Source organism: Tenrec ecaudatus, chromosome 5 (assembly GCF_050624435.1).
Source record: "Tenrec ecaudatus isolate mTenEca1 chromosome 5, mTenEca1.hap1, whole genome shotgun sequence".
NCBI lineage: Eukaryota > Metazoa > Chordata > Mammalia > Afrosoricida > Tenrecidae > Tenrec > Tenrec ecaudatus.
The window spans coordinates 21,622,724-21,694,812 of NC_134534.1; the positions used below are offsets into that span (position 1 = coordinate 21,622,724).

The following is a 72,089-nucleotide window of genomic DNA, read 5'->3' on the forward strand; positions in this document are numbered from 1 at the left end:
TAATAGATGAACCGAGAAGATGACTAATAACTCTAGGAAAGAATGCACTGCTCAGTGCAGTCGACCCAATGGCAACAATTGCTCAGAAGGCAAGAAGGGGGAGGGAAGGATGAGGAACACAGCAGGGAACACGAGGAAGAGGTCGGGAGAGTGCTGTTACCTGGAAGGGAATGAAACCAATGTTCTGAAACAAAAAGTATATCGCATGTCGAATGGAAAATCGATGTGCTCTGGATCCTTTCATCCAGGCTGCAGGAAAACGAATAAAGGAGACAATAGACCTGGCCTAGGATGTTGGAAACTCTTTAGGGGATGGTAGGTTTTATTCTGACGGGTCCAGGTTACAAGCCCAGGGGTCCCGGTGATGGACATGCCCGCTGCTGACTGAAAGGTCTGCTGTTCAAACCCACCAGCTGTTCCAAGGAAGAAAGCCACGGCGAATCTGCTTCTGTGAAGAACTGCAGCCTTGGAAAACACGTGGAGGCCATTCTGCTCTGTTCTGTTGAGTCACGATGAGTTGGAATCGAGCCTGGTGTGGCAGGAGTGGTGGGAGTGGGGAGCGGACTTGTTAAAAGTGGGCTCTCACCTGCAGGCCATCGAGCTCATCCTAAGAGGGCAGTTAACTCCGCCTCTTAGCCCCACCGTGCTGCCTTCTCATTTACTCAAAAGGAATAGGAATTGCCATGCAGCTTTTTTTGTTGTTGTTGTTGTTTTTAATACAGTTGAGTTTCCCATCTTTGGGAAAGTCTCGGGTCAGCGCATCTGGAGTGCAATGGGTGAGCCTCGCCCTGGGAAAACCACCTTCATGATCACGGTGTCTCCCCTGCCAGGTAAGTATCGCCTTGCAACATTTTTATAAGATAGTTTGCTCAGCTCAGAAACGACTACCTTCTTCCTAACCTATTTATAAAGGTCACTAAAACTGTGATGCTTTTACTGGGATGAACTTGGACTGAAGATTAGTAAATGTTATGCTTGTTCCTACTGGGTTTGGTGAGCCCAGCTGACAACATCATCTTGTACTGGCCAATGACGCAGACGCTCCACCAGTTAATGTGGGAGAAATGGAAGGAGATGTGGATACTCACTGGCTTTGACCTACTTTTTTCCTTTTGAAATCGTGAATTAGGTGAAGGCTTACATGCAGATCATTAATTTTTTACCGAACAATTCATGCACACTTTGTTTCAACCCAGCCATAGAAATCCCCTCCGTGAACTCCCTCTTAGCCCACCTCCTGTGTTTTGTTTCCATTTCACCTTCTTTCCATACCCTATGAACTTTAACTGTGGGCTAAATTGCCCTGTTGATCTTAAGTACTTTATTAACCTATTGAGGAGCCATGGCGGTTTCGTGGGTTATGCATTGGACTGCTAACGGCAGGCCCAGCAATTCAAATCCCCAGCAGCTTCCCCAGAGAACAATTAGCTGTCTGCTTCCGTAAAGATTCACAGCCTCAGAAATCAGTTCTGCCCTGTCTCATAGGGTCACTGAGTAAAATAATACAATGACATATAAATAAAAGGAAATGAAAACAAAGTCAGAATCAGTTAAGAGAACAGTGGGGTTGGGGGGTACTCCAATGATGTGCGAGGTGAGGTCAGGGGCAGACCTAACGAGTGACCGACAGTCAAAGCGGTGGGTTTCCACCAGTCTCTACGCATCCAGTCGGCCTTCTCTCTCGCACAGGTCTGACGCCAGTTCCACGTTCTCCTCACACTCATTGCAGGCCTTCTTTGTGATCTTTTCCAGAAGAGTTAGTACCTAGCCAGGCACCATCTAGTTCTTTGGGTCTCAGGGTGGTGGAGAGACTATCACTGCCCCTTTGATAGCTGACCTACTCTTTGAAACGATGCTTTCCACAATTGATTTGCATATGGTGGTTATGATTCAGCAGGTCGTTTGGAGGCTTCATAAGCCAATGGCCAAATGTAAAGTTTTCATGCGAGTGAGTAGTCATGATAGGAACATGAGAGCTTGTTTCTTTTTCTCCTGGGAATGTTGAAGAAGGTAGGAAGATCTTACACTTGTCAGTTGGCTGTAAAATGGAAGAGGTGTCCCTTCCTCATTTGCCAGAGCTGATGTTTCTTAAGGATCTGGAAACAGAAGACAAAAAGCGCTCAGCCAATGGGCCATCCATTTCAGAGGCTGTCATTTTCTGGGTAGTTAGAGTTTAAGATTTGCTATGTTTGATGGTCATCTGTAGCTTCCTTCAGAGAAGAATACATTTTCGAATCACAAAACATCAGGCAGGCATCAAAGTGAGTGTGAAAATTGATGACCCTTCATAGTTACAAGCATGCCGATAGCCACACCAAGGCCAGTGGACCCGTGATTAAAGAGCCCGGGACAGACAGCTTTCTCTGTCGTCTGCTCCCACCAGTACATGCCACCACTGAAATTTGTCAGTGAGTTCAAGTTTCTGTGACTAATCAAGATGCAATTTATAAGCCATTTCCCCCATATCAATGTAACAGAGGCTTGGACATTCTGCAACTGGCCTCCTCCACTGGGCTCCCTGCCCCCACCCCCCCTCGCAAGCCTAGACTTTGCTTCCACATCCCTTCCCTTGTTTCACTGATCCTGACACTGCCCTGGCAAGAACACTGCACTAGGTGCTTTAAGAGCGTCAACAGGAAGCCCCGGGGCTGCACAACTAGAAAACCCAATGTATTACTCTTCTTAGGATCTGCACCAACAGCGACTGCTGCTGTACACACTTCCTGGCCGCAGACACTGGGTACCATTTTGCAGGGCTGTCTTAGACCCTCGCTACCACGCTGCGAGGTAGGCACGGTAACTGCAATTTGTCGAACAGCAAGCAATCCCAGAGAAATGAAAGTTAACGTGATCTAACGGATTTGATACCTAGTATGTAGTGGTTACACGCTGGGCTGCAATCCATATGGTGGGCAGTTCAAAACCACCGACTTCTCCTTGGGAGAAAGACTAGACTCTCCATTCCTTAAAACAGTTGTAGTCTCTGAAACCCACGTGGCCATGATTGGCTGAGCCAGCATTGACCCCAAGGCAGTGGGAGTTTTTGTACTCTCAGCAGCCCTGGTGGTGTGCAGCTTACCCATTGGGTTGTGATCCTCAAGGTCCGCAGTTCAAACCCCCCAGCTGCTCTGTGGAGGAAAGATGGGGCTTTCTACTCCTGTAAACAGTTACAGCCTTTGAAACTCACGGGGTCAATTCTACCCTGTCCTGTGGGGGTCACCAGGAGTGGGTACTGAGCTTGCTTTTTAAGTTATAGGCTAGCCCAAAGCACTGGAGGTTGGGTGCATTCTCCCCTCTTGGGTGAGAGACCAGGCTTCCATTCCCAGCCAAGGTGCCCCATGTGCAGGCTCCACCCCTGTTTGAGTGGAGGCTGGTGTGCTGAACAGGTATCTTCAGAGCCTCCAGATGAAAACTAGAAAGGCCTGGCCATCCTCCATTAGGATTGATAGGTAAGCCATCTGCAGGCAGTTGAGGGAATGCTGGGAGACCTGCACTGTGTTGTTTCTGTGCACTTGGGCCGACTGCATGGCAACGCCCAATGGCTCTTGACCACACTCTCAATTTAAAGGTGAGATGACAAATTTTCACTCTTGGCTCAGAAGTGAACTGGAAAATACCTCTAGATGGGAATCTCTTTTTGGTATTTCTGTGGTCGTGAGCCCTGGTGACATGGTAGTTATGTGTTGGGCTGAGATCCACAAGGTTAGCTGTTCAAAAGCACCCGCGGCTCCGTGGAAGAGAGACAGGGCTTTTTACTCCCACAAAGTTACAATTTCGGAAACTCACAGAGGCAGTTCTGCCCTGTCGTGTAGGGTCCCTGTGAGTCAGATATGTCTCTGTGGCAGTAAGTTTGGTTTTGGAAACATCTCCCTGTCATCCTATAATCTATACGTACATATGTATCGTTGTTTTTAAATGTTAGCATGGTTTTAGAATTCAAAAATATTTTAAGGAACGTGCCTTGCTCCAGTTAACATCTGATATTCCTGAGACCTATTTGTCACAACTAATGAAGGAACCAGCCTCGTTCTGTGATGAATCACTAGCTCAGTTCCCAGATGGTGCAAAGGGCAAGAGCTAAGCTTAGCAGATCAAACGCACCCACGGTGCTTAGAAGAAAGACCAGGCAATCTGCTTCAGGAAGTTCACAGTCTCGAAACCCTGTGGAACGTAATTCTGTGAAGCACATGGGATCACCATGAGTTGGAATTCACGCAATGGCAGCTGTGTGTGTTGTTGTTATTTGTGCAACTCTGTCAGTTTTTTTGCCTTGTGTCCTTTTTCTGTCCCGAGACCCCATCAACAGGCCCCCATCTGTCCCACCCCATTCAGTTGCCTTGCCTCGCCTCGCTTAGGTCTTTGACAGTTTTTGTAGGCTCCCTTTGCTTTTGACGATGTTGATGAGAGTTGAGGAGCCCAAGAAGGGATTTTGTAGAAGTCTCTCCATGTGGTTCCTCGCCCGTTTTGTCTGGCACCTGTTTTGACTGATAAACAAAGGCCTGATGGCTTCGTCAGGAAAACTTCTTGCAGACACTTGTATTGTCAGAGCTTCACTTGCAGGTGAGGACAGCGGTTTTCTTCCCTCCTCCAGGGTCAGTATGAACCGAGCCATTTAGGGAAAGTATCGCTAGTACAGCCAGGGCAACTGCACTTTTGAACTGAATAAAGAGGACACATTTCCTAAGAAATCCATCACCCCAGAAACCTCTCTCCCCCACACACTCCACTCTCAATATTTATAAGAAAGCAAGAAGTCATTTTTCCAAATAATTTGGCGGATGAGACTTTGGTGTCAGTTAATGATAAAATTGTCATTGTCAATAGCATGTTCCCGCCAAGAAAAACAGATGTCCATACCACAATTTGGAGCCATCCAATGCAGAAAGCAATTTGCAGATAATCTCCTAAACTGATATAGTATCAGAATGCATTCATTGTCAATTAGCTGTACATCCAGGCTGTATGTCTAATTGACCAGTTAATTCCCAGGCTGTCTCAGGAGCTACTAAACATGGCTTACAATGGAGCCCTGGGTACTGCACTTGCAAATGACCTAATGTTGATAAACAACAGAACAGATCCCTCTGCTTGAGCAAGGAAGACAGAGTGCACAGTGCCGCCTTCTGCATGCAAAAGCAAGGGCCCATCAAGCTGTTGTTGACTCGGCCTGAATTCTTAATGCAGTGGCATAATCATGGAGCATCTCGATTCAAGGGACTAGCTACTTCAACTGTCTTAAGGAAAGACATCTTTCACCAAGATTGTGATATTGGAGACAAGAAAATGAGGCCGAAATTGCTAACCATAATCTTAGAAAAAAGCCTTCTAAGTGGAAGCTCTTGAGAACGGCTGTTCTCTGAGACACACCTGACTTGGGGCAGTTCGAGTAGGTACAAAGGTCCCTCTGAGCATGGCGGCCGAAGGTTCTGTGTCCACAATGGGGTCCAGTGGGAAGTCCCTCCCAACACCGCCGCTGAACCATGACCATTCTCTCTCACCACCCATCACTGCAAGTGAACCCGGCAAACTCCAGGTTATGAAAATAGAGTCAAGATTCATTACATCAGGGAAGTGGTACTTGTGAGCTGTAATCAGGGCCTCTAGGTAGTGCAGATGCTGCTAATCCAAAGTCAGTTGGAGTCCACGTAGAGGTGCCTCAGAGAAAGACTTAGCTAGCAGTCTTCGTCCGAAAAAGCAGTCACTGGAAGCCTTCAGAAAGAGCACAGATCTACTAGGACACCGTGGGGTTGCCATGCACTAGCACTGGAACTGGTTAAAGAGAGATCAAGGTGATTTTCTAAGCACCCCCTTGGCAGGCTCCCGTGTGCACTTCTCCCTGGGGCCCAGTAGCTCTTGACTCCAGGTACAGGCGTAATACTCAAACACAGAAAGGCCAGTTCATTTCCAAAGAGAGAACCAGAAGTGGTTGGGGGCAGGTCTCCAATGATTGAATAATATCAGGTCTTTGCCTTCTACTCAGAGCTCACCCTTTCTTTGTGGGACTTGGGTAACTTTTGAAGCGCCCTCATTGCACTGAAAGCTCAGCAGTTCAAAACCACCTGTTGCTCTAAGGGAGAACGAGGAGACTTTTTCCTCCCATACAGAGTTAGTCTCAGCAACCCACAGAGGCAGTTAGTTCTACCCTGTCCTACAGGGTCACTGTGAGTCGGCATCAACTCGAGAGCAGAGTGTATTTTTGGTTTTTTCCATCGCCTGGAGGCCGGCACTGCAGCAGAAATTGGAAGCCGTCTATTATTGATTGCAGCTGCATCCTGGTTCGGCAGAGGAAGATGAGTGTCGAAAGCAAATTCGGTTCCATTTGGCAAGGATATATTCCAGGTGAGCAACAATCAGGAAAGCTGCCTGGAGGCGAGGTTTCAGCCCTGGGGTCAGAACTGGCAGTCCCACGATGGGTAACGAGCGCCTTATCTTCACCCCCCAGCGTGTAACTCTGGGTGTAATTATGATATGAAGACAAACACAGTGTGAAGAGTGATCACAGCGCTTATTTACACCCATAGGAACAATTCTTTCTCTGCGGTCTACTGTGGAACCCAGGGGCAGTACAAGATATATGTGCTAAGTGTGTGCGCGCTTTGTGTGTGTTTGCATGTGTTTCAAGTGATGTTATTCTTGGAATATACACAACAAATTCACTCTTCCTATCTAATCACTTTGGCTCTTTACAGCTGGTCCTTAAGGGAGCATGTGCTCAAAGCAGACATGCATTCTTAGTTGCTAAGGGAAACTGTTGTTTGGCTTTAAGACAATAGAGTATCTTTTTGACCTACGGTTTAAAGATTATTTTAGGACAATTGTTTCAGGGCTTCATCCAGCCTCGATGGCTCCAGAAAGGCTGGAGTTCATGAGATTTTGAAATTCCATTCTGCATCTCCCGCTATTTAAGGACTCAAAATAGGTAATGTCATACCGCTCAAGATGCCAACAGCATTCTTTACAGAAAGGGGAAGCCCAATTCTTAACTTTATATGCCATGCCAAGAAGCCCCTAATTGATAAAGTGATGCCGAACGAGAAGAATCACGTAGGAGGACCCACACTTTCTGGTTTTAAAACATACTATACCACTACAATCGTTAAAACAGCCTGGTGCTGGTATGAAAATAGATACATAAGCCAACAGAAGAGAGTTGGGCTTGCAGAAATAAACTCATACATCTATGGTCAATTGATTTTTGACAAGTGCTTAATTCATTTGACGGGGAAAGAAGAGTCTCTTTAATTAATGGTCTTGGGAACTCTGGATTTCCATATGCAGAAAAATGAAATAGGATCCGAGTCTCATGTTGCTGCTTTTAGGTTCCATGGAGTCGGTTCCGACCCCTGGGGTCCCATTACAACAGAACAGAACACCGTCAAGCCCTGTGCCGAGCTCACAGTTGAGGTGGCGATCAAGCCCATCTTTGCAGCCATTGTGCCCATTCATCTTGTTGAGGGTCTTCCTCTTCCCCATTGCCTCTCTACTTTATTCGGCATGATCTTCTTTTCCAGAGACTGGTTTTTCCTGCTAACATGTCCAGAAATATATGAGTCAAAGTCTCCTATGCAGGATTCTGACTGTAGTAATTCCAAGGAAGATTTGGTTGTGCATTTGGAAATCCATAGTACTTTCAATATTCTCCACCAGCACCACAATTCAAGTGGGTCAATTCTTCTTTAGTCTTCTTTATTCAATGACAAATTTTGACCCCCAAAGGTGGTTATTGAAAATATGATGGCTTGGCTCAAGTGCATCTTAGTCCTAAAAGTAACATCCTTGCTTTTCACCAGGTTAAGGAGGTCTGTGCCACAGATTTACCCAATCCAATGTGTACTTTGATCTCTTGACTGCTGATTCTGTGAACGTGGATTGGGAATTCAAGCAAGATGAAATCACTATATCGAGCCTTACCAAAAAAAAGACAAACAAATTAAAAATGGATTAAGAACCTAAGTATGAAATCTAAAACCATAAACTTCTTAGAACAAAATTCAGGAGAGCATATTTGGGCCTCCCTTTTAACAATGAATTCTTTAATGCAGTAACAAAGGGACAAACAGCTAAAGGCAAAATAACCAAATGGGATCTCATAAAGATGAAAAACGGGTGTTTATCAAAAGTCTTTACTGAAACACATGAAAAGACAAGTTAGTGACTGGGAAAATATCTTTGTAAACCTTATATTGGATAAATATAGAATAACCAAAATGCATACAAAACCTGGGCAAGCTGACAGCAAAGAAGACAAAATAACCCACTCATAAAATTAGCAAAGGACTTGAATAAGCACCTAAGTTTTCAAAGGGAATTTCCCTCTACCAGAGGGACTAGGAACCCCAAACAGCTCTCCTGTATACCCACGGACCCTTATTAGGAATCCAGGTCAATGTGTACAGGAACCCTTTTGCTAATTGAATATGCAGTTTCCAAAGATATGTTCCCAAGCGATAACTTGTCTTTTCATAGTATATAAGAAAGAAAACTTTGATCAGCACCAAACAATAGTCATGGAGTTACAAAAGACAGTAGGATTTAATTCAAAAGTAGGACATACATACTCTTGGGAGGACAGGCATATGCGTGTCCTTTAAAAATATAAGAAGTCAGTGGCCTAAACTGATTCATGAGAAGACAGCGGACTATGCCGTGTCATTGTTGTTGATCGGGTGCTGAAGACTTGGTTCTGACCCATAGTGACTCCAAGGACCACAGAATGAAGTCCTGCTTGCTTCGGCACCACTCTCACATTTGTGATGCTTGAGTTTCTTCTTTTTCAAAAGTAGCAACATATCCTACAATTCAATAATTCAATCATATTGAGGGGGGTCGTGCAATCATCCCCACAATCAATTTGAGAAGATGTTCTTCTTTCTTGTAGTCATTGTTGTTAGCCCCCCCCCCCCACTTCCCCCTAACGTCCTCCCTGCTATGCTTCTAGGTAGTTATTAATCCACGCACTATCTTTATGATTTACCTGTCCTGGATTTCATACACAGAAACATATAAAACAAGAACCAAACCAACAATAATGACAAAATAAAACAGAAAAATTTCAATAGAAAAGGAAGCAGAAACTATTAAAAATTGGAACTCATTTAAAACGGATCAAAGGGAGATCAAATGCTATTGGGCTATAGTTTAACCTAACTAAATCTGCCATTATTGACTTCACAACACTCTCTGACTGATAGCAAGGCTGTTCACATCCCCGCCCTATGGTCAGAGGGGATTCACTGGAGACTTAAGCCAAAAATAGTTTCAGAACCTCCTTCTTTGTTAACGACACTTTACCAACCATGGTGCCCTTTTCTGGGGATTGGTCTCTACTAATCACACACATGTCCAAGTATGTGAGATGAAGTCTCAACCATGCTTGCGTCTAAGGAGCATTCTGGCTGTACTTTGTTCAAGACAGATCTGTTGGTCTTTCTGGCAGACCATGGTGCTTCCGGCACTCTTGACCAGCACCGTAATTCAAATGCATCAGTTCTTCAGTCTTCCTTATTTGTTGTCCAACATTCACGCCCAGATGAGTCTATTGAAAATACCCAGGAGACAGATCTGTCTAAATAAGATAGGCTGCGTGAACAATCTGGAGGAGAAAACAATGGGACCAACAGTTTTGGGGGTACATGGGAGAAGGGAAGGTGGGGAGAAAGGTAATGGTGTTAACAAACCAGGGTCAAGGGAACAACAAGTGATCCAAATCGGTGGTGAGGAGGGTGTAGGAGGTCTAGTAGGGCATGATAAAGGGTAATGTAACCAATAGGAATTGCTGAAACCCTGGTGTGGACTGAGCATGATATCAGGACAGGAGGAAACTCAAAGGAAATAGAGGAAAGAGCTGTCAGGCAAAGGGTATTTATAGAGGTCTAGTTAAAGGTGTGTATATATGCAAACATATTTATATATGAGGATGGGAAAATAGATCTATGTGCATATATTTACAGGTTTAGTATTAAGGTAGCAAAAGGATATTGGGCCTCCACTCAAGTACTCCCTCAATGCAAGAATACTTTCTTCTATTGAATTGGCATTCTATGATGCTCACCTTCCCGACACAACCTCTGAAAACAAAGCAAAAGTGGTGAAGAAAGCTGATGATGCCTGGCTATCAAAAGATATAGCATCTGAGTCTTAAAGGCTTGAAGGTAAACAAGTAGCCATCTAGCTCAGAAGTAACAAAGCCCACATAGAAGAAGCACACCAGCCTGTGTGATCATGAGGTGCTCGAAGTTATCAGTTATCAGGCATCAAAGAACAAAAAATCATATCATTATGTGCTCACCTCCATGATACAATCACTGAAGACAAATGGGTGCATAAGCAAATGTGGCGAAGAAAGCTGATGGTGCCCGACTATCAAAAGATATAGTATCTGTAGTCTCAAAGGCTTGAAGGTAAACAAGCGGCCATCTAGCTCAGAAGCAACAAAGACCACATGGAAGAAGCACACCAGCATGTGCGATCACAAGGTGTCGAAGGGATCAGGTATCAGGCATCAAAGAACAAAAAATCTTATTATAGTGAATGACAGGGGGAGTGCGGAGTAGAGACCCAAAGTCCATTTGTAGGCCATTGGTCTTGGGGAGGAGACAAGCCAGTCAGGGTGCAATGTAGCAATGATGAAACATACAACTTTCCTCTAGTTCCTAAATGCTTCCTCCTCCCCCACTATCATATCCCAATTCTACCTTACAAATATGGCTAGACCAGAGGATGTACCCTGGTACAAATAGGAACTGGAAACACAGGAAATCCAGGGTGGATGATCCCTCCAGGGCCAGGGGTGTGAGCGGCGATACTGGGAGGAGAAAGGGAGTGGAGATTGGAAAGGGGGAACCGATTACAAGGATCTATATGTGACCTCCTCCCTGGGTGATGGACAACAGAAAAGTGGGTAATGGGAGACGTTGGACAGGGCAAGATATGACAAAATAATAATTTATAAATGATCAAATGTTCATGAGGAGGGGTAGCGGGGAGGGAGGGGAAAAATGAGGAGCTGATGCCAGGGGCTTAGGTGAAGAGCAAATGTTTTGCGAATGATGAGGGCAATGAATGTACAAATATGCTTTACACAATTGATGTATTTATGGATTGTGATGAGTTGTATGAGCCCCTAATAAAACGATTTAAAAAAAGAAAGAAAATACCTAGCAGAATCAGTGCATTATTAAAATGTGAAAGTATATTCTTGAGGAAATGGTTCAGAGCATCAAAAGGATTTGCTCCTGGGAAACAGGCTATTTTTCTAGTATAAATCTTTTTGCTAGTAATTGAGTAGTTGACTTTTCAATACTGTTTATGCATGACTTTGATTAAAAATAAAACTTCATTTTAAAATAGTGGGGATGTCTCTCTTTTGTAATGCTAGTAAGCAGATGATTGCATTTGATAACCAGCTCTTATCCTGAAAATTGAAATCTGGGAACAATTAAAAAAGTGGAATATGCTGTATTAAAATGTAAGCGTTTGATTATATTGCTTAAAGTATATAATTATACCCCACTGAATTTTATTTAGGGGGAAAGGGACATTAATCATCTTTTCAAATTTGGAAACATTTTAAGATCTTTGATTATATTCCCCTTTTTATTTAGGGTGTGTTAACTGCTTATGAAGCCAAGCTTTGAAACTATGTATCCACCTATAGGTTTTAACTCATTTCATAGAGAACTTACAGGGCAGTGTAAAATTGCCCCTCTGGGTCTCCAATTCTGTAACCCTTTATAGGAGTTGAAAACCTCATCTTTCTTCTTTGGAGTGGCTAGTCGTTTCGAACTGGTGACTTTGTGGTTAGTAAGCAACCCAGCTCATATTCAGTACTCTACCAGGGCTCAGTGAGAGCAGGACAGTCTGTAAACAAATACAATACACATATAAATAAGGCAAACAGAGTAGAACTAGTGGGAAAGCTAAGGTTCTTTATACACTGGCACTTCGGCTGACGCCCCAGGGCCTTACTATTATATTCTTATCCCCAGTGAGAAACCAGGAGCTTCTTCTGACTCCGTCTTCTAGGAGAGAGGTCCAGGCAGGTGTTTGGTCCACTTTATAGTGTGCTGGTTCACTGAGCCACTCTTACACCATTATGGAGAGAGTTTGCCCTTCGAAAAGAATTCCTCCCTTTACTGCAATATTCACAGATTCTCTGCAACCGTGGCTTCCTCTGGTTCATTTAAGTGTTTGTAGACCTCAGCCAGCCCCAACGAATCTACAGAAGATCAAGGGAAGAGATACTTGGAACTAAAGAGCTGGGGTTGCTGCCCGAAGCTCCGTGAGGAGATAAGATAGAACAATTCTGCGCTAACCTGATAAGACTTCCTCCCTGTCCCGTCCACCCGCCCCAAGTTTGACATCTGTGCTACTTTGGAGGTGCAGGCTCACTGCTCCATTAAGTAGGGCGCATATTTCACAGTTGCTTCATGGGATGACCAATGCCATGAACTGTCTCAACAGGACTCCGAAACTGTGTGGATTAGGACTTGTCCAAGCCCCTGAAAATACGTTTCTTTAAAAGAAAGAAAAATCAATCCCCTTGAACAAGGTTAAAGGTGAATTTGTGTCCATTTGAAAAATGTCTGACCCTTCTTGTTGTAAAAATAATGTAACCGTGGGAGCCGCCTTTACTGGCCGGAAACGCTGCCACATGCCGATGCTTGAGCGGATAAGATGGAAAGTCAGGTTGTGCTCAGCCTCATTAGGCAAGGCTCTCGGAGACCCAGTCCCCCTTGCTCTTTGAAGGCATGGTGACATGTAGCCCTTCTCTAGCACCCTGAGCCTGTGATTTCACCCCCCAGGTTATATAAGTGAAGACGCTGGTCAAAGAGCAAGTCTGACTGAAGCTCCCTTCAGGGGCAGCTCACCTCCCTAGCTGACTTCCAGAGAGCCACCTCCACCACCATCAACATCCACCATCTCCTAATCGCTCCTCGAAGTCAGATGCATCTGGCTCCTTCAGAGGGCTTGGGGAGAGAAGGAAGGGGAACCCAGGTGCCAGCATCTTCCTTTGACATGCCAAGAACATTTCTCTCTCTGAGGCATCTCCCCAGAAAGGAAGGTTCTAGTGCCGCAGGGACCCCCCTGATGCCATAGAGGTTATGCATTGGGCTGATCACTGCAAGCTCAGTTGTTCAAAATCACCAGAGAAAGACAAGACTGTACTACTCCCATAAAGGGTTACAGTCTCAGAAACCCACACGCATGGGGGAAGTTCTACTCTGTGTTATCAGGTCACCAGAGGTCAGAATTGACTTGCTGGCACTCAGTGAGACTGCCCCAGGAGGGAAGCAGCAGTGTTCTTGAGAGCCCAGAGGTAGGCAGAGCCAGTGTGGATCCCCTGCCACCCCTCTGGGGGCTGAGATGATGAGCCGCTGGACAGCCTCTTCTGGAAAAGGACCCCATCAAAGGCCTTTTCCACCCTCTTCTTTCTCTCACCTGTGGTTAGCACTTGTGTCCCCTTACACTCTCCTGGGGCCACAGCAGGAAAGCCCAGCCAGCAGGCAGAGGGAGGGCTGGTGAAATTTCCATCAGACGAACACTCCCATGGCTTAGAGGGCTGCTTCCTACTCCTTTGGCTGTTCTTGGGCTGCTGTGAAGATTCAATGAGCGGTTCATTGTTAGATCATTAGAAGAACTCCATGTGACCCAGCAAATGTCAGCTCTCTTCATACAGAGTCCACAGTCTTGGTTGTACTTGTACAGGAAAGATCAACAGACGTGTATGTAAGAGATGAAGTGACCATTTATTCAAGGAGACAGCTAGATGACTCGTCTACTTTTGATCCGGTTGGTGTGAAGGCTGTGCTGGAGGACCTGGGAGCAAATAAAGTCCAGCCGGATTATGGAAGTCTTGCCACTAAAACAGAACATATCAGTCACTGTCGGATTGGTTCTGCTTCCTAGGGACCCCGTGTCATCCGGTAGAACTGTTTTCCATGGGGTTTTTCAATGACTGCCACTTGAGGATCAAATCTCCAGGCCATTCTTCCAAGGTACCTCTCACTCCCTGCCATTGAGTTGATGACGACTCATGGTGGCCCTATAGGACAGGGTGTCCGCTGTCTCCCGGGAGTTTCTGAGACTGTCACTCTTTACCAGAGTAGAAAGCCTCGCCTTTCTCCCATGGATCAGCTGGTGGTTTGAAATGGCTGAACTTGAGTTGCGTAGCCAACAGGTAATCGCTATGCTCCCGCGTTGGGTGCATCCAAATGTCCAATCTTTTGGCTAGTAGTCAGGCAAGTTCACCTTTCGTACTCCTCAGGGTCTCCCCTCACACATTAGAATTTGGGGATTGACGACAGAATAATTGCATATCATGGTGGATACACTCATAAATAGCTATAAGCAGGTAGCCCAGGGCCTTCGTTTGGAAAGGAGAGGGCTGAGGTTCCAGGAGACTAAATCCATGTTTCCCAGGTATGCATAGTGTGTGGAAATCCCTGAGAATGCTCAGGTCCAATGTGCCACAACGGGGTCTGCTATGAAAATGAGGCTACCATGTGGCAGCCCACTCTTCTTTAGGATGTAGTCAGCTGTGAGCCTTGCCAGTTGTACAGGTGTCAACAAAGTCTGACCTCTTTAAATAAAGGTGGCACACCTGAGTCTCAGAGAAGCCCTGGAGAAGGAAGGCAGGACAGTCACTTGCTCAGCGCACCTGGGAGGCCAAAAGAAGCTAAAGAGGAGACTTGACTCAGGAATGATTGCAAAGTAAAAGGTGAGAAGCTGCCCCGCCCCCACATTTTTGACCATGATGTTGCAGACAGACACTCAGTGTGTGAGATCTTGGGATTGTTTGGCCAATGTCGCTTCTTGTCCAAGATGCGTGGGAGCAAGACAGGGGACAGCATGAAAGAAGAGCGCTCTCAAACTCACCGCCATTGAGTCGATCCCGACTCATAGCTGCCCTATAGGACAGGCTAGAACTGCCCCTGTGGGTTTCAGCATACAACTGCAACGCCACCACGGCTCAGGAATAGTCATTTCTTCGAAGCTTAGGGCTCTAAAGAGGTGTGGGAATCTCTCATATGCAATTCAGGAAGTTACATCCTAGGAATAGGGTCAGAACCCGGACTATGTAATATGTGATTCTGGAAATTTGGTGCTTTTCCCATCAATGTATTGTCCCCTCCCCCTGCCATACCTAAGCATTCATTCATTCACACTTTCATTCATGCATTCAATGAACACTACTATTCTAGCTGAAGTTCTAGGTGCTAGGACTACAGTAGTTTTGGCTGCACCTGCTGTTTTGATTGTCATATGTGTTTTCATGTGGACACCAAGTTTGGAACATACATCCTAAAAGGACAGCAAACAAGAAACATGTAATGCTTGGCTCTGGCATGACATCCTCTTAAAGTGTTAAAGAGCATAGATGTTAAGTGTTAGGCTGGGTTGACTAGAGAAAAATTCACAGATACTCGTATGTGTATAAGAAAGAGCTTTATATACAAAAGCAATTGAATATTGAGGAAACAACTCAAAAAGCACATGCAATGACACCGAATGCAGGAAGATCTCGGACCAGAGGGTGGAAAATCTTGTGGATCCAGTGGCCGTGTAAGCATCTCAGCACTGGCATGGGTCTCCACGTGGTTCCTCCCACTCCAGGGCTCTAGTGTAGCTCTATATGTCTTGTCATCAAGAAAACCAAGCAAAGAGTCTGTGTGTCCCGCCTCCAGCAAGCTATTTATTTCCATAGCACCTCCAAATAAGTTTTTCAAGCTGAGACTTGAATGACAGGCTAAACTCCCCCCCACCCCCACCCCTTCACTCTTAATAGTCTCAAATCAACACCAGACTATGTATCGGCCACATGTCACTTTGAAGACTAAGGTATGTGACAATGAATACAGAAAACAGAAGAATTGTTTAATCTGAACTATGGTGTTGGAATAAACATTGACATTAGCACGGTCAGAATAACCAATCTGCCTGGGAAAAGTACAGCCAGAACACTCTTTTGATGCAGGTCTCAGATACGTTGGACATGCTGTCTGCTCGGACCAGTCCCTGGAGAAGGACACCATCCTTGGGAAAGCAGAGGGTCAGCAAAAGGGAGGAAGACATTCAACGCAACGGATCGACCGATCGACCGAGTGGCTGCAACCATGGGCTCAAATATAACAATGGTGAGGGCATTATTCACAGAAAGAGTCCCGGTGTGTGGGAACTGACGCCCTGGCACCTGAAAGCAACCATGGTAACCTGGTGTGAAGAAACACAAACAGGGTAAGAAATACCTGGTTTAAGGTAGTAGGCCAGGGAAGGGCTTTGGGATGGGCAGCCTGGGAGCAAACAATGATGGAAGTGAATGAATGGACATGCAGATATCTCGGACAGAGCATTCCTAGTAGAGGGAAACAGCAAGTGCAGTGGACCTCCAGCAGGTCCCTGTCACGATAGGGGAGGATGTACCAGGGGGGCACGTGTCAGGGGTAATATCAGGCAAGCAGTCTTGGAAACTTGAAAGGGCAGAGAAAGGGCGGCATAAGTTCTGGAATGAGAGGTCTCACTTCCGATTTACGTTTCCATAGATTATTGCGGTTTGGTTCCCTGACTCTTCCCAGTGGAATGGTCTAGCTAAGCTGAAAGGGAGAAGAGAAAGAGGAGCAGACCTTGCAGGGGAGGCTGGGTTGACATTCCCTCCTAGTTTAAGTGAACATACTTCTGACACAAAAAGGAGCCTGTGTTCAGGTCCATTGGGGTGGTGGTCTAAAAATTCCACTCTGGAGGAAATGGGAAAGGAGTGGAATTGAGACAGGGAAGTCTACACCATCAGGGAGTGGTTTGAGCTGATCTTTTGAATGCCTGACAAAACCACTGAGAGGCAGCAAATACAAAAATTAACGTGTGCTCATGGCTGGGCAATAAGCAAAGGAAGCTGGCTGCTCGGGGCCCCCACGCCTCGCCAGAGGTGCAGTGCTTTCTGGAATTGGCTCCACAAAGGAAATGTCCACCTGTGAGTTGCAGCGGACTGAAACACAATAATAGTTTAAGATAGAATTTGAGACTAAACAAACTCCAGAGGTTATGGCGTGATTTAAACACAAAACAACAAAAAACGAACTTGAGCGCTGACTGCAGGCCAGTAAGTGTCTAGCTAACGGCACTGCTGCAGCCATCAGGAAGAGATTGACACACACACACATGGCTTAACCTTTCCCTCCCCCTTGCCCCGCTGTTTTAGAAATCAATTCTCTGGATTGTTGATAAGAAATGGCTTTGTGTTTAACATCTTGGAATCCTCCCTCCACTATTCCCTTGATGTGGAGGAAGCCCTGGTATTATGACACCCTTGACCTTCAAATCTCCAAGGAACCGGTGTGTGCAATCCCAGGTCGTGGCTTTGACTGTCACCACTCCAACCCTGAAACAGAGCCAGGCTCTTGGGCTCAGTTCACCAAGTGGTACGTGACTACATTCTGGAATTGGATGGCCCCTCGCTGGATCTTGTCTCTGTCATTTTCTGCTTGCGCTTGAATTTACCTTCATTTCCCCACTCATGTAGTAAGACAGAATTACAAGATCTGATGAGATCCCTTGTGGCGTGGTAGTTATGCTTTGGGCTTCTAAATACAAAGTCAGCAGTTCAAAACCACCAGTCTCTCTGAGGAAGAAATATGAGGCTTTCTACTCCCATAAATAGTTACACTCTTGGAAACCCACAAGGGTGGTTCTGCCCTGCCTGTAAGGTTGCTATGAGTTGGCACTAACCCAATGGCAGTGAGTTTAGTTTTGCTGTTTTCTGAGAGCTCATGTCAGCACACATACATGATGGTGCAAGAAACTCTGGTGTCACAGTAGTTAAGTAGTCAATGGGTATGTGAAATATTGGTGGTTTTAATTCACCGACCCCTCCATAGGAGAAAGATCTGGCAGTCAACTTCTGAAAGGATTACATTCTTGGAAGCCCCACCGAGCAGTCCCACTCTGTCCTACAGGGTCACTGCGAGTTGTAATAGACTCAATAGCAATGGCTGTGGTTTGGGGTTAAGTGGTACAAATGGTTAACAAGCTTATCAGCTGACAAAAAGGTTGGAAGTTCATGTCCAGGCAGAAGTGCCTCAGAAGAAAAGAGTGGTGATTGACTTCCCCCAAACCAGCCATTGAACACCCTAGGGGGGCACAGCTCTACTCGGACACAGGAGCGATTGCCGTGAGTCGGAGCCACGTGAAACACCTTGTTTATGAATGACGATGGCACAGAGCATTCTCTTTTTCTCTGCTCCTTCCTTGTTTCCCTTGCTCTTTCCCCTCAATATTTCTTCCTTTGAGTTTTGTTTGTTCTTATTTTCATCATGAATCATTGTCCTTATTGTAGTTCCGCCAACCTGGTGTCAATCCATTTGCATGTAGTAGGTAGATAGTGGTGAGTGGAAAGCAGGTGGTGCCAAAGCTAGGACGTGGCAGAGTGACTGACAGCAGTCGTGACTCCCTGTAGCAATGCCTCCCCTAGAAACAGGGATGGATTAAGCAGTAAGCAATGTAAGCATGTGCTTACTTAATAATCTGTAGTGAATAATTCCACACAGGGCTTCACCCCATCAAAGAAGTGAAAACTATTGACTACACAATAATAAGTGAAAGCCCATGCTTACCTTCCTTACTGGGCCCTTGGTCCTGCTCACTGTTTCTTCATTGTCATTGAATCGATGCTGACCCACAAGGACCCTACAGGACAGAGAAGAGCTGCCCCTGTGTTTCAGAGTTTTGGAGACTAACTGATAAGAGGAGTTGAAAGCCCTGTGTTTCTCTTGAGGTGTGACTGGTGGTTTCAAACCGTTGACCTCGTAAGCTGCAGCCAGATGCATAACCCTGCACCACCAGGGCTCCTTCTGTTGCTGTGAAGAATTATAAGTTTAAAAAGAGGCTCTGATTCTGTAAGGGGAGGCGGCGGGATTTGGAGAGAGACAGATGCCAGGCAGACATAGAAGCAGAATCTTTCAAAATTGATTTGTAAATCAGAACAAATGAGACAGTGCTCTCCTCCCTTATCGGGTGATCCACACTGTCTAGAAGGTGGATGGGTGGGTCAATTGGGTGGGCATGTTCAAAAGAGAAAGGAAAGAAAAAGGAGGAAGAGAAGGGGGAGGAGAGCCAGAGAAAACGATCAGGGGGCACGCAGCATATACAATATGAACGTGACATCATTTCTTCGTGTGCTTTGCCACTTTATGATCGGGCGAGTTTATTCTTGCTCAAAACCAAGACTCTGGTTGATAACAGTGAGAGGCGAACGAGTCTTTTGGAAAGGCCTCTTTTGTGTCAATGAGGCTCGTAGCGGCCGCTCAAAAGATGAGGAGGATGTAACTGTGCAGTGGTGTGTGGAGGGCCAGGGGAGACTGGACACTCTCTGAGCAGGTTGATCAGCTAATGAGACATGTTGCGAAAAGATGTTTAAAAGACCACTAGTTCATCAGGAGAAAGCCCACTAGAAAACTGCCATTTGGGGGTGCAGTCGCCTTGTTACCACAACAAGCTACCGTGCATCACGCAATGTGCTGTGTACTTCCTGGAGATGCCTCCTGTTTCCCTCCTGGGAGCCTGTGCTGTGCGGGCATGCAGGGTGGGCATGTGCCAGGGAGTCAGCATCCCTAGCTTAGATTGCTGGTGTGCGGATAACCCCGTTCTCTGGGGGTGCAGACAGGGGAATCATCATGGGGGGGGGGGGGAGAATGAAACAATCTGATTTGTAGCCTTTGTACATTTCTGTAGCGTGGTGTCCATACGCCACCATGGCCAAGGCCAACTTACCAATATGGCAGCATCGATGGTCGGGCCAGGAAGAAAGTTTCTGCTGGGCTCGGCACACCATGGATGAGTTAGGTATTTTGTCTGCGTTGTCTCCAAACTTCCCACCAGTCCTGCAGAGCAGTATTATCCCCATTCTCAAATGGGAAAGTGACACTCCGTGTCCTCAGTTCCACAGTACAAGCAAGTGGCAGAGCCAGGACCAAAAGCCAAGTGGGGGTCTTGGTTTTCTGTGTATATGTGTCCGAATTGGCTTAGGAATAAAGGAGCTGCAGGGGTCTGTGTTTCTTGAGGACTGATAGGCATGCAGTTAAAAAGAAACGTTCAATCCTCTTAATCGATGTATTCCTAGGTTCGCAGTAGCTAATATGTTGCAAATACTTGCAAAACTACTTTATAAAAATATTACATACCGAAAAAATATTACATACCTATAGTTTTCTAAGTGCAACCGATAAAATGTATTAATGAAGTAGAAGAAAATGTGTATGTATTAGGTAGAATAGTCAAGAGCAAACCAACAAAAGAGTGGAGGTAGAGAAGGTTTGTGCCTTGCAATGGATGGAAGACCATGGGTTATGTAAAGGCCTAACAAGTGTCTTGACTCAGATGTAAGTTGGAGTCCAGTGATGTATGAGATACTCTTCTCAGACTCACATCCTTCTTCAGACTCTAGGAATGTGGGTTCAACTCATGCAAGAGCTGGGATGACAGATGTGGCCCTGGACTCTGGGTATAGAGGAAGCCTGCCTGCCTCCTTGCAATCCAAAACAAACTAACTGCCATCAAGGCATTCCAATGCACAGAATAGAGCTGCCTCTGTGGGTTTCTGAGGCTTTAACTCTCGATGGCAGCAGACAGCCTTGTCTTTCTCCTGACCTTGGGGTTAGCAGCCCAAAGAGTAACCCACTTTGCCACCAGGGCTCCTTGCTTGGCTCCCCAGAAACCTGAAATCCAGGGAATCAAGAAAGAGAATTGAACTCTCCATGTTTTCAAGGGAGAATCTCATTTCTGCAAGCACCCACAATTTTCCTGCCTCCATCCATTAGGTGTCTAGTTTTCCTGCCTTTCACAGATTGAAAACAAAGCTGTTACTTTGAGGACTCAGGCCCCAAGCCATGGTATTTTCAATCACCTCCTATGCATGTGGAAATGTGACATTAAAAAAGAAGGCCAAAGAAGAATCGACGCATTTGCATTGTGATGCTGGAGAAGAATAGGGTAAGTTGTATGGACTGCCAAAAGAACAAACAACTCTGTCTTGGAGGAAATGCAGCAAGCTCCTGGGAGGCAAGGATGGCAAGACTTCATCTCACGTACTATGGACATGTTATCAGGAGAGACCCATCCCTGGAGAAGGACATCATGCTTAGTAAAGAGGCATGGAAGAGAAGGAAGGTCTTTGACAAGGTGGACTGACACAGTGGGTGCAACAATGGACTCAAATGGAGTTTTAAATGCGAGAAAAAATTCAGACCCACAAATTACAGGATAAAACCTAAGAGGAACCCATGCTAGTGAAGTATTCTCATGGAAAAGGATTTTCCTGACCTGCTGGGCCAGTAAGTCACCGTCTCCCATCCAGACAGGCATCCAGATCTCCATCCACATCCCCAGCTTTGCGGAGAAGTCCACACAACTATGCATTTCTCTGAGGTCCGATGCATCAGTGGTCCACGTCTGGCCTGGATTGCTCCCAGTTGCCAAACAGAGCATCCGAGTGTTTACAGCTAATCCTGTTCTCTGTGTCTTTCAAGATCACTAGGACATGCAGTTTAAATCTTAACGTTCCCTCGGTCTTCAGTGATTTTAATCTTTGGAGTAATCATCTTTCTGTATTTTGATTTGTTGGATCCGAGTTTTAATACCATTCGCATTAATTTTCAAATGTGATTTAAGTTTAAACAATGTATAAGATTGTAGATACTAACTCTCTTGCAAGTGGCTATGTTCAAGATCATGAGCACAGGTCATAGGTTCATGGTCAGGTGCATGGTCCAAATAGGGAGCATCCTAGTATGTATTCAGATGAGAAACTGTATGGGCGTGCCAGTGTGACTTTGAATTTGTAAAATTCCTATTAAAAATTCCTATTAAGAAGGAAAGAACAATTTAAGGGCGATACAGGCCCGGTGGGTGTTTCTGTCTGTGGTACATAGGACCTCTCTGAGCCGGAGCTAACTCGACGGTACCGAATAACAACAGCATTGAAGATCACAACATGGGACTAAACATCTGAGCAAGAACCACCTGAGTAAGGGCTTCTCCATGTTGTCTGCCGAGCACGAGGTAAAAGATACTCGGCTGTTAAACAGGAGGCAGTTGTACCGCGCACTAACTTGGGGGAGCGTTTCATGGCGTTCTGCTGTTGACGCAGTAACCATTTCTCTTCCCTTCGTGGCAGCAAAGCTGGTCCCTGAGGATCATCCTTGAAATACCACAGTGCCACTTCCCCTGCCCCCTGTGGGTTGTTCCAGCCGGTGCCAAAAAGGAAGGATCAGACAGTTGGGAGGGTTTGGAACACAGTGTTCCTTCCTGGGAACGAGCGGCTGCAGTAGAGGGGCTCAGCACACTCCCCGGCGTCTGGCTGTGCCCCTGCCAGGTGGACACGCGGTGTCTGGAGCTGGACAGCTGCTGCTCTCACGCCGGGTGGCAAAGGCCTGGTCAGGAAAGCCTGATGCCGTGGAGGGGAGCATGGAAGGTCGACACAGACAGGGGCTCGATGCTAATCCAAACCTGGGACCACGGTGATTTGGGGTTTAAGCCATAGTGTTGCAGTCTGCTGCTTGCAGTTAACACTAGTTTGACTGGGGCACATATGATGTAATGTCCCTGTGCCTGAATTTTCTCGTCCCCCAAATGAGGCTACTACCACCCAGGCTGAAGGAGCCCCTCCCTGGGGGAGAAGGGTTACACGTTTGCCTTCAAACCACAAGGTCAACACTGTGACTCCGCTTAGCATCTCCATGGGAGAAAGATGAGGCTTTCTGTCCCCATAAGATTTGCAGCCCTTATGAGGGACAGCACTGGGGACACTGTGTGGGAAGTGTGCCTGGTCTGCCCCACAAACAGCGGGGTGAAACACAGAGGGAGTGAAACTGGGCAGCAAGGGGAGCAAAGTAACCACGTGACAGAGGAACCCTGAATATAGACTTCTGCCTCGGGGGACAGGGCTTGGCACCTCATCAGACAATCCATCCTGAGGAGGAAACAACAGAATCAGCAGTCCCCGTGGGACATGAGAGAGGACAGGGCAGCGAGGGGGAGCAGGGAGCCAACAAACTCAGGGATGAGGGGACAACAAGAGATCAAAACTGATGGCAAGGAGTCCTGGTGGGGTTTGTTCAAGTTCGATGTATCCAAGAGGAATTACTGAGAGCCGAGTGGAGGGTGAGCATGATAGTGAGACAGGAGGAAGGTGAAAGGAAATAGAGGAAAGAAGTAGGAAGCAAAAGCTATTTATAGAAGTATAGCTATAGGCATGTATACATGTAAATATATTAATTTATAATGAAAGGGATAGAGGCCAATGTACATATATTCATTGAAATAGCAGATGAGCTTTGGGTCTGTACTCAGGGCCTCCTTAAACAAAAGAACACTTTGTTTTAATAACCTGGCACTCTTGGTTACTCACCTTCCCAACACGATCACTGAAGACAAAATGGGTGCATAAGCAAATGTGGGGAAGAAAGTGGATGGTGCCCAGCTATCAAAAGATATAGTGTCTGGGATCTTAAAGGCGGGAAGTTAAACAAGCAGCCATCTATCAGGGAGCCAAATAAACCTACACAGAAGAAGCACACCAGCCTGTGTGATCATGAGGTGTCAACAGGATCAGGTACCAGGTATCAAAAGATCCAAAACAAACAATTATATTGATGTGAATGAGGGGGAGTGGAGTGGAGTGGAGGCCCAAAGCCCATCTGTAAACAACTGAACATCCCCTCATAGAAGGGTTAAAAGGAAGGGACGATTCAACCAGGGTGCAGTATAGCACCCAGGAAACACACATCATTCCTCTAGTTCCTGAGTGCTTCCTCCCAGTCCCTCCAAGACCCAGGTCTACCTTAGAAATGCGGTGAGGGGGCTTTGCCAGTGAGCACATGCTCCCTCCCAGGAGGAAATGAGTCTCTCAATGGTTCCCCACAGATATGTGGGGTAGAAAATGGGCAGTATAAGACACAAAATAACAACAGTCATATACACTTGATCAGGGATTCACGAGGACTGGAGGGTGGGAGAGCCAGGGAAAAGAGGAGCTCAAGTAGGAAACTGTTTGGGAATGTTGATGGCAACACGTATATAAGCGTGCCCCATACACTTGAATGGTGGAGTATCCTACAATTTGTAACAGCCCCCCAATAAAATGATAATAAAATTTTAAAAATAAAAAGATTTACAGGCTTGGAAACCCACAGGGGGCAGTTCTACTGTCTTACAGAGTCCAGATGAGTCAGACTTGACTCAATGGTAGGTAGTGTGGGAGGGACCACCTAGTACCCTTTGGGTAATTCAATATTTTGATCCGCTTAGGCCACTTGATAGGATGCCTAGCTCCAGGCAGGTACTCCACACATTTTATCTAAATAGGAAGAAAGACTTTCTGCCAAATGTGAATATGGCCACATCTATTTATAGAATATGGATATTTTACAATATGGAGTAGAAATCAGAATCAAATATACAAATTGTTGTAGCACTAATGTGCACAATAAGTAGTACAATGACAATACTTTTTACTTTACTTTGACTGCTTTATGTTATTACTTTATATATAAATATCACGTGGGTATAAATGTGTGTATATATATTTTCCTCCTAGATCTTTTTCAATGCTTTTAGGAAACTGAGAATTTGACGCCTTTTCTGAGAAGGCCAAAGTATTAAGGTAGAGTTCTAAAGGCTCAGACAACTTACAGCCACTATCCATTTAAGGACTCTTTCTACACCTGTCTGAACTGGCTTAATCCTCAGCATATCAGATTTTCCTGGTAACGTTTTCCAAGAAGTAGAGATTCCGCAGAGCCCAGACTTCCCCCAGAGCCTTGGGCAGGGAGGTCATTGATCAAATGGGGAGTTATTGAGACTCATTGCCTCCTGGGAGGGAGCATGTGTTTGCTGGCAAAGCCCCCTCGCCTTTGTTTCCCTTCTCTTTGTCCTTTCAGAAGGGGCTGCTCTCACAAACTCTTGGGTGGTTGCTGGAATTGACTTTATTTTTCTGCTTCTTAGACAGCAATCAACTTGTCTATGGAATTCCGTCTCCCATTGTCAGGCCAACAATGGTGCTTGCAGACTCCTTTCTGGCAGCAAGTAGAAGCCTGGAGGCAGCTCCAAGTGGGAGGGGAGCAAGGCAGAGGCTCTGCTCTGCAGAGTACCCGAGGCTTCCTCCTTTCTCAAGAAAGTGTGCCAAATGGCCCTTCTTCAGGGAGAAACTCTCAAGAGCGGTGGACTTGACAGCGTCTTGTATTTCCTCTTGGCTGTCTTTCACAGTGCACGTCAAGATGCAGAAACCCATCTCTTTGGGGAAAGGCTGCTGCAATGGGCGCAGGCTGGAGCTGAACTGGTCCAGCTGCTGGGGCTGGGACCCAGTGCCCATGGTCACATTGGCTGTGGACATGTAGCATCTCCCTGCATTCAGAACCAAAACACTGCTCAAAAGCCAGCTCACATAAGTAACATTCACTCCTGGAGGCAGAGCCTCAAGAGTTACTTTCCAAAATGTTCTGCAACATTCTGGGTCAAGATGGAAGTGATATTGTCTTCTCTTTTCCCTTATATGCCCCCCCACCTGCCATGAGAGAGTCATGGAAAGTAGTACTTAAGATAATAGGTTCTAAAAAAAGAGTGACTTGAATTTGAATCCTGTTTCTGTCACTGACGAATTAGATATGTCCCCGGAGGCCAATTATTCAACCTTTATGACCCTTGGTTTCCTCATTCATAAAATGAGTGTTTTAATAAAACATTCCTCACAATAATGTCTGTTACTATTAGGTGATAGAATGGATATAAACCACCTGGCACACGATTCAATAAATGTCATGTATCCTTTTCCTACCACTCCTCTGTCCTGTTGCCATGCTGGTGGAAGCTGGGATACCAAGTTCGCATCCCTGCAGAGTTACCAATGGACTGTCAGGCGGTCAGTGAGCTTCCAGACTAAGCTAGGATAGAAAGAAAGGCCTGACCATCCACTGCTACAAATGAGCCAATGAAATCCTTATGTGTCACAACAGAATAGTGTCTGATCCGAGGGCACGTCAGTAAATATTGCTGCAACATCCTGTGAAATAAAAGCAACAAAATGTGAAGATAGTGCTTCTCAACAAATCCTCCACCCAGATGCATATCATTCTGAAGGCGATGCTCCCATCTCTCTGACCCTTCTCAAAGGTTGGAGCTCAGGCCAGGCCCGGGTTAGCCTTCTGTTGTAGGCGGGGACGCTCTGAGTTGGAACCATAGAATAATCATCAATGGAACGTAACAACAATCCTTCCCCAAAGAATTCTGTCCTCGTGGGTTTCCACCACATCCAAACGCCACTTCCACCACCCACGAGGGACCCAAATCAGATGCCTATGAAGTGAGTTTTGAGTTTGGGGAACAATAAAAAATGTCAGAAGTGTCAAGATTCGTGTTAATAAGTGGATGGTTACAGTTTCCCAATACAAATGCTGTAGGACAGTCCTTAAAAGGGCAGGTGCATTGTCTTGATAGAAAGGAGTTATCAGAGCAATTTTCCTGGGCTGTTTCCCACCACTGTAGTTTTCAACTAAAAAAAAAAAGTTTTCCCAATAAGCCTTAATGATCAACCTTTGTCCTTTGAGAAACTCTATCAAGATAGCCCCTTGGTGATCCCCACCCTCCCAAAGAGCCATCATCACCTGCTAAACTGACCTCTCTGCCCAAATTTAATTGGCCCAGAAGAGCCCCTCAGAAGTCACTGTTACGGTTGGATCTTGTGCTCCGGATCAGACTGGAAAAGACAGGGCTCATCATCAGTGATGCTCCATTCTATACAACCAACCTTTATTAGCTTTGATCGTGATTAAAAGACTGATGGAAAGATCAGCTAATTGGGCTAGCAGACCCTGAAACATTTTTGTTACACATCATCAGAATCTCAGTGAAGCCAAAGCAAAAAACAAAGCCAAACTCACTGCTATTGAATCTATGCTGAGTAGATAGGGTAGACCTGCCCCCTGTGAGCTTCTCAGTTTACATCTCAGCAGTTCTCAACCTGTGGGTCGCAACCCCTTTGGGGGTGGAGTGACCTTTTCCCAGGGGTTTCCGGATTCATAACAGTAGCCAAATTAGTGATGAAGTGGCAACAAAAATAATGTTATGGTTGGAGGGTCACCACAACATGAGGAACTGTATGAAAGGGTCGCGGCATTAGGAAGGGCAAGAACCACGGCTCTGTTTCTTTACCAGTCCAGCAGAACACCTCAACTTTCTCCAAGGGGTCAGCTGGTGCTTTGGAACTGCTGACCTTGCAGTTCACAGCCCAACACAAAAACCACTCTGTCACCAGGGCTCCTTTTGAAGCCAAGATAGCGGCTTACAATTTTAAATGCTGAACCACGTGGGATCACAATTTCAGTAACTATTGCGTGAACAGCAAGTCCACAGCCTTTCCCCAGCCAGTTTCTTCATTTGTTCAGGTTGATAGTCTTTCTTCTCTCGACTCATCATTGAGGTCTTCCCAAACTTCCTTTAAAAACATGCTGTATGTAAACACGGTGGTTTCAGCGAGGCATATAAACTTTGTTGTCCAGTTTCAAGGATTTGGGAAGAAGTATGCTTGAGTTTTTTTTCTAATGTGATATTGGCCTTGATCTTAAATCGTGCTTTTCCAAGACATGTGTCTTGCCGAGGGAACTGCTCTGCGACCACCCTGAGTGCAGAGACATGTTGCAACACAGTGCTTTCTGATACAGTGCTGGAAGGGAAAGATGGCCCCGGGATGCGCAGCGTTCGCCCTGTTACACAGAAGGCCACCATGAGTCAGAGCTGACCCAGTGGCCACTGGAAATGATCGTTCTAATAGATCCTTTGTCGGTTTGCTTTGGTCCACTCACCCACTGCGCCTTAGAAATGAGGATGGAGAGATTTCCTAGGCACTTTGGTAATGTTGCAGGGGGAAGCGGTCCCTGGGGAAGGCCATCGTGCTCCTCCCGTTAAGCAGAGGGTCCACAAAGAAGAGGAAGACCCTCATAGAGCCAGATGGGCATAGTAAAGGCAGTAACGTGCTTCCCAGAGGAACGATTCTAAGGGGGCTGCAGGAGTGGGCAGTGTTCCCGGTCACTACCAATTAGAAAGAGCACCTGAAAGCCTCGCTGGGAACAGAAACCTTTCTGGCGACAGGAAACAGTCCCTCTTTGCTGATGCCCCCAGTGCTCTATCCACCTGGAGAAAAAAAAAATGTGTGGCTTAGAGTCCCCACCACCTGTCTCTGGCCCTCTCCTCTCTTTCATCACCTGCGATTTCATTAGCATCTTCCTTCAGAAAGGGGTCCTAGCTGAAGAAGGCAATCTGCCTCCTACCAGGAAGAAAATTCCCCTTTCACTTGCCTTTTGTGCTCTGTAACCCAATCTGATTGGGGAGAACCCTTTCAAACCCTGCAGAGTCCCCAGGTCTTACTGCAGTTTTACCTAACAAGCCTCCAGCAGTGAAAAGTTCGCTCACCAAGTCTTGCTTTGATTCTCTAGATGCATTAGGATCCTGGGCCTGGTGGTTTCTTAGCAAGGATGCGAAAATAGATAAAAGAGGATGCAAAAAGATATGCAAGGCAGGCAATAGGCAGGAAGATGATGTCAGCTCAGAGATGATGTTCTTTTTCTTTCTCGTGACCTATTGAAAAAGTCCTTCACAGCCCAGTAGAAGAGAACATGGGAAAAAGAGCACTCAATCTTTCTTCTCCGAGAAAGCTCAAGCGAGCAATCAAAACACCATTCTCATATTCTAGGGAGCTTTGCTCCTCAAGTGACATTGGTCATGAAGCTGGACTGGGTCTGAAAACGGTGGTGGTGGTGCTGGTGGCAACAACAATAAGAGGGCTTATGTTTTACCAAATACCCGCTTTCAGTCAGCTCCCCTCCAAGTGTCCGAATGTACAACAGAACAAACCCTGCCTGGTCCACAAGCCTTGCCCTGTTTGAGCCTATTGTTGCAGCCACGGTGTCAGTCCACCCTGTGGAGAGTCTTCCCCGTTTTTCACTGGCCCTCTACCTGACCGAGGAGGATGTCATTCTCCAGGGACTCGTTCCTGCTGATGGCATGTCCACAGTACACAAGACCAAGGTTCAGCCTTCTGATTTCCAAGAGTCCATCTAGGCTCACATGATGTGGTTACAAATCACATTTAACTTTTTTGGCCGGGGATTGGGGTGGAGGGCTGAGTAGAAGTTCAATTGTTTGCTAGGAGGGGTTGAAGGTCTAGCGAGTCTCAATCTTCTTGTGGCATGCGCGCTTAAGACCAGGCACGTCCCTCTATATTGTAATCATGCTTCTGACCCTGAAAGGCAATGCGTGGGTGAGCACCGAGGGCTGGGAAGCTAGATCGCCTGAGATTAGAAGCCAGTCAGAAGTACTTTCTAGCTGGGTGACCTTGGACCAAGGAGTGAACCAATCTGGGCTTCCATTTCCTTGTGTGTAATGTGGCAGCCATGACGCCTCCTAATGCATGTGATTGCGAGGATGAAATGATTTAATTCATGTGGAAGTGAACCTAGTCCATGTCATCTGTATTTTCTGTATTAGAGAAAATATTCTTCAAGCAGTCCAGGAAGTAATAGGTGCACGTGACAGAAGATAATCGCTATAGGAGCGCTTTCAAGCTCTGTGGCTTCCTGAAGCCAAGAGGCTGTGTAGTTACAACCTTACACAGACGGCTAAAAATAAGTCACATTTAGGAATCCATCAAGATGAGCATCTTGGGAGAAAAGCTTCTCGCTGTATAAATTCAAGCTCTGCTCCTAAGACTGTGTGCCATGCATTAGCTACTTCTCACCTGGACCATTGTTGCCGCCTTGGCAAGCCCTTTCTGTTCATCCATCTTGCTTCTGCTGTCTACACAAAACACAGGAACACATTTATTTTTGCCCCCACCAGCTGTCACTCTCAAACCACCCTTTACTTAGGCAGTTATACCAGTATTCTATTTCATCTGAGAATTCGATCTAAATTTTTAGTGCCAGTGGTTAAAATACTTACTTCACATACAACTTCAAGCTTGGAGGGTTTTAAGTCACATTTGTGTTTCTGTCCACACGTTGGGTTCTTTAGTTGATTTATTTGTTCGCTATGCCATCTGTAGATTTTCACCACTGAGCTTTCACAAACGATCCCCCACCTCCCAAAGCTGTTTGGAAAATCATTTCCCTCACCTTAGAACACTTAAAGCTGTGTTACTCTCTCCTCTTCCTGAGTTGAACATCTTTATGGTGTTGCTTTCTCATATTTTTACCCTAAGTGAGTTATAGGCTATAGGATTAGAACAATACCTTTGGAACCACAGGCATATCCTCTTTGTTTGGTATCCAAGAGCTCAGCCTCAAGCTCCATGATCAGTTTTATGGACACCAGGTAAATCTAAGTGTCAATAGGCTATCGCTTTTGGCTGAGATCAAGCGTAAGTATAATGGAATCAAAGGAAGTCACTAATTCTTTGGGATCATGGGTATACATTCAATTTATAAACAGGGAGACATCTGTAATTCACCTACAGCTTGTGGACACGAACCACAATTCCAACTCATACTCTGGAACCTTTGTGTGAAAGGTCTTTCATGTCGGTCTACCCAACCCTAGCCTGGTGCCTGGAGTCTGTAGGTAATCAATTAAGTGGTTGTCAGATAAGTAAGTCATAAATCCTGGTTGGCTTCTGTATCAGTGTACAGCAAGATGTGACCATGCTGAGCAAGCTCAGGCAACAAAGAAATGTATTTTTCCTTTCAATTTCATTCTTCTCCTCAGTAACATCTTGGAAGGTTTGTCATCTGTAAGAACGGAGGGTCTTAAAGCGAAGCCTGTCTTTCCCCTGGTCTGTGAACGTTGCTGGCTCTATGGGATTCTCTCTTCTGTGTTTTTCCATTAGTGCTCTGGTTTCGTGTGACCAGAGTAAGGGTACTTACCCATTGCCCATTAAAAGAGGAGGAGTCATCAAGCATTCTTTAAACACATGTTTGTATAAATGTGAGTCTTAGATTGTTTGACTCTTGAAAATGTTCTTTGCTCCAAATCTTCAAATTTTATTGAGGGGGGGAAAAATCACCACAATCTTTCAAGAGTCTTGCCGTCTCTATAAATCCATATAATCCAATGCCTCTTTCCTTGAATGCACATTAAAATCACCTGGGGAGTTTTAAAACATCATGCTGCCTGGATCCCACCCCAGAATTCTGTCTTAATTGGGCTGGGTGTGGCTTAGCTTGGGCATAGAGAATTTAAACATTTCCCCCAGAAGGTTCTAGTGTGCAGCCAAGGCTCAAAACTTCTGATACAGAGTGTGACTTTTAAATACTCAATAAGGTGTAATCTATTTTATGTCAATGTTACTATCCCATGAACAATTCTTCATGTGAAAAACACTTAACTTTACCAAGAGTGTCACTTACAGGAAGCTCCGGTGGTGTGGCGAGCTACAAGTTGGGTTGCTAAATCACAAAGCCAGCAGTTCAAAACCAGCAGCCCCTCTGGGGGAGAAACATGAGGCTTTTTACTCCTGTAAAGATTTACAGACTCAGAAATCCCAGGGAGCAGTTCTACTCTGCTCTATTGGATGACGATGAGTCAGAATTTCCTTGATGGCAGTGAGGTTTTTTGTTTGTTTTTTTGTATCACTGAGACACTTAAAATAATATATTTTAGAGCATTTGAGACTGATCATCCAGGGTACTTAGTAAACATGGAGGTACTTTGACTTTGAATCAGACATTCTGATTCCATACATCTGTGGTAACTTCTGAAATCTGCATTTTGGGCGCACACCCAAGTAATTCTTGTGCATTCTCAAGTTTAAGAGTTACTGCTTCAAAAAAGACATATGAAAAAGTCAAAGAAGACTTCAAAGCACAGACATGAGGAGACGTCACAGCATGCTGGTTATACATTAGGCTGCTAAATTCAAGGTCAGTAGTTCAAAACTGCCAACTGCTCGTTGGGAGAAAAATGAGGCTTTCTACTTCCATGAAGACTTATAGTCTCAGAAACCCACAGGGGAAGTTTTACTGTATCCTATAAGGTCACTGAGTCAGAACTGACTCAGTGACAATGAGTTTGGTATTTGGGCTTCTGCTCACATATTGGTCATAAATTTTTTAACAGTTTTTGGAATGCAAATTATGGGCTTCCACTAGACAATTATAATTATTTTTGGTATGGATCTCTTGTATTAGTGTACAATGTCAATTCTTTGTAAAATTAGAAACTTTTGTGAACTCAAATGAATCCAATAATTCTAATCTTCCAAGTCAAAGAAAACGTGAGAGAATTGAGCCTGGGTGTTAGAGTGGTTACATGTTGGGTTACATAAGGTTAACAGTTTGAAATGACCAGCTGGTCTTTTGGAGAAAGTCGGGGCTTTCTATTCTCATAAAGAGTCACCGTCTCAGAAACTCACAGGAGCCGTTATGAGTTGACATAGATTTGATGGCAGGGAGTTTTTGAGTTTTGATCATGTTACAAAATAATATCCCTAAGCTATCCCTCAATTTAAACTTAAAAAAAATTAGTCCTTGACCCACTAGCAAAACTAAGATTTCCATTTTTGTTCAACAGGTTTAAGAGCGCTCCGGATAACAAACTCTTTAAGCCTTAGGACAAGCACACATTTAGGGTTAGGTCCCCAAATCCCTCTGTCTAGCTTAAGCTTCGGTGGGAATTTAGGGAAAGAAAATGAATTACCTAAGCTGGAACTACATCACAATGTCAGGTTAACACATTTTGGCTTACAATGGTGCCCAGGGATCTAACGTCTGAAGGACCAGGGCCTTAGGTTCCCAAATCATTTCAAAGATAATGTCATTACCAGGATGCTGGGGCTCTGGTTCAGGTTTCCCTCCCTCTTTCCAATCTGCGCTTTAACCCAGACTCGCCAAGGCCTGACACGACTGCTTTGCAATTAATTGAACAGCTGCAAAAATGCAGCTACAAAGAAAATGCCAACGCGAACACTCCGATTCAGAGACAACCACGTGGAAACTAAGACTAGCAACTGTTTTGATAGTCAGATGATGCGTTTGGTTGTCTGTAAACTTTCTATTCTGATCTTGAAGAGGCTGCGCATCTATCAGGTGCTACAGATGACACCCAAAGAACGCCACGGGTTGTGGTGGCCGTTTCTGCCATCTCACCAATTTCCCCGCTCCCCTACTTTCTAGTGGTATTTGTTCTCTGCTCAATTGCACTTTTCCATGACTCCCACCGTTACTGACCTCTTGGCCACAAGGTCAAGCTACTCGTTCCATCCTTGCCCCAGCAATCAACAATTGGCCCAAACTTTGCTAGTCTGATCCACGTTGTGCTCATGCGAGTCTAGGTGAAGATTTCTCAACTTGGAGTTGGAAATGCAGTAGAGTCTTTGAGGCTGGGATACTGCAGAGGGGTGAAGGTAGGTCACCCAAAGGCTATCTCTCCCATCACTTAGAGAAAGCCTCTGAAAACCAGCAGAGAAAAGCAGAAATTGGGCTTGGACACAAAGGATCCCAGGAACATGAAATCTTGGTTCTCATCCCTGCAGTCTTGATTCCAGCAGCTTTGGATTCTGTAAACTCTTCTCCAGTGCCCTCTCGCCTCCCCCCTGCACCCCCATCCCCCCACCACTACCAGGACTTCCTAACTTCCCCGTTTGACTTAAGCCTTTTGGAATGGGGTTTCTATCACACGCCACCAAAATCTTAATATAGAATATGAGATCAACTAATCCTGCCAATCATTTTGCAGAGGAGAACAGAGAGATTAATTTATCAAGGGCATGTACTATGATTAAATTCCTCTTTGTTATTCTATGGGAGTTTTTTCTCAAGAAAGAGCCGAAACTGTGTGTTCTGTGCGTTCCCTGACTGCGAGCACATTCAGAGCTGATGCTCAGACGACTTGTGAGCAACCAAGCACACTAGCATCTGAGAACTGAGGACCCACTGCTTGGCGACAGCGCTCTGTAGATTCGTGTCGCTGGAGTGATTGAGGTTCCAGAGGAGAGAAACTCCTGTAGGACCAGGACCCAAAGGCTGCAACTCCCATCCCTTCCAAGAATGTAGTGGTGCAGCACTTTGGATGGTCTGAGGGTTAAATGTGAGCATTAGCACAACAAAAAATAAAGTTCAGAAGGCAAGAAGGAGCAGGGGAAATGGGCACATAGATACAGGGAGCCCAGGGGGCAAGTGAAACATGTTCACACAGATACACACGTGTATATATATTTGAATATATATATATATTTGAATATATATATATATATTTGAATATATATATATATATATATATATATATATATATATATTTGAATGGGAGTTTGTTCTGTAAACTTTCACCCAACCATAACGGAATGTTTAAGAAACCAAGGTTTTCTTTTATAACTTAGAAGTTGCTAATACCAAAACACTAAATTTGCAATAGTGACCTGCAAACCTGAGCAAATAACCGCATGGAATGAAAACCTGTTAGAGCGCTGCGGGTTCTAATCTCACTCCCCGTGCCCTGGTGTTGAGGCCAACTCGGTGAGCTTCTTAAGAAAGGGTAGAACTGCCCTGTGGGTTTCCCAGAAAGCAACTCTTCATGGGACTAGAAAACCCAGTCTTTCTCTAGATCACAGACCAGGGCTTAACCACTCTACCACCAGGGTTCTCTACGCAGGTCCTAATAGGTGATGTGAGCAAAACTATCATGGAGTCAACTCTGGCAGAGAATTGCTCCTGTGGGTTCTGAGGCTGTTACTTTTTACTGGGGTGCCTACTAGTTTCGAACGGCTGACTTTGCGGCTAGGAGCCCGATCACACCACTACGTCAGCACCCCCAGGGCTTCTAATGACAGGTGACAGGCCAGACAAGAATACTTGGATACTGGGGAGACCTTATAGACTGGGTGATGGGCGCTGGGTTCTCTCCCGCCATTGTCCTCAGCCTGACACTGCAGTGCAGCCTAGGACAGTGCCCCACCTAATTCAACTAGTGCTAGTTGGGTTTTGACCAATGAGCAGTTAGGGGCTGTAAAGATGGGTCTGATTTCTGGTGCTTCTGCTGCAGGTCATAGGGAGGCACACCTGAAAGGGGATACCTGGGAGGGCAAGTTGTCCAGACCTCAAGGTAAACCACTGCTGGAGCCGTGGCTCCCCCCATTGAGCCACAGACCCGAGAGCAGGCAAAAGTCTGTGAGCCTCAAGACTGTGAAGCCACTATGCAGCCCAAGCTCATGACCTATAAAACAGAGCCAGGACTACCTGACCACCTGCTCTAGTCGTTTGGGGAGTCTGCATGAATCAGCAGCGGCAGCGCTGGCCTGGGAAATCTGATTCTGTCTGAATGAACCTCTCCAAGCAGGTACTCCCTGGGACCACCTTCAGGTGGGGGTGTGTGTAAGTGACAGTGGCCCCAGGAAAATCCAACGGTGTCACAAGTCTCCTTTCTTTCTTGCAGAGAGGGGAAGTGTCTGGAGTGAACGTGGTTCCTGGATTCAGTACATCCTAGGAGTACCGCTTGCTTCAGCTCATTCTGAAACCATCCTGTGGCAGGGCTGTATGTTTTTACATCATTTAAATTTTACCTTTTAAAAACATGTAAGCAATATGTATACAAATCATTACATTTAAAGGCACAAAAAAATGCAATGAAAAGAAGGCACCTCTGACCCATTTGCCACACACATTCCCTGGCAGGTGGACAGTCTGTGTCACCTCCTAGGTAAATTTGCTCCCAAATCAGTATCCCTAACAAATCGGAGAAAGCAATTGCCAAGGGCAGACAATTAATGATTACTATTTTATGGATGTACCACTACTGACCAAATTACACCTACAAAAATTGTCTAGTTGCAATAACTGTAGATTCCAGATTCCAAAGCAACAACGAATCTGCTGCCCAAACAATTCCAGCCAAACAGGGACCCTTATAGGTCAGATTTCAATTGTTCCTTAGGGTTTTCCCAAGACCACCCATCTTGGCAGGAGCAGACTCTTTTTATCCCATGGAATCACCATTGAGGTTTGCAGTCCAACACTGAACACGCAGCACTGCCTGGACCCCTCGATTATAGATTAAAACTGTAACAAACTCTGGTGTGTCCTTGAGTCAGTTCCGACCCACGGTGACTCTAAAGGACAGAGTGGAACTGTCACAGGATTTCTAAGGTTGCAACCCTTAGGGAGACAGATGGACATTTTCTCTGGAGGACCAGCTGACAGGTTTAAACTATTCTGTTAGATGAGTCTTAAACCCGTACCAACTCAAGGATCCTTAATAGATTTAATTAAGGCACTCAGGCAAAAATGAAGGAACTGCTGGAGACCCAAGGCCCAAGTGTCGGCCAATGGAGATCCCCTCATAGAGGGGTTTAGGAGAGGAGATGGGTTAATTAGGGTGCGAGGTAGTACCGATGAAGAACACAGCTTTCCCCCAGATCCTGGATGCTTCCTCCCCCCAACTACCATGATCCGAATTCTACCTTGCAGGGCTGGATAGGGCAGAGGCTGTACACTGGTACATACGAGGGCTGGAGGTACAGGGACTCCAGGGTGGATGATACCTTCAGGACCAAGGGTGTGAGGGGAGATGCTGGGAGAGTGGAGGGTGAGTGGGTTGGAAAGGGGGAACTGATTACAAGGATCCACATGTGACCTCTTCCCTGGGAGAGGGACAGCAGAGAAGGAGGGGAGGGGAGACTCCGGATAGGGCAAGATATGACAAAATAACGATGTATAAATTACCAAGGGTACATGAGGGAGGGGGGAGGGGGGAGAGGGGAGGGAGGGCAAAAAAAAAAAGATGACCTGATGCAAAGGGCTTAAGTGGAGAGCAAATGCTTTGAGAATGATTGGGGCAGGGAATGTATGGATGTGCTTTATATAATTGATGTATGTATATGTATGGATTGTGATAAGAGTTGTAATAAAATGTAAAAAAAGAAAAGAGGAGAAAAAAAATGATTAGGGCAAAGAATGTACAGATGTGCTTTATACAATTGATGTATGTATATGTATGGACTGTGATAAGAGTTGTATGAGCCCCTAATAAATTGTTAAAAAAAAATGAAGGAACTGCTTATTCATGTTTCCCTCATTGCACGCACACCACTCGATCTTAAACATTCACGTGCATGTCTTCCCCAGTTATGTTAGTCTTGTCAGCACACGCTGTATAATCTGGTATACATAGCAGGAATTCCTCGAATGTTCCTTGAGCCATGCTAACGTAAAAGGTAAAATATAAAGGTTCAGAATCTTGGGCCAAAGAGCAAAGTTCTCAATGATAACTAGATTTTTTTTACATGCATTTAGACTTTTCACAATTAAAAGAAATGAGGAGTTATTTTTTAACTAAATACATTTTTATAGACTTTTTTTAAACTGGAGTTTCATCATTTAGTAGAGAAATCTTACATCAGTATTTTTCAGAGAACCAGAATTCATGTGGGACAGGAAGGGCTTCTCAGCCCAGCTGGAAAACTCCATGCTGAGAGAAGAACCCAATCTCTCCTTTGAGGATCTATTATGTATAATCTGAGACGCCAGCTCTTCTTGGTAGAGTACGAAGGACTTACTGTAGACCAAGTAGTAGTCTGCAAAAGCACTTTTCATACAAAGGTTAACTCATTAAAAACTCCTAAATCCTAGCTGAAATCTCTTACCAAAATGCAATGATCAGGAAGTTGAGGTCTACCTAACACTTGAGCAGCCGTCTGAGCAAGGCTCACTGCTTGACCTTGACCTAGAGCAGGTAGCAGAGAAGCACCTGGTTTCCAAGTGTGTCATTCTGAAATCATTGCTCCTGCTCCTTGTAGAGGTAGAGCGTCACAATTAAACCAAACAGCTGATGGGAATTTCAGCTATTTACAGTAAGGCTCACATGGACTATTTTCTTCTTTCAAGTGGTTCAGGAGGTTTATTAAATCTTGAAAACGAAACTACACCTTAATTTTCATTAAATTGTGCCACACTGACAAAATTTTATATTTCCATCTAAAATAAAGATATTTACCTCTTAATTTTCTTCTAAGAGAATAATGCAATAATCAAAACACTCAGTGATTGAATCTGAAAATTTATTTACAAAATTAAATTGTTTCCCTTTTAAAAAATGATTATTCGTTTCATAAACATTAAACAACACACAAATGCTATGAAACTTTATTACAGTGAGTTTAAAAAAAACCAATAGCATTAAGAAAAAACATTAAGTAATGCAAAACCATAGTACGAAAATAGGAACTTAGATTACTCTGAGTGACTAGAATCAAAGTACATAACTACCTCTCTCCCAGGAGTAAGAGACAGGAACACCTGGGACAGCAAAAGGTACAGCGTGTGTCAAGCGGAAATCTGACTATCAGTTCCTCATTGCCAACATCGCATTTATATCCCAGATGAGGTTTCGTAATTGATCCATAATTTGCTTCAGCTGTTGGTTCTTCTGTTTGAGTTTCTGTGGAAAGAAAAGAATTTATTTAAAAAAATGCTTCATGAAAATAGACCATGAAGCTAGAAGATTAAAATGTCATGTTAAGACTCATAAGTTAACAGCCAGACAGAAATTAAGCTAAATGTTCACTTAAGACAAAGAACTAAAAACCTTTCCTGGCCCAAACCCACCAAACCCACTGCTATTACGTAAAGGCTGGCTCATGGCAACTCTATATAAGTTTGCAAGACGAAATCTTGTTGAGAGCACACAGTCTCACCTTTCTATTGGGGAGCAGCTGGTAGCTTTGAACTGCCGACCTTGCTGTTACAGCTGAATGCTCAAGCCACAGTGTTACCAGGAGTCCTCCAAAGCAATACTAAATTCTTACCCAACACTCAGATGCCGATGGCGAAGGGTCTTAACCCACCTGTTTCCACAAACACATCTAAGAATATAAGCTAAGCACTTACCGACGCACAGGTTTTGGTTTGTTTAAGAGAGCATGTAACAAGAGCACCATCTCCAGCCAGGTAATATCTGACTCTATCCGCAGAGCTTTGTTAAGTGGTTCTGACTTGCACCAAATTACGTCACCTTTCTGTGCCTCAGTTTTCAATCAGAAAAATGGGTATAAATGACCCGATCTCATGGAGTCACGAGGATTACATGATTTGCTACAGATAGTGTTAGAATCTGGCACATACAACACAGAAAATGTTTTTTGTAGGAACAGAGCATATATAACGGAGCCATTAAACAGAAAAATAAAGGATCATAAGAAAGCAGTGTCTGATGCAGCTGGTTGTTAAAAAATGTAGCGTATTTTTCCAACATGAAGTATGCCCTCCTGCAGGTTCTGAAAACAGGAATGTATGACACTCGGCATAATCACCGTCACAGCTGTAGCTGCGATTCGCTCAGCACCCTGAACCCCCACCCCCACCCCGGCACCTTCCTTTATGCCTTTAGGGCAAGCTGGGTTCCTATTAGCTCAGCTTTATAGACCCTTTACCTTTCTTAAAGCATCCTGCTTTCAAGTCCTACAGAGCCAAACCTGCTTAGGTAAAGCGATATCTAAATTAATTAATAACATTAAGAACTCCTGGTCAACATTTTTACTAATTATTATAATCATCGTAATAGTTATTAGGCAGCTTTTTAGAAATATTACATTTGGGGATAATATATTTATGCAGTTTTTAAGGTATGAGTAAAACACCTCCAGATATATTAGCATCCACTCAGTGTAAAGAAGCCTAACTTTTTGCATTTTAACTTATTAAAAAGCCGACTAAGATTAGGAAGTTGCTAATACCATTATCTTTGCTGTTCCACTTTTCGAATGCCCCTCATATAGTCTGTATCCAGCGTTTGCAAGTAGCAGGAAGTAGGTAGCAAAAAGGAAAAACTGACAAATTTATCAAGAAATAGAAAAGCAATGCATAGAGACTAGTAACCTTAATCCAACTTAGTTCATGCCTGAAGAGAGTAAGCACAACACGGTGCAGTGCCCGCGCCGGGGCTTGACCAAAGCCTGAAGTCTTTGGGAAAGTGACCGGGTTACCCAGATCTCCTTTTTAAGTTTTCAGATGACCCACTTTCTGAGTTCTGCCATCTTAAGAATGCGTGGTGGTCAGATACTGAATCAGCTGTGTACATTACTGATGAGAGGGACCCAGAAGGTTGGATGAGATCAGGAAGGAGGAAAAGTCCAGTACTCAGCCCACTGAAGACTTTCTGGGCCTAAAGATGAAGACTTGACACGCCCATCTACAGTCAGGATCGATGCACAAGCCACAGCCAGGCGTGACACTGGGAGGCTGGAGATCCGCGCTCCAGTGCCAACGAGGTCTCTAACTCGCTGCTTCCTCATCCATGAGCGGTGATGACGGTATGATCTAGCAGTTCCTTCACCCCTACCTCCCCGGTGGTTCCGCTTTGTTTATCTCCACACATAAGACCATGCTGACACCTGTGACTGAGACCAGGAGGTTTAGTGATCTCTTGGCTTCAGAAGTCAACTGTCCTTTAACATTACTTGCCTACTGATAGCCCGTCAGAGAGATCACTACACTAGCTGTGCAAGACTAGCTGACACCAACCCCCCACAGTTCTATCTTTTCAGGCGGCTGTGGAGAAGAGCTATTGGGTAAGAATGAAAGAACAATAATGCAACCGGATTTGTTCTTAAAACACCGCATTTGAATTTGTAAATTCCGATAGGAGTTGGCCTCCTTTGAATTTGATCACAGTCAAAGATTTCAGAACTTCTCTTTGAAATGGAATTCAGAGTTCACAGCACATTCCATTCCACAAATATTTACTGAGGGCATCTTAAGTGTTAGTCAATGGGCCAGAAGTATTACTGGAAGAAAAGAGAAGAAACAGCTCTGGCTTTGAAAAAATTCAAAATCAAGTAGGAGAGAGGCAGCGCCCACATGACTAGAATATGTACAACCTGCTCAGGCAGATGGCAATGGAAAACTACAGGACGCCGTGGGACTGCGAAGATGGAGCGATTGTCACTGATTGGCAAGATCAGAAAACAAGGACAATTATTTTCGGGTCCTGAGAAGTTGGTGGTGAGCAAACCATCAGGTAGAAGGATAATATGGGCTTAGTAGTGGGCTGCAGGTTTCTTATAAATATCCTTGAAATATTCTTATATAGTCTCATAAAATTCTTGAAGGGGAAGAAATATGGATTTAAACTTCAATGAAGAAGCAAGTGTATGGGATGCAGTCTCATGTCTCCATAAAAAGAGAAGAGGGATTTGGAAACAACTAAAAAAAAACATGCAAAGGACGATATGCTCAGTGGTCACAATTTCACTAAAAAGAATAACTCGAAGTAATAAAATTATATCCTTAGACATTCTAACATCTTAAAAATCTATAGCATTTGCAAATGGCTTCTATAATTCTGTGGGGGAAATGTGAAGTCTCTGAATAGGATTGTTTCCAAGATAATACTCGGCACCATCTAGTTGTTTCTGACAGAGACTCTGGACGTGTGACGTGCTCTTTGCATTTTTTTGTTTTGTTTTAATGGAAGCAGCTCTCTTGTCTCTCTCCCCAAGAGCTGTTGGCCTTCTGGTTAGCAGCTGAGAACTTCACCGATATGACAGAGCTCCTGGTTTACAAAGAACGAGTCTTGCAATTTTTTTCCCCCTGAAACAACATGAGATATTTCCACGGTACTGTTCAATTCTAAGGAGCCCTTGTGGTGGAGTGAGTTACAGGATGGGCAGTCCAAAGCCAGGGGAGGAGGTTTACAAGCTCAGAACCCACAGGAGCAGACCTACTTTGTCCTACATGGTTGCTCTGAGTTGGAACTGATTTTATGGCCATGAGTTTGTTTGGTTTATTCGATTCTAAGGAGCCTTGTGGAGCAATCTGATAGGCAGGTTCACACTTGGTTATTCAACTGTAGAGAGTGATAAAATCTTCTTTTAGAGTACTTGGTACATTTCTCATGGTTTTCTCAAAGTACAATACTCATTTGAAAGTGTACACATTTAATTAAAATTGCACAAAAGTTTAATTAAAGAAACAAAAAAGCCCATCACACAAGCAAGATATCTAAAGCCCAAACATGTCATGAACCTGTCAACAGCAAAGTTGACAGTCATGCTTATTAGTGGTTAGACTGTAAATACATTTTCATGATACAATATAGGGCTTAATATATACAATCTTGGCACTGATCAATTCCAGCAGAGGCTGACAGCTGCAATTTTCAAAATCCATCAGCTGTGCCTAATTTGCTACGTTAACAGGTGAATGTGTAAGTAGATATTTTAAAATATGCTTATGCTAAGTCACACCACGTAACTTAATATTCATACAAATGCTGTGACACTTAATCAGTGGCCAGCCTTGTAAAGACTTGCCACACACTACTCTCAATTTCATCTTTACGGTCAGCAGAATGGCTTTAGGCAAAGTACAGCGACTCCCGATACCTCTACAGCACACGACCTCCAGCACGTGTCTGCAGTAACTGCGAGGTGAAGATCCTAAGGTATATGAAGGAGCGAAGAGGTATTTAAAGGGGCCCCCAATCTAATAATTCACCTGAAGTACCGGCTACAGGTACTGGGGACATATTTATGTGGACTACAGTTTCATAGTACCGTGGCAGGCATCAGTGTTACACACACCGTGAGAACCTGGAGTGACCACACACACTACACAGTACTGCTCGGTACAACTGCAAGTTCATAATGAGATGGTAATGATCTGAAAATGCCTGAATGAGGGTCAGTAGGAAGGGGTACACAGCTGTTTGCTTCATGCACTTTGTTTAGCATGAAAAGAGAATGGACACTGTACTAACTTGCTGGGTACTTTTCATTGACATGCCAATAATATCATTTTGTTACGGAATATTCACATCTAGAAAGCAACCTATGCACTTCATGGTGGTGGTGGGGGGATTCAAAAAGTTTGTGGAAAAATGGAATGGAAAGATAGGGGGATTTTTCCATGAACTTCCTGACTATTAAGAGTGAAGGGGTGGAGTTTAATCCATCAATCTGGTCACAGATCGATGACTACATCTGGAGGCTCTAAGGAGATAAACTGCTTGCTAGAGGTAGGACACAGGCTCATTCCCTGGGAGGCATGCTTGCTGACAAGACACAAGGGATGACAGACAATAGAGTTGAAGGAGCCATGTGGAGACCCCTGCCCACACTGAGATGCCTCTACCACCACTGGATCCACAAGACTTTCCACCCACTGGCCTTGTTTTGGTGTCATTGCAGGTGTTGCATGAGTTCTGAAGAGGACTTTATAGACTGGTATCAGACATAAAGGCTAATATCAGACTTAAGAGATTTGATCTGGACTGGGCTCGGATGTTTTCCCAAGATTCAACTGCTCAATATTCAAAAGCTCTTTCTAGACACGAGTGTCTATGAATTTGTTTCTCTAGTCTACCCAGACTAACACAGGCTATTAGAAGATATAGCGTCTGGGATCTCAAAGTCTTGAAGTTAAACAAGCAGCCATCTAGCAGGAAGTAACAAAGCCCACATGGGAGAAGCACACCAACCTGTGTGATAAAGAGGTATGGTGTTGATGGGATTACATATCAGGCATCAGAAGACACAAAATAAACAACCATTTTGATGCAAACGAGGCGGGTCAGAGTGGACATCCTCTCACAGAAGGGTCACAAGGAAGGGACAAGCCAGCCAGAGTGCAGTGTAGCACTGACAAAACACTCAACATTCCTCTAGTTCTTTAATGCTTCTCTCCCCCACCCCCAACTATCATGACCCCAGTTCTCCCCTACAAATCAGGGTGGGCCAGAGCTACAATGGTACAGATAAGAGCTCCCGACACACGGAATCCAGGGCAGATAAATCCAGGGCAGATAAACCTCTCAGGACCAATGAGAGTAGCGATAGCATGAGTGTAGGGGGAAGGTGGGAACCGATTGAAATGATCGCCATAAACCACCACCACACCCCTCACCAGGGGGATGAACAACCGATATGTGGGTGATGGGAGGCAGCAGATGATATAAAATACGATAATAAAAATAATTTCTAAATTACCCGGCGTTCACATGGGGGGGGGGGAGAAGAACTGATGTCGAGGCTCAAGCAGAAAGACAATGTGTGGAAATGATGAGAGCAACGGAGGTGCACATGTGCTTGACAATTGATGTGTGGGTTTTATAAAGGTGGTAAGAGCCCCCAATAAAATGGTTTATTACATGTTGTTTTAAAAGAGCTGTAAGAGGTCCCAATAAATGATATATTAAAATAAAAAATATTTTAAAAAGTTTCCGAGAATGGAGTCACAAATTTGACAAATGTATTAAGTCTAATGGAGGGTACTCTGAAGGTGATAAGGTTGTTTTGTGAAAACATTTAAATATATATATTTTGGGGGGATTCCATTATTGCTGTTTGTTTTTTGGTAGGGGTACCCCCTCGTATAATTTCAAGAGAAGCTCAAGGCTTAGGATTGAATCTGTTTATTTTGAACATTCAGGCCGATTCGCTCCTCTGTTGAATAACGTCCAGGTAGATATTATCAACAAAAGCATGGCTTACCCCAAAGCTAAAGGCATGCAGAAGAACAAGTTCAAAGGTCAAGCTAGCTTAACCAGAGGGGCACTTCTCAAATGTCTGAAGAATAAATGGCCAAACAGAATTTGAAACACTATCTTTAATTCCATCACGAGGAATTTTCAGAAATACTGTCTATTTTGCATCTTAAAGTAACCTTGTTCCCAATCAACATCTGAATGAAATACACGGGTGAATGTCTTCCTGTGCCCAGAGCCCTAATAAAGAGGTAGGAGCAGACTAAAAAAGCGACAGAAGCAGGTGCCAGGCAGTGGCCATCATCCACAGGAAGGGCAGCACAGAGTGGGAGATGGCTCGGCAAAGGGGAAGAAGGGGCAACCCGGTGACAGCGCAGGAGGGATAAGCCTGAGGCTGCTTCACCAGGGCTAGTCTCCGGGCTTGGAACAAAGGGAACAGAGGAAAGGCAAGTTGGGCCCTAGGACAGCCCTCACCTACAGGTGACTGAGAACCTTCCCCCTCAGCCTGGCCCACCTGCCCAGGGACAGCTCAAGTTGGATGGCATCAGCACAGCAAAAGACAGGACTGAGGCGCCCAGACCCAACAAACGTGCTCCTGGGACTGTGGGAGCCAGGACACCGCTCACACTAAGCTGCCAGGAAGACAAGAGTGCATCTCCCCAAGCAGCGCTCTGGAAGATTCTGTCTTGAGGATACTAAAAACTACAGAAACAAACAAAACCCCAAACGGGCAGTTTCCTGATGACCTAGGACAAAGCTCCCCCAGCTGGTTTCTAGTGTTACATATGCTGAGGCTTCAAAAAGCTTGTGGAACAATGGAATGAAAGGAGAATGAAATGTTCCCCGTATTCTTTAAAGCTGCTGCATCTAAGTCGGTCAAGGTTACATAGCAAACGGAAAGGCCTGCACCAGTACCAGAGAACTAAATGCACAGGGGGAAAGAAACACAGATCAAGCAAATAAAACTAAAAGAAGCAAAAAAGAAAACAATTAAAACAATGGAAAACTTTAATACTGACACCAGAAATGTTATCTACAAAAAAGGGACACCTAAATCTTGTTAAAAAAATTTCTTAGCAATTTTGAAAGTTTATATGAAAGAATCCATGAATTTCTATAAGATAAATCTGAGAGGCCCAAATACAAATTATAGGGCACTCTAGGAAGAGGAAAACACACAGAAAGAAAAAAAGATTAATAAAAAAACATCAGTTCATGACAACTAACCACCATGCTGCCTGATGTTTGTAGTTGGCTGAACTTCCAGCTATTTTAAGTGGGAAAAATGACTAACAGGGGAGACTATGAAATGGCACATCAAAATGAATGGCCAGTTGTGTCAGGTACAAAATCTTTCTGAACAAAAAAGTTCATCTTGCTAAAAGACAAAATAAAATAAAAGTTCTAAATTCAATTTTCTAGTTTGAATGGATCCCTCTACATTGAAAAACAAAAGGCCCCCACCCCCCCCACCCCACCCCACGAGGGCGAAAGAGACCCCGAAAGCTTTCAGAAGAGGCTGCCGTCACCTAGAGAGCTCTACAGACTTGGAGACCCCACATAGGGTCTCCGAGTTGGCACTGATTGGATACAATGGGTTTTAGTGTCAATTATCAACAGAAACCCATTCTAATGGGAAGTGTTTTAGTGTCAATTATCAACAGAAACCCATTCTAATGGGAAGTCCCAACATAGGACAGGTTCTGTTCTGACAACTGACATGTCAAAGTATCGGCTGTCCCTGGATAAATGGGTAAGCGCTATTGCTAACCTGTAAGTTGCATTTGTAAATAAATTGGAACAGTTAAGATAATGTTCCTATCTAATGTGTTAGTCCAATGCTGGTCATTGTGTAGAGAATCTAGTATGCTTTTTTATACATGAAGAACATTTCCAGGCGTAGTAAAGCATCTTTAGCATAACACAATGTTTTGATGCATACCACAGAGTAGTGTCTGTTTGTTAATTATGAAACACTGTATGTGGCTCGCAGTTTTCACATACTAGGCTTTAGGGGAGTTGGTTGTACACAAACTGATGATTCGTAATCTAGGGACCACATGCAACTTCTTTTTTTTATAGTATTCATTACGATTGTCTTCTATTATCTGTATCTATACATTCTGTAAAATCTGCAAGGACGGCATGGCCATGCGACGTTTCCTTCTGCTGTGCATAAGGTCCCTCTGGGTCGTAACCCACCCAATGGCACCGAACAACATCTACAGATTCGATCTGGACGCACGACACGTAACATCTGACAGTGAGCATCTCTGGCTCATCTCACCAAGTGTGCCCTACCACCACACTGTATCAAGTACACATCACAGCAATAGACACACTCCAAAACAACACTGTCCCATCGTGCAGTGTTTTGTATCTTGAGTTAGTCCTAAGTGAGAGACTATTGGTACTTTTTAATAAATCAGTGCTTCCTATCTCTAGACAGCTGAACACGATTAACTCTATCAGATCTAAATTAACAGTCCCGACACCCTCCTCAGACCCTGCTAATGTCATTAGCCATTGTGACAGCCATCCATTACCATCACATTTGCTGCAAGTAGTCTTCTCATCGGTGTTTTTTCCTTTAAAAGCAAAAACATTACAATGCTTTCTCTATTTGTCACCACTTACCCATCTTTTTATTTTCTCCCGAGTTGTGAGATGTGTTTTCCTTAAAATTTCAATATTGTGCTCCACAGGTTTTTCCCAACTCTGAAATTCATTGTGACATCTGGTGTGACGTGAAGGCAAGCTAATTTCCCCCCAAAGGGTCTATTTCAAAGATGAATTTTCTCCTTCTCTGTCATATTTCCCACATACCCAAACGAAGGCAGTCTGGGTGGCTAGTCTTTAATAACCTGTCTATTCTTGTGCCAGCAGTACACCCTGATTGCTGACATTATAATATGCCACGTGATATACTTCCATTTTGTAGGAGAGTTCCACTTTATTACTCTTATTAGTTTTGATATCCTTTTAGATTTTCAGAAAAAAAATAGATTGTACTGACATTATACAAAATGCCTATGTATTACTTTTATTACTATTTATTATTACTTTGTACTTTTAAGAAAATTGCTGTGTGTTTGGGGGTTGTTGCTGCATTAAAACGATGAGGTAGTTGAGACGATTATTTTCTTTTCGGCATACCCTGTTCTGCTGCGCACCAGACAGTGTGTCTCTTACACAGTGAAGGTGGTGGCAACGCTGAGGCAGGAAAGTCGACAGCAGGTGCTCACTTGGTGTCTTTGGCACCGCTCACAAAATTTCACACGTTTCCAAATGCTATCGTATCTTAATAGACGCTCTCAAAGCTCACTGCCATCAGGTTGGCTCCTACTCGCTGTGGCCTTCAGTTTCTCAGACCGAAAACCCTTACGGGAACAGAGCTTCCTGTGTCTCCCCCGTGGCAGACTGCAGTGCAGTGTACTTATAAATTTTACAGGCACTGGCAAACCCCCAAATTCACGAGACTGGCCTGCATATGATCCTCGCTTTATTGCAGGGATCTGGAAACCGCCCGCGCGGCGTCACCCGGGTCTGCCTACAGCAAACAGTGCGCCACGCAGGAGCTTTCTGTCGCCTTCACCATGCAAACTAGCTAACATCTATTTCTGATCGCACAGAGGTTCTTCCAGCCTGCTTAATGTTTGTTGTTGAGATTGTGCATAAGATTTGGAATAGGCAAAATGGTTTAGAGCATTATAAGACAATATTCTCCATCTTGTATTAATTTTGTTACCAGAATTCTGAAGTGAGCAAGGAGAGCAGGAGGGAGTCCAGGCTTTTGCTGCCCCTCTCCCCCATCCTGTCCTCCCATGGTGAGCCTAGAACATGTTTAAGAACAAGGAAGACAGCAGTGAAGAGGTGGGCTGTGGATAACAATGATGAGTGGGCAGGGGCACCGACACAGTCACAGACGAATCACCTTCAGAGGGCGGGGCATCTCGACTGAGGAAAACAGAACCGGGAACTCTAGAGAATGTCTTCCAGATATTCTGAGGTGAGTCACCGCCTTTGCTCCAGTGGCCAACTATGTAAGAAAATGGAGTGACCTTTATATACGACAGGCAAATGTTCTTGGTTTTGGTGGATTAAGAGCGAATACACTGAAGAATTTATGAACTGGATTGAGAATTTCAGGAGGGTGTGTGAGAGAGACACAAAGAGAGGGAAAGGGAGAGAGAGACGGGTAGGTACGTACGTAGGTTTTGGAATGCAGAGGTTTGGGTAGGCCTGCCTTCTCTGTTTCATGAAAAGTACCTGAGCATTATCTTCTGATCTTTGGGAGTATTCAACAATAAATGCATTCAAGCTTGGGGATCTTGGGGTGGGGTGGGGTTGGCTAAGGCAATGCCTTGATCACTCCATTTTTAGGTGTTCCGACCTCCATGCCTTATTGTGCATGCTGGTCATCTGCTGCTCCAACCGTGCTGGTGCTAGGAAGCTAGCATTCTGCTTAGAAAGAGACAGCGAACGGACCGCGACTGAGTGCTGATGGAGGTTTCCTAAGAGCGTCGATCGCTAGCATTTTGTGGTGTCTCCTCTGACCGTTCAGACAGTATTTCTGCTTACCTTTCAGTTTGGGGATAGACTCTTAATACGTTCAGCGCGTCAGACACCACGACTCTCATTCGAATGGCGTTTGTGAGCCACATTAGAGTCCCTTGACGTTTTCACTGGTTAATTTCAAAATATAAAATGTACCAATGAATCACTCACTTTATTTACTTCGGCAATTTCTCTCCTCTCTTCACTGGCACACCGCGGCGGGCCGGCCCAGCCATCATTCTTCGGGCCATCTTCCTCCACATATGGGATAAGTTGCTGCGAGGGACAGACAGGAGAAGTCAGAATTATGACACACGGTCACAGCTACGTCGGTCCAGGCAATGTGCACGGACTGCGGTGAACTGCCAAGCTCTCCCAGTTTAAATAACAGGAAGGTTCCGTCCAATACAACCTACAACCATGGTTGTCGAAGGCCCGCATTCCCATGCCGGTGTCTCTTGCTCCAAAGCTTTCACAACATGGTTGTCACACATGATACAGCACCGCATACACTCATTCACTCAGCAGACATTTAACTGCCAGGCACTCGGTGGCACCCTGAAAAAAACAATGACAATTTGCTTGGGGTCGTGGCCCTTACAAAATGTACAGTTTTCCTTCATTTGCACTAGAGACAGAGGAACTTCGTGGATGGGCATTATAAAGACAGCTTCAAAAGGCATGGAGAACGAATCCACTATCTTTTCATCTGTTTCCCTACTTTCTGATGTGCCCTGCTAGCAACGGCAGCAGCGGGTCAGCTAGACCCGCTCCACTTGGCACACCTCTAGGGGTCTCCTTCTGGTTGCCAGGTGTTTTTTTAGGAGGAAAAAATCAGGTGGAAATTAAACTAAGGGACGTAAAGTGAAGTATGTATAGGAAAACTTACTTCATGAAGCCCTAGGTATCGGAAGGAAAGCAGTACAACCTCTTAGATACGACCCAGCGGAGCCCTGGTGGGACAGGTGGCCAAGCAAAACACCAGACATTCAAACCCACCAGTCACTCCGAGGGAGCACCTTACCCCTGCCTCTGTGGGCCACGAGTGGGTTTGGAGGCAGATGTGAGACGGCCATCAAGGACTATCTAGTCTGCCCCCTTATATCATTGATGTGGGAGCGGGGATAAATAACCACCCGGATTATCCCAGCAGCGCACAACTCTGTGGGAGAACAGGAAGCCATCTGGCTTGACGTCATCAAATTCTTGGAACAGCTTCCCATGCACCCACATCCACCCGTCTTCCCTTCCTCTCTCTGGATGCTCAGCTCTCCTTCCTTGGAAGGCAATCCGTCTCCCTTCTGGGCTGCCCGCTCTCCGTGCCGTCGCTACTCATGTCCCCGCTCTCCTTCTGGGCCTGCTCTTGTCTTCCTTCATCATTAGAAAACACGTCCTGGTCCCCCCATTTGGAGGAGAGGACTAAGAGCCCTGGGTCTCCACTCTTCTCCCAGCCACTGCTTCCCTCTCTTGTTCGACACTAAACTTCCTGGTAGACTGACAGTCACTTGCTGCCTCTAGTTCCTTCATTCTTGTTTAATCTGCAACCCACTACAATCTGGTTTCTGGCTGCCACCAATTCACTGACACTCTACTAAACAGACAAGAGGCTTCCTGTAGAGACCTACGGGCAGTGTCCGCTCTTCAATTTCCTTGACTTGCCTATAGCATCCAAGAACGGACATTTTCCTGATCCTTTACTGCCAGGCTCTCAGTGTGTCCGTCCCTTGCCCTTCCTTCACATGCCAGCAGCTCCAAAGGATGCACTGATCACATGAAATCCTTAATGCCCCTAAGAGCCGGTAGCCTTCAGCTGCCACTGTGTCCAGAGGTCACCAGTCAACAGGGTGGGCTGTGTCCATCAGAACACCCTCTACCTCATTAACATAACCTGCAACTTGGGTCTCCATCTGGAGAATGAGTTTTAACATGGAGGGACCCCATAGGACTAACCCTCAAATCTGAATTAATAACAGTGAAAAAACCATTTATGTGTAAAGTCCTTCTGCAAAAAATATTTTTAAAGTATTTCATAAAACTAAAAGGAGACATTAACAACATTGATAAAACCTGACAGACACGCGCCCCTCCCCCACCCCCCTTCTCTCAATCACCACCAACATCAACACCAGCAGCCTGGAGGTCAGAAAGCTATAAGTTTTTAAGGGGGGGGGGATACAAATAGTATTCATGCTACGTGTATTACCTAAATCACAATTTCAGCTGCTCTGGCCAAAGAATAAGCTAATATCATTTAAAAGCTAGAAATACAGCTACAGAGACAGCGCTCCTGCAACGATCCCCCTCAGAGGACCCACTGGTGCCCTGGAAGCCAGACTTGCCTCTACTGGGATGGGGTCCATCCCGCCGCAGTTCTCGCTGCACTTGTCGTAGACCAGCCTCAGCTTCCGGAAGAGGACAGAGAGTTGGCGGAGATGGTCCTGGAGCTTGGTTAACCGGTCTTGATATGTCCCCGTGTGGTACGTGACGCCATTGGGCAGCTGATCAGGCAAGGGACAACAAGGAAGACAGTAAGCAGTGAAAAAAAAAATCAAGTTAGTCAAGATTATCTATTGGACATAAGTAAAGCTAAGCAAGCAGAAACCAGCTCCATGCACTGCATAAAGGGTAAGAGCATCGCTCACACTTAACCCAGTGTCATTTAAAAAATTTTTCCCAGGAGAGCACCCCTAGTCTTCATGCAAATTTCAAGTGGCTACAGGATACATGGTTAATACGGAAACACTTGTCTAAAATGCTTAGTATGTGTATGATTGGCAGTATTTCCAAGGTTAATCCATCTATTTCAATAATACAGAGGGTGTTTTAAAAATGGAATCCTTTAAAAGATGCATTACTAAGTAAACAGCTCTGTGAAGTCCAGTGTTGCCAGTTATTACTGCCTCTTCTTTCCGCACGTGGGAATGTAGTGCGGGCACACTGTGCGTCTTTCCCAGCCAATCGTGGTGTCCCTCGTAGGGGAAGTCACACTCGCTCACATGTGTTGTGAGGTGTGGAGGAATCCAGCTGCTGAAACAGCTGCTAGCAACGCAAAATGGTGCATCCGTTTGGCAGCAGTTTCTTACAATGTTAAGCAAGAGAAAGCCACACAAAATTTGGAAGCAAATAGTCCCAGCCCCATTACTCAAAGCAGGCAAAGAGTAGAAGAAACGCTAATGTTCACGGCACAGGAAAACCAAAAGTCACCCCCAAGGAGCAGATTCTGACTCATAGTGAGCCTATAGGGTGGGGTAGAACTGCCCCCGTTTGAGTCTGAGACTGCAGCTCTTTAGGGGAGTAGAAAGTCTTGTCTTTCTCCCGCAGAGTGGCTGGTGGTTTCAAACTGCTAACCCTGTGGCTAGCAGTCAGCTGCATTGTAACCACTATGCAACAAGGGCTCCATGAGGGGCTTTGAAAGTTGTGAGAGATGTAGTTAAAAGACAATGGAATTCCCCTTGAACTTGTAGCACGATTGCTGTTAGTTACTGCCTGGTGTCAGCATGCTGACTCCAGGGCACAGGGACCCACAGGACAGAGTGAATCCAGAGGGCTCTCTAAGCTGCCTTTTCTAGGGAAGCACATCGCCAGGCCTTCTGCTTTCTAACTACTTCACTTGTGATTGACGCTTATGCACTTAATGATTTGTGCCCCCAGGTTTGTTATATTGCTCCACTCAGTAGTGAAGGAGAATGAACTACTGACCCAGGCTGAGAGAAAGGAGCCACACAGAAGCCTCGTGCCGTCAACAGACCTGCCAAAGCTGGAAACTGTGAGCTCAAAATCTGCCAAAGAATAACGCAAATATGTTCTCACTCTTCCTAATGCTGCGGCTCTTTAATACAGTTCCTCTTGTGGTGACCTGCCAACCACAAAATGATTTTCAATGCTACTTCATCACTATAATTTTGCTACTGAGATGAATTGGGCGACCCCCCAAAGGGGCCGCGACCCACAGGTTGAGAACCGCTGCACTAATAGACGCACCCTATCATAGGCAGAAAATGTGTTGTTGGTGGTGTCTCGTGCTATCATGAGGGTTCCGGCTCATAGCAGCCCTATGGACAAAAGAATGAAACACTACTGTGGCAGTTACCTAACCACTTGTTAACCTGGGAAGGGATGGAGTCTAGTTTGTTAACCAGGTGGCAGCTTGATGACCACAATTGGAGGCACAAAAGAGATAAACAGCTCACCAGAGGCCAGATACACGCTCAGCTTTGTCTTTCTGCCGACAAGACACATGAAGCTACGCTAGAGCCCTGGGGCTGGAGGAGACACATGGAGACCCATGCCAGCACTGAGACGCTTCCACCCACTGGCCTGTGATCTTCCTGCATTCAGCATCATTGCCTGGGTTGCCGAGCCTCAAGAGGAATTTATAGACTGGTATCAAACATATGGGCCACTATTGGACCTATGGAATTGGTCTAGACTGGGCTGGGATGTTTTCTTAATATACAATTACTCTTTATATAAAGCTCTTTCTTATACACGACTGTCTATGAATATGTTTCCGTAGCACTATCAGAATTATTCCTATTCTGCAGCCATCGTGCTGGTCCGTCGCATGCAGGGCCTTCATCTTTATCCCTGCCCCTCCACTTTACCAAGCTCCACGTGCCTCTCCAGGGACCAGTCTCTCCTAACATGTCCACAGTATGCAAGATTAAGTTTTGCCATGCTTGCCTCTAAGGTGCATTCTGGTTGCACTTCTTCAAGACAGATCCGTTTGTTCTTCTGGTAGTCCATGGTTCTTTCAATATTCTTTGCCAGCACTCTAGTGCAAATGCATGGGGTTTTTTTTTCTTCCTTTTTTGACTTCTAAATAAGTGACCCAAAAATTCAAGGCCATTCTATTGAGTCCAACTCTCATGGATTTCACTGTAGAATACAATTCCTTGTACAGATAAACCTAAACAATGCAAAGATACCCATGCACTGAAAGCAAATCAATGGGTGTTTGGAGATGGGCAATAGGTAAAGATTTCAAAGATGTATTACTAATCTTCTGAGGTGATGAACACAGTCGCTGTCTTGTGGTTTCATAAGTATGCACTTATACATGTTATGGATTTTTTATGTCCTCCCAAACTAAGCTACAAATCTCAACAGCTAATTCAAGAAATATCAGGTTTTCACCTTCTATGGAGTTGCATAGTGGCTATTGAGTCCAACCATTCTGCAGGAGAAAGAGAAAGACACCTCGTCTTGGAAACCCACAGGAGCATATAGTAGCTGTCTCTGAATTGACGTAAAGACAGTGAGTTTGGTTTGGTTTTACTGGTTCCTCTGCAGATTTACAGCTTCAGAAACCCACAGGGGCACTTCTACTGTCCTATGTGGTCACTGTGCGTAGAAATCAACTAGACAGTGGTGAGTTTGGTACGCCTGTGTATTCATCTCATTTGAGAATGGGTTATTTGTTCATGATCCAGTATCTCTGTAAAACAAAATAAAAAAACCCACCCTGCTATCTGGTCAATGCCGATTCATAGCAACCCAACAGGGCAGTGTACAACTGCTTCTGTGGGTTTCTGAGTCTTTAACTCTTAATGAGAGCACACAGCCTTATTTTCTTCCACTAAGTGGCTGGCGGTTTCAAACAGCTGACCTTGCATTTAGCAGCCCAATGTATAAGATGGGTCTCAAGTCTCCTTTGAGATAAGAAGAGATTAAACAAGCAAGGTAAGGAAGCGGAAACGGGGAAGATGGATGCTGAGCCACAGGGAGATTTCCAACTACGAAACAAACTGATAGAGACAAGCATTCCCCAGAACCTACACAGGGAAAGCTCCCTCCCTGGAACTGGAGCCCTGCGTTTGGACTTCCAGCACCTGTTGGGAAATGAATTTGTGAGAGCCATCTGCCTGTGCCAGTGTTGTTACAGCAGCACTAGAGAAGAAAACGCACGGTGTCAAATACAGCCAACTGAAGGGCTCAGGCATCGCAACCATTGTGAAGGTGGTGCAGAACCAGACGGTGTTTCCTTCTGTTGTACAGAAGGATCCCACTCAACAGCACCTAACAACCACAAAACTGCCTCCCCCACCCCCCAAAAAAGTTAGCAGAGCCTGCCTTCCTTAACTCCTGGACTCCTCAGAAGGGATTTGCTAGACAGTTAAAGTAATGTAACAGTGTGGCGATCCGGCTGGCATTGAAGTACCTGTGACATAACTTCTAGCTCCAGGGCAACACACAAGCCCTGCCACAGTACGACAGGATAACAGAAGAGCAGTACACTGACTGCACAACGCCTCTTTGGAGTGTTGAAAAGCTCAGAGGTTTCTTTGAGGAGTAAGGAGCTCCTGACCCAAGCCACGGTGTTTTCAATGCCCTCATGTGCGTGTGAAAGTTGGACACTGAATAAGGAAGACTGAAGAAGAATCGATGCATTTGAATTGTGGTGCTGGAGAAGAACATTGAAAGGACCACAGACTGCCTAAAGAACAAACAAGTCTATCCTGGAAGAAGTCAAGCCAGCCTGTCTCCTCTACTGTGGACAAGCTCTCGGGGGAGACCAGTGCCTGCACAAGGCCATCGTGCCTGGTAAAGTGGAGGAGCAGCGGGGTGGGGGAAGGCCCTCAGTTAGATGGAATGACACGGTGGCTGCACCCATGGGCTGGGGCATAGGAACACTTGTGAGGACGGCGCAGGGCTGGGCAGTGTTTCATCCTGTTGCACACAGGGTCGCTATGGGTGGGAACCGACAGCAAAGATACCCCCTCGCCACGGTTAGCAGAGTTTGAATTCCTTAACTCCTGGTGTCTTCGGAAGGGATTTGCTGGAGAGTCGGGTAACGTAATGAGGGTGGTGGAGTGTGACTGGTCCGTACTTTGAAAGGAAGGGGATCAGCACATCCCCGAGGAGTAGCTTACCTACGGAGAGAGGGAATTACCGGGCCGAATCGGCCTGGGGAGACCCGCCGCCAAGCCTCGGGGGCTGAGCGCGGAGGGGGAGCGCCTCGGACGGCGCCCCGGCGGCTCCTCACCTGCATGTTCCTCAGCAGCTGGAAGATCTCCATGGTGCGGTACACGATGTCCTGCACCGTCTCCTGGCCGATCCGGCACAGCGACGCCGTGTTCACCTCCCGGGCGCCCTGCTGAGCCTGGGGTCCGCCGAAGGGCCCGGGCGCCATCCCAGACGCCATCCCGGGCGTCGCCAACGGAGGCGTGGACATGGCGCGGCCTCGGGGAGCAGAGCACGCCTCAGACCGGCTCCCGGGCCGTCTTCCGTCCTGGCCCCCGCCTGCCCAGAGCGAGTGACCGCCGGGCTTCCGCGGCGACGCCGGGGAGCCACCCTCCGACGGCGGCGCGATTTCAAAACAGCGGCAACGACTTCCGCCAGCCGCGACGCACCACGTCACCGTGTCGCCACAGGCACCGCCCACTCGGCGTACCGCTCAGAACCCAACGCAACACGAGCGCAGACGCGATTGGTCCTAATGCCTAAGGGGGGAGGGATTGACGTACCATGAAACCAATCATCGGCTTTTTCCGCCCAAGAGGGCGGTACGACTGATGGGACGTTCCCTAGCGTCAGAGTCCATGTTAGCCCTCTGGATTGAATTTCTGTTTTGTGTGAGAAGCGTTTCTTTTACTCACGTAGATCGCCTAACAGTGCAGCCTGTGAGGCTTGTCATTTTACAGATAGAAAGCAACTTTTTTTAAAAAGAGGAAAACAATTTATTCTTAGAGCTCCATCCAGGCGCCTCTACTCCCTGTACGTACAACACTTGTTCAGCTTGGTCCAGTGCTTGCTCCAGAGAAACTTCTCAGGGTTCCCTGAGCCAGGGCCCCGAAGGCCAGAAGGCAGACACCTGGCAGGGTGAACCCTGGCCCCTTACCCTCCTCCACCACCTAGAGGTCCCGCTGAGGATGGCAGGGAGGCATCATCACGGATCCCCTTGTCAGGCCCACTCCTAAGTGACTCCAACTCCGTCCCCTAAAAGGGTCCATGGCAGCGGACTTCCCTCAGGTCAGGTCTGCAAGCCCTCCTGGGTTTGCATGCATTTCTGTAACATAGTACCAACTTTACAGTTTTATTATTTTTGGTTCTTGCTAAATGTCATGTTATTCAAGCAGCCTCCTGATGACCCTATGTAAAAAATGTAACACCAAACACACAACTTGCCCTGGCACTATCTATCTATCATCTATCTATCTATCTATCTATCTATCTATCTATCTATCTATCTATATCTATCTATCTATCTATATATATCTATATATATCTATATATATATATTAGGTTTGTTTTCATTTTAGACTTTCCATGGATCCAGAGTGTAAGCTCGTGCGAGAAGAGACACGGCTGTTTTATTACCTTACTGTCTTCTCAACACTGAGGAATCCGCATACAGAAGGTGTTCAATAAACTCAGATTGAATGATTGCCATGTGACATTACACATACAATATAAAGAAGACCCTCTCGCACCTACTTCTTACTCCTTGCTTCCAAAGATGTGTTTCAAACAGTAGAAACTGTTGACAGCTACAAAGTAATTTCCTTTTTTAAAATCTTAGAACACACCATTAGTCTGAACTTTCTAGAAAATGGTTATTAGAAATCGAGACTCATTGTAGAGATCTCTATAAGTAAGTTTTTGAGTTATTGCTTACCGAATATTTGCTTGACATCTAATGTGTGCTTGCTGGGAGTTAGGAATGAAGTAGTGAAGAAGTGTTTTGTGGAGACAAATCTATTCATTGGGATGAGTATTTTGAAGCAAAAGTTGTAATCTTCATTATCACGTGGGGAACAGAGTAGTATGCCAGGGATAACCTGCAGGGAACAAACTGGGACTGGAAAGGGGCTTGGGAGTGGGGGCTGGGGATGGCAACCATTGCTGAACGGCAGGTCCCCTCTGGTGGTCAGGGCACTCCTGAGGCCTCTGCCAAAGCCAGCTGCTAAGAGGGAGCCCGAAGCTTTCCAGAATCTAAATGAAACCTTAGCATGAAGAGAATGCCAGGGAATAAAGCTGGAGACAAAGGCAAACCTCAGGGAAACGTCAAAGCCATTTTAAGTTGGACTTTATTCTGAGCAGAAATATTGAAGGTTTCAAGTTGAGAGTAATGATTATGTGAAATATTCATTTTAGATCACTTACCCTGGTTGCGGAATGGAGATGGGGCTGTGGTGTGTCTGCTTCCTCTTCCCTTCCAGCGAGATGGTCGACCTCGCCTCGGGGTCTGCAGTTCAAACTACCAGGTGCTCTCCTGGAGAAAGTTTAGGTCTATCCCTCTCAGGAGTCACATCTTGGAAACCCATTGGGGCCAATTCTGCCTTGTCTCATAGGGTCTCTTTGAGTCAGCATCGATGGCAGCAAACTGGAGATTTTTCTTTTGAAATAAAATCTAGGAGGCCTGGGTGAGGAGTGGTTACACAATGGGCTGCCAGGGACAACTTCAGAAGTTTAAACTCCCCTGCTGATTTGCACAGGAGAAAGATGAGGTTTTCTATTCCTTTAAAGATTTACAGGCTTAGTATCAGAAAGAATAGGGTCTGGGGGCTTAAAGGTTTGTCTTAACACAAGCAGCCTTTAAGTGAGGTTGCCAATTAAGCCCACATAGAAGAAGTATGTTGGCCAGTGTGATCTAAGTATGATAAACAATAAAATCCAAGGGAATAGTATCAGAGCTTCCCAAGAGCAACTGAGTACATACTGGGGACCAGGGGCTTTGGCTTATTTTCGGAAGGGAATGCTGTAGTGTGATATAGCGCTAAGCTTAACAACTGTTAAGACATCTTGGACTAAAAGTCAAACTTGGAGCCTCTGTCTGTGGATAGATCACATTAACTTCCATGATCCCTTCCCAACAGAATCCCTTTCCTGAGGGTTTCTGATAGCATATAGTAAGTTCCTAGCACAGAGCCTAAAGCATTCAATGAATGTGTGAGTACTACACCCCCTCTCAGGAGTCCTGCTGACTCAGTGAGTTAAATGTTAGACTCCTAACTGAAATGTTAGCAGAATTCAAACTCACCAACCTCTCCTCAGGGGAAAGATGGAACCGACTATATGTTCCCACAAACATTGACATCCTCAGAAAACCCATAAAGCAATTCTGCTTTGTCCTTAAGGATTGTTATGAGTCTGAATCTTGTGATAGCACCCATCCTTACTTATTGCCATGGTTAGGTTCCAACGACTAGGTCATTATGCAGAAATCATGTTATGTCAAAACTTCGTAAGAGCCCAATGACATCGATGCCTAACTGCCAACCCATCAGAATCGTGTCCCAGCCAAGTTCCACATAACTTTAACCATCTCAGCTTATGACTGACAGCCTAGACTCTTGGTGCTCATTGCTACCAGGCGTCTGTCCTTAATATCTCCTCATGACGAGAGTTATCAATGTGAAACGTCAGATACGAAGTAAAAAGATAATGGAATCCTGCCCCCCATACACACACACAGACTTCTGGGAGACCCACGTATTTACAGGAGAAGTGAGACGTAGGTGTACTTCAGGTAGTGATGGTTTGTGGTGGAAGTTCACTCGTGAGACCCAGGTTTGATTTTCTGTCTTTCAGCCTCAAGCCCAGGACCACTCACCGGGTAGGGGCGCTGTGTGTTGCCACGAGGCTGCAGGTGTTGCGTGGAGCTTCTAAGGAAGTCTTAGCGACCTGCTTCCTAAGCCAGACACTAGAAATCCTACGGATCACAAGGACGTGATTCTATTGTGCATAGGGTCACGACAGAATGGGAACTGATTCAAGGGCAGCCACGTAATTCCTTCTACCACCTTTATCAGTGAGGAGAATGTTTACAGTGAGAAACAAGTCCTGAAGGTGCCCCACGTTAGAGCCCCAACGCATAAGAGGGCACAGAAAGAGGCGGAGAAGGGGCAGTAACAACTGCAAAAGGTGAGAAGACTGGATGGTGAGGTCGGAGGAGAAGCAGGACGTCGCCATGCTAGACATCGCAGGCGAGGCGCCTTGCTTCAGGAAGGAGCAAATGACGGCCAGTTTTAAACCCTGACCAGTTAAGCCAACGAATCTGCTTGAAAGAGGTACATCTCAGTTTACAGAACAGGAATCCCAGTGGAGAATCTTGCCCATCGTGCCCTAGGTTGTGAGAGAATGGGGCAGAGGCTTTTACTCTGTATTCGATCTGCCTTCTTTCTTAGCAACAGAACATCTGGTGTTTGGCAGGACATCTGGGAGAAAGACTAGATCTACCCATGCCTGTCTTCTGTGTAGCGCAGTAAGGGCATTTCACTAAGCCCTGACCAATGGTCTCGAAGTACGTGTGAGACCAGTGGTTACTGGTAATATACTAAACCGTGGGACCGCATTCAGTTTCTTCTTCCTGCTAGCCAACTGAGCTGCAGACATCAGGGCTGCAGTTCAAAAAAGTTTTTATTTAAGCTTTTCCTGTCATATGGAGCTGACTCCCACCGTAACTGCCGAAGGGACACATTTGGAATTTGCTCTAAGCGCCACATGGTTCTCACTGATACCAAACTGGCCTCTCCTATGCAACGATTCACTGTCGCTGCTTCAAATGAACACACAGGCAAAATAAAATCCCTCTTGACCCACTCCATTACCCGAGGGTGCCCCCAGCTCTTGTGCCAGCGCGACTGGAGCACGCGGTGTGTATGTTGTCATGGAAAATGCTGGGGATTGCATTTTCTAGCACTGGGGAGGTGCACAAACAATTCTGGGCTGGTTTTGTGGAGTCAGGTCTTGTGATCGCTGAATCGAAGGCGCACAGTTGCTAGTCTGGAAAGGAAGAATCAATACTCGAGCCTCCACTGGGTGGAAAACAGTGGGGAGGAGAAGCAGAAATACAGACTGAAGAAAGATGCCGCGGGTCATCAGGAAATGAAGACTCCTTACCGGTGAACGCATGGGGCTCCAGGCTCACTTTGCCGTTGCATGCGTTTGAGACCGTGGCTTTTCTTATAACCTGGGTCTTTACTGGGAAGACTCTGGCACTTTCAATTCTGTTACTCATGCTGTGTGTAACTGCAAAATAATCTAGGTAAATTTGGAAACACCACGGCGTACGCTGAGCCAAACAGAGCAAAGGGATGGGCTGTGCCGTCACTGCCCCAACGTTGACTTTCCCGTGGTGGTGTGGGAATGCATTGGTGGATGCCCCAATTTATTCATGATTGAGAGCCTATATTTTTCACTGCAGCTACTCATCGTAGACTATTCCCTCTGGACTGAGACTTATTGAATTTGAACAAACACTTATTGGGCACCTATAATTGGTCAAACTAACAGGCATTTAGGTTGATTTAGGCTATTGCTTCACCCTAATTAGCATTCTGATTTAACAAACGGTACTAAGTGGTCTCTGAAGGTTCATTAGTAAAGGTTTCCTTTGTTCCACAAATGCTCGCAATCCCACCCAGCAGCCCCTTGCTCCGTTAGAAATGCCTGATGTATAGATAATGTCACAGGCACTCCTTAATATGATGTCAACTTGCCCTCGCATTGAAAAGATGGAACCAACCCCTCCTGGCAACAGATTCTTCACCGCCATCTCCTTCACCTGTGGCGTTGCACATGAAGCTTCGACATCACGGAATTAATCTTGCAGTGAAACAGGGCCAAGAGCGAAACCACCCTACAGGATAAAGCAGGACTGCCACCTTGGATCCATCCTCGCCTGCTCATTTCCTGCATCCGAATCCAGTTCTTTCCACACCGGGTGTCAGCTTCCCCGACGGTCGAGGCCTCCCTGTATTCGCTTCTCGACTCAAGCCCCCTTCTTTCGCACTGCGTTGAGCAGGTGCTTGTCTTTCTCCCAGCTCTTCCTGAAGGAAACCGCCGTCTTGCTTAGATGGCAGGGTTAGACAGCCACGTTCTCTTCTGCAGGACTCCTGGCCACTTCTGAATGGACTAGGGATGGGTATGTCTCTCCCAAACACCTAGCCTACGTAGACTGGCCAGCCGCATATACCATGGCCTGGCACAAAGCTCAACAAGCATCGAGGGAGGTAAAGAACGGGGCCAATGAGATTGGCTTTCTCAGGACTTGAACGCTGTAAGAATGAGCTGCGCACATGGCAGAGAGAAACAGTGAGCTGGAGAGAGACTGGAAGGAAGGAGACCCGGACAAAAATGCCAAGCACTCGTTGAGAAGCAGTGTCCCAAGATGCAGATGACTCACATGGAGGGAGGGTGAGGTGGTTGGGAGCTAACGGAGGAGCCACTCTGGACCCAATGAGCAGCAGAGACTGCATGAGAGACTGAGGCACTAGGAGGGATGATGGGGGTACTTGCTTTGGATGTACTTGCAGCCTAGCGAACTACTGGGAAGGAGGCCTGGCTAGTGGGAATGGTTTGTAGGCTTGGTTGGCCACTGAAATATTGAAGGTGTGAGTCCACCCAGAGATACCTTGGGAGAAAGGCCTGGCCATCTGTTTTTAGGAAGCAGCCACCGAAAACCCTAATGCAGCTCATCACGGGGTCAAGGGTTGGAGTCAATGCAACGCAATTGGTGTGCTGTCTGAAAATCGCCTCCAGGCTCTAAGCTGTTCCATCTCAGAGGACCTATTTTCTCCACCAATTGGTCGGACCAGTACACTTAAGATCTTGCCTCCTGTACAAGTCCTGAGAGGCCCTGCAGATTTGGTCCACGTCCCACTTTTTCAGCCCCTGCCCTTGCCCCTCGGCCACCTGGGAGGATGCATTGCCATGGTCTTTGCGGCTTTGCAAATGCACTCAGCTCTTTCCTCCCTAAAAAGCAGATTCCAGCTGGCCTTTCATAGATGTCCTTCTCTCTGTATAAATTGTTTCACGACGTGCCACCTTGCCACCAACCTTGTTGTTTTCATGACTGACGCCCTTTCATGTAAGCCGCAGATGTTACTTCCCTGAACCTTCTCAGCTGACATTTAACCCTGTCAGGGGAAAGCCAGCCCCTAACACATCATTATGGGTCTGATAGGCGCAATTGTACAGTGATAATAAGTAAAGATCATAGTGAAGTTATTGAGAGCATGAGAGATAGAAGTATTGAAATAAATGGGAGTCAGACACAATTCATGGTAGCATGCTCACCTCTGCCCCACTCGATGGCCCATGTGGAGGGAGAGAGAGAGAGAGATTTAATGCTAGCCCAGGCTATTTATCTTCTCTGGGGACATGCAAGCCCCCTAATTACAGGTGAGGACATACGTCACAGGAAGGGGCTGTACTATAGGTAATACAGTAATCAGAAGGGCTGGTCTAGGGACATACATGCAATAGGAAGAGGGATTGGGGGTATACATGTGACAAGATGGGCGGACCCTAGATTCAAGATGGCAGCCTAACCTTGATCATCCTTGGGCGGGTTTGACCTCCCTGGGGTCTCCTACAAGGAAACAGTCAACTACTATCCTTATCAGAAGGGAGTGGGCCCTATTTGTTGTGGGATAAACAGTGGTAACTACTTGCTCTAGATGGTTGATAGCTCTCAGGGAGAATAACCCCTGACCTACTTCTGATGACCTCCAAGTACAGTCATTCCCAAACAGCTGTCTGGCATATATTTGAGGGAGACAGCTTGGGAGAAATCCTTCTGTATCCCACATAACCCTTGCTTGTTCTTAGCACTCCATGTCCCATTCCTTTACAGCAGAGGTGGGGCACCTTTGCTCCGCCAAGGCCCCATTGGTCAAACATTTCACGAACTACCCCTCAAAGAGTTAGCTGAAGGAGCCCTGGTGGTAGGCATTATGAGCTGGGCTGCTAAGCAGAAAGTCAGCAGTTTGAAACCATCAGATGCTCCGCAGGAGAAAGATGAGGCTTTCTACTTCCATACAGAGTCACAGTCTTGGAATCCCGAGAGAGGCAGTTTTACCCTGACCTATAGGGTCGCTATGAGTCAGAAACAACTTGATAGCAGTGAGTTTGGAGGGTTTTGGTGGGGAAAGAGTTTCAGTCTCAGAAACTCACAGGATTTGAGTGAGTTTGAGGTTTTTGTTTGTTTAACGTCCTGGCTGAAATCATTTTCTTTGGTGAAGCCTGTGACGTTAGCTGGTATTACTGATTCCTTGGACCTATAATGCACAAGGGCCAGATGTTCCCCGACCCTGCTTTATAGCACTAAAGACACTTGACACTGATAAGTGAATTTACATGTTTATATATCTGATTACTACTGTTTCCATCGCACGGGGAACCAAATGTGTTCTTGGCGTGTAGCTCAATGCCTTGGTTTGGTTGATTTTGTGTGCTCTTGAGAAGATTCTAGCTCATAGCACCCCTATGGCACAGAGTAGAATGTGGAAGCTCCTTACTACTCATTACATGAACAAATCGTGATCAATTGCTTTCCACTTGATCACATTTCCTCTTCTCAAGGGCTGACACGAAACCATTCATTGCCTTTACAATCACAGTGCTTCCTTCTCTGATCTTTTGTCAGAGTCTAAAAATTCAGGACTCAGTATGAACAAAGTCATAAATGGCCAATCAGAAGTGCATATTCACTTGAAGCCAAACAAGCAGCCATCTAGCAGGGAATCAGCAAAGCCTGCGTGGAAGAAGTGCACCAGCCTGTTTGATCGTGAGGTGTCGACAGGAACAGGTATCAGAAGTTCAAAAATAAACAAGCTCATCGAGGTGAGGGAGAGGGTGTAAGAGTGAAAAAGCACAGCCCATCCAGGGATAATTGGACATTCCTGGACAGAGGGGTTCCTCGGAAGAGAAGATACATCCAGGGTGGGGGGGGGGGAGATATAGGGGCGATGAAACACCCAACACCCCTCTAGTTCTGTAATCCTGCCCCCCCACTATTATGATCTCAGTGCTACCTTGAAAATTCTGCTAGATCATTGTACATACACCAGAACAGATGAGAGCTTTCAATATATGGAATTCAGGATAGACAACCCCCCTTAGAAATGGTAAGGATGATTCCAGGAAGGTAGAGGAAGAGAAAGGGGAGGGGGAATGAATAGTAATAAGGGCTGAATAACCCCCCTTGAGGGGGATGAATACCAGGATAGTAGGTAAAGGGATAGAATGGACCATGTAAGATGTGTATTATATATACATATACATAATATATAATGTGTTGGAGGGGTGGTGGGGGTGAGGAATAAAGAGCTGATATTATGTATATACATATACATAATATAAAGTGTTGGAGGGGTGGTGGGGGTGAGGAATAAAGAGCTGATATTATGTATATACATATACATAATATAAAGTGTTGGAGGGGTGGTGGGGGTGAGGAATAAAGAGCTGATATTATGTATATACATATACATAATATAAAGTGTTGGAGGGGTGGTGGGGGTGAGGAATAAAGAGCTGATATTATGTATATACATATACATAATATAAAGTGTTGGAGGGGTGGTGGGGGTGAGGAATAAAGAGCTGATATTATGTATATACATATACATAATATAAAGTGTTGGAGGGGTGGTGGGGGTGAGGAATAAAGAGCTCAAGAAGAAAGTGTTTTGAAATTATTGATGCCAACATTTGTACATGTCTGCTTGATATAATGGATGGATGGATGTATGGATTGTTATAATATATGTAAGATCCCCTAATAAAATGATTTGTTTTAAAAATTGCTTATTCACTTTATTTTCATTCTTTCTTAGTAACTAACCCAGTAAGATGAGCCATTGGTGACTCAGCGGTAGAACCACCAACTTTTGCCTTTTATGAGAGAGATCAGGTTCTGCGTGTGGAGATTTGCTCGCTGCTATGATGCTGGGGAAGAAAGACCTGGTAACTGACTTTGAAAAACCAGCCAATGAAAGCCGTAGGTAACCACACTGGTCCAATCATAGCAGTCCCTGGGACAGCCACAGGACCGGTAAGTGCTTTGTTCATTTGTGCACATGGTTGTCACAAGTTGCGGGCTGACTTGACAGCAGCTAAACAACAACAACAACAACAACAAACAACCTGGTAGAATGCAAGCAGTAACTTCTTTATTGCTTTCTGTTGTCAATGGTCCGCATTTTAGTTCCATTTCTTAGGCTTTTGCCTCCCTGATTTCATGCTCCGCCTCCATATAGAGCTAAGGAGCCAGCCTTTTCTCAGTGGCATGACTGCTCTTTCTCTCTAGCTTCAGGATTTTCTCCTCATCCTTCAGTTTGGGCTGTTGCGGTGGCTCCTCTCCTGGTTTTCTCTGGCCTGAAAGATCCTGTTAGGGGCGTGGAGGGAGCCTCCTTTCATTTTTGATTCCTGTGAGCCATTCTGAAACTGCAGCCCACCCACCACTGGGGCAAAATCCTAGACAAGCACATTTACAAGCTTGCTCCATGCTCGTTGCTGCTTCTGTTTCCCTTTCCCTCCACAATGGACTTGCTTTTGCTCATGTTTCAAATGGTCCACCGTTGTCAGAGCTTTGTGGTAGAGACGGTTTCCTGTTGAACTGCAAGTCATTCATAAGAGGGGCGAAAGATGAGGCTCTCAACTTCTGTAAAGGTTTACAGCGTGGAAATTCTAGAGGGTCACCGTGAGTCATAATTAACTCAAAGGGAATAAAGTGGCTTTTATAGTCATTATGAGTTAGGGGGGTTGGTCTGTCAGGGAGTTAAGCCACCACACCAAAGGTGATTTCTACCCATAAGCAGCAACTTCTCTTTATTCCATTTTCCCTTCATTGTTTATCTAGTTGCAATACATCCAGACCAGATGTTTAACCGCCAAGACAACATTCTTTCTGCTTCTCTGCATGTAGATGCAGCCAAGAGAGAAAGAAGGACGAACCGATAAAAAAATGGGTAGTTTATGAATATAATTGAGGAGAGATGAAAAAAGTCAAGGAATAGACATTTAGAGTTTTCAGTGGTTTCCTAGAAAACAAATGCATTACATCTGCATTGAAAACAAAACAATGCCCATCAAAAATAAACCTTAGGTGCTGTCAGGCCAAGGCCCACTCCCAGGAGGCATGCGTCAGGGAAGAACTGTGCTCCACGGGTTCCCATGGAGGCAGACTGCCAGGGCACAGTCTGCTTATAGAACCTGCCCCAAAGCCAAACCATTGCCATCAAGTCGATTCCAACCCATAATGACCCAATATATGACTACCACGGTAGCCAATCTTGACTGGGGCAGAGAACCTCACCTTTCTACCCGAGGATCACCCGATGGGCTTGAAATGCCAGCTCGTGGTTAGCAGGCTGATACCTACCCGAAAGCATTACTGAGGTTCCAGTGACATATTTTAGGGAGAGGCAAAAGGATTTCTGATGTGGAATATGAGAGCAAAAGAGAAGTCCATGATGATTCAAAAAAAAGCTGAACTGAGCAAAATGTGGATGCCATCTCTGGTAGCTTTGAACTGCCAACCTTTTGGCTGGGAGTAGAGTGCTGGACCATTTATACCATCTGTGGAAAAGACACTCAGAGAACTGGAGGAGCCATGTGGAGAGCCTGCGCCAGCATTGAGAGGGTTTCACCTTGTGGATTCATGGCATTGAATCCACAAGACTTTTGTCATCTTCCTGCATTGAGCATCTTTGCAAATGACTGCATGAGTCTGTCTGAATAGGCATTTATGGACTACTATGAGACTGTGGGCTAATATCGAAGTTATGGGCTTGATCTGGACTGGGCCAGGATGGTTTCTAAATACACAATTGCTCTTTGATATCAAGCTCTCTCACATACATATGAGAGTCTCTGCAGTTGTTTCTCTAGTCAACCTGGCCAGTACATTAGGGTATCTACCGCTACTGGACATCTGCTGGTGTCCAGGCATTTTTCTGATATTATTTTATATACATTAACTGTGAGCTGCTCACCAAAAGGTTGGAAGTTTGGGTTCACTTGGGAATCTGCTTTTGAAAAATCAGTACCTTGAATTTGGAGCCTGGTTCTATTCCCATACACACTGGTCATCATGAATCAGAGGTAAGTCGACGATGGGAGTTTGTTTGTTTGTTTGAAGAAGATGTCGACAGGGCTGGATTTTTTCATCTTTAGTTCCTATGTTAGGAAATGGATCTTGGGAAGGTTCAACATGTTCAAGTCGTTTATAAGTAGCGGAGCTATGGCACAACTGCATTCCTTTTTGACACTAAAGTCCTGTCTCGAACCCTTTGCCAGCTTCTCCTCCACGTTCAAGTTCAACACGAGTGTCTCTCTGTGTTATTCTAACACAGGTAAAGCTACTTTTGTTCACTTAGGGGCTGTTGATTCTTCCCAAAGGGGTTGCCATCTATGTGATATATTTCCAGATCTGTACAAAAATTGGAGACTGGAGAAGAATTTTATTTGCATTACCAAAGAAACCCAATCTCATTTCCCCGGCAGTTCTCCTCTTTTATCAGAGTACACTGTGGGTATTTGCTCACAGAAACCTTCAATAAATGCCTGCTGAAATGAATGGCTCCTTGGGAAAGTGTTTAGTGAGTCAAATGAATCATTGAAATAACCATGACAGTTCAGAATCATACAGAGCCTAAGAGATCTATTAACACCCTCAATTGTACCTTAGCACCTACATTGTAACAACCTGAAGCTCATTAACAGCTTGTTCTCTGTCTCTTATGATCAATAGTTTGCTTTCACTTGCAAGAATTTTTTCCCTTGCTCTGTTTCCGAAAAGAAGAGATGAGAACTAATGGACAAACATATAAAAACCAGAGAAGTATTACACATTCTCTTTCAATGTTAAAGACCTGGGGATTCCATCCACAAGTCTGGCTTTTCTATCCATACAATTAGAGTTCTGTTCTCACTGAAAAGGGACCCTCTCATTTTCAGTAATTCGTTGAATGATAATTATACATTCATTTGGCCACTAGAATGTACTAGGTAAGGAGTCCTGGTAATGCAGTGGGGGATTTGTTGAGCTGTTAACGGCAACGTTAAAGGTTCAAACCCACCAGACACTCCATGGGAGAAAAATGAAGCGTCTGCACTTGGAAAGACTTATTGTCGTAGACGCCCATAAGGAATGGTTCTATTCTGTCCTTATGAGTCAAAATCGATTCAATGATTTGCTCTTGGAGGACCAGGTACCAAGACTAGAGCAAAGAAGAAAACACAAAAAATGCTGTCCAGTATTGACCAAGTTCAGAGGGTTAAGGAAGAAGGAGGAATGGGAACGGCCAAGTTTCCAGGGTCAGGGAAGGAGGGATAAGTGATGCTACATCAAAGGGATCACAGCAAATGAGATGAAACAGAATGGATCTGAATTGCTGAGTGTGAAGCAGATGATCTATCTGCGCTGTAAACCTTCATCAAATTCACAATTAATGTTTAAAGGCGGGAGGGGAAAATGCTGCCCACAGGAGGATTAATGAGTGTTACCTTCCAAGGTGAGAAACAGACAGTAAACACTAAAGTAAATGAAAATAATACACAGAAAGTAAAATATATACCTGTTATGTCATTGGTGATCAGGAAAGTGGGGCCACAGGAACCAGAAAATGAGGACAGCCAGGAAGTCAGGAAGACCATCCATATACATAGTAGCCACTCAGAAGATTTTAAGTTCAGCCCTCCAGGAGCTGAGGCAATAGGCTCTGGGTATCTGAGTAAAAATCACTCCAGATAGCTTGAAACTCATTAATGTTTTCTGTCTTATACAGTGAAATCAGTGAGGGCCAGAACTTGAAGCAACAGCCTATTATTTTTTTAAAAAAGGTTTTGTAAGGTTTCTGACTTTGAGAGGGTGCAGTCTTACCAATTTCTTTTCTAGAATTTGCTGTAGTGGAAACTAGGTTATTTTCCCTTCTTTGTCAGGGCGCCCTTGTAGCATGGTGGTCGCAGGTGGGGCTTCTCAGGGAAAGGTCAGTCATTTGAAATCACCAGCTGCCCTGTAGGAGAAGATAGAGAAGATGTCTATTGGGTTCTGTGAATCAGCATATGGCCTCGATGGCAGTGAGTGAGTCAGTTTCCACCTTACACACCTCCTTCCTCTTGTAGGTTCTACTGTGTAATTCAGTGATGTGAGGGCCTTGAATGGAGGAAGTGCCGAGTCGGGAGAGTACCTGGCATGTCCCAGGAGGAACAAGAAGGTCTGGTCAGCAAGCACACTACAAGGAACGGGGCAGGTGTGGGTAAGGTAAGGTGACTACAGCCTGTGGAGGAAGACATGGTGGTGGAGGTTGCTTTGTGGGGAGCGGTCTGAACTTTATCTTAGCATGCCTGCTCTGAGAAGAATACATTGTAGGGGACGAAGAGCATGAGAGAAGGATGTGTGGAGGTTACTGAGACAAGTCAGGGGGTAACCAGGTAGGTCTGGACCACGGAAGTGACAGAGGGACAGAAGGAATGTGGTCACACTCTGGTTCTACATGGAAGGGCGAGTCAGAAAGATCTGAAATGTGAGGGGAAAAAGAGAAGTCAATGATAATTACAAAAATTGGGCCTGCACAGTAGTAAAAAGTAGCTGCCTTGAGCCAACATGGTAACAACCGTGGGAGGTGCATAGAGGAGATGGGAGAATAACAATGTAATTCTAAATGTAAAGCATGAAATGGGTCTCAGAGCCCCACTTAGAGGTGCCAAGTAGGCAGCTGACTATAACGATTTTGAATTTAGGGGAAGGGTTCCAGTTAGGGTGGCATTTAAAATCAGGAGGGTGGTTAAGATGACCCCTGACCCCTGGAGTGCTACAAAAACCTCGGGAGTTTTACCGAGGAGATTCGGGGATAAGGGAAACAACAAGCACAACCCACTGAGACAGTGCAGCCAGTGAAGTAGGAAACAAACAAGTAGCTTATGGTGTCTCAAAGAAAGAGATCAATGCAAAGAATGTACAGATGTGCTTTATACAATTGACGTATGTATATGTATGGACTGTGATAAGAGTGTATGAGCCCCTAATAAATTGTTTTTAATTAATTAATTAAAAAAGAAAGAGATCAATGTGTTGACTCGGGAGCAGCAATGCAGATGTTATCGACTGAGCTCATGCTCAGCCAATTTGTTGGAGCGGTGGGGCCAAAGGAGCAGTTGCAAAGCGTTTTGGAGATAATTAGTAGAGAGGTACTTCAGCCAATGGGCAGACTGAATGCTCTTAAGGAATGTTCTCTACAAGGGGAGCAGAGAAACAGGAGGTGGAAACGGGGGATAACAGAGGTAGATTTAGGGTCAACAGAGCTGTTTTAAAATTTTTTTTATTATTTAACTGAATACAATGGGAGACACATAACAGGTTTGTATGCTGTTGGAAAAGATCCAATAAAGGCAATAAAGTGACTCAGGAGAGAAAAGGGAGTTGATGAAAAAAAAAAAAAGAGTGAGGAAGGATGAAGGTCATGCAGGTCTCGTGAACAAGGTCAAGGGGGGAGACTTCGAGGAGAGCATCAGCAGCAGTTCATTCATAGTAACAGCAGAAAAACTAAGTACTAATGCAGATATAAGTGCATGTGGAACATTTCCCCAAATTGCCAACTTCTTCTCTTGGTCAAAGGAATATTACAAACATCATTTTGGCATCTAAGGTAAGTATATAATAAATATTATTGATTTTAGTAGGGGGAAAATTACCACTGGAATTGGATCAGCTTGTTCAAGTCTTTTATTTTTCAACGCGAGCAAATCGAGGCCAAGGAGCTAAGAGCCAAGTGTTGGTAGAATTAATGCCAGGACTCTATCTACCATCTCATAATTTGGTGTTTAGCTCACTGCATTGTGCTCCCTGGCCAGTTAAAACTCACCTCCCCAGTTGGAAAGCATACTGTTCTAAATGGAATATCTCTCTGTGAACAACAACAACAAAGTATAGAATAAAAGAGCGTATTATCAAGCAAGCCTATACTCACGGGAAATCAAGAATTGTAATCTTTCATGTTATTTCTGCCAATCACCAAAAACCTTCTGCATGATTTGTTGTTGCTGCCAAATTTTCAGATGGGAAAACTAATGTCTTGAAGTAATTAAGTAAGTTGTCCAAGAAAACACAGCCATATATGGTAGAACCTGACAGGAAATTCAGGTTTTCTGACTCAGATTCTAATATATTCTCTGACACTTGTATACCTTGTTACTTCTACTAATGAAATTTCAAATAATGCTCCTGAATTATTTTTAAAAAGCTAAATTGTCTACAATATTTTCTACTAAGATGAAGAAAGATGTAAATCAGAAGCAGTTAAGAGAAATGTTTTAACATTTAATGGGATACATTTCAGTTGTTCAAGAATGTCTTTTGTTCA

The 72,089-nt window shown here is 45.2% G+C and overlaps 1 protein-coding gene and 1 pseudogene across 1 annotated transcript; both read right to left on the bottom strand.

Moving 5' to 3' along the window:
• Positions 1-709: 709 nt before the first annotated feature.
• Positions 710-838, bottom strand: LOC142449385 (U1 spliceosomal RNA; annotated as a pseudogene).
• A 37,161-nt stretch (positions 839-37,999) lies between these two features.
• MED30 (mediator complex subunit 30) lies at positions 38,000-56,352 on the bottom strand. The gene is made up of 4 exons (XM_075549341.1): positions 55,982-56,352; positions 51,336-51,494; positions 49,168-49,272; positions 38,000-38,397 (listed from the first exon to the last, which is right to left on the bottom strand). Exons 1-4 carry the CDS (start codon positions 56,168-56,170, stop codon positions 38,302-38,304), a joined length of 549 nt encoding a protein of 182 aa, XP_075405456.1. The 5' UTR covers positions 56,171-56,352; the 3' UTR covers positions 38,000-38,301.
• Positions 56,353-72,089: the final 15,737 nt, after the last annotated feature.

Coding starts and splice junctions, on each gene's coding strand:
- MED30 (XM_075549341.1), bottom strand. CDS start 56,170: ATGTCCACGCCTCCGTTGGCGACGCCCGGGATGGCGTCTGGGATGGCG. Junction 51,495..55,981: donor AGCTGCTGAGGAACATGCAG/GTGAGGAGCCGC, acceptor TTGCCTGATCAG/CTGCCCAATGGCGTCACGTA. Junction 38,398..49,167: donor AAATTGCCGAAGTAAATAAA/GTGAGTGATTCA, acceptor TTCTTTCCACAG/AAACTCAAACAGAAGAACCA.